Below are 72089 nucleotides of genomic sequence, written 5' to 3'. Positions count from 1 at the left end.
GTGAACGTTCACTTGGAGCAGCGGTTGGATAAATCTAACAGGGAGAAAGACATGTTGAGGTGCATGACTCACCACTACATGGCTCGAAACATGAGCTCCAAAGCAAGAATCAAGAGCCTAAAGGCAAGATTGAAGAAAGCGACAAAAGAGGCAAAGGAGGCAAAGGAGAAATATCAACTTTGAATCTTGGCTGAGGCTTCCTTGGAACAACATAGCACTTCATAGAGAACTTCCAGCCCAAATTTCAAAAAAATTGGCAAACTTTGGTCACATGGTGATTTTTTGGACAAAAAATAGGAAATTCCTCCCTGTGCGTCGCGCCACTGGCACGACGCTAAAATTCTAGGGCTCCAATCGAGGAACAGCTTACATATTTGGATTCAGCATCGAAAATTACGACTACTGGTGTTCGGGCAAGAAATTTTGACAAGATCTGGGTCTCCTAAAGGTCAAAAAACACCCAAAAATGGCCTCTCTGCCACGTTTTTGACACACAGAAAGCAGTCTTGGGAGAATGAAGATTTGGAGGGGCAAATGAGCACCAAATTTGGAAATTCCAGTGGGGTTAGAAAGTAGACAGGATAGGCTTTCCAACAAGCCCATTTGGGCACATTTTGGACACATGAAAGTGCCCCAAAATAGGCTCTAAAGTGGCGCGATGCATAGAGAATTTGGCACAGCCCACAGAAGAAAAAAACTGCCAATTTGCTCCCGTTTCGCGAAATTTCAGGTCGCGACTTCTCCAAGTGGGCCCGGTCATCTACATTTCAGTTTTTTGGCACAAAAGGTCGCATTTAAAGAGTTTTTTCTCCAGATGGGCTTCTATCCAAGTGGCGAAGGAAGGCAAATGGTCACCCCAATGCCAAATGTCATGTTTGCAGTGCTACCCCTGTAGATGATGGTTGGCTCTCCATCTCCATTTCACAATGATTTGAGTAACTCCCCAAACCTTGAGCATTCTATCTCTTCCTCACACATTCTATATATTTTATGCAAGTTATTTGCAAAGGGTTGGCTGGTAACTTCTGGGAGACTGTGGGAAAGAAACTCTGTTTCTGCACTGTGGATTTTTGACAGAGAATTAATGAAAGGCAACGGCTCTGTTTCATGAGATTCTTGTGGTTGTGAGTGTAGCAAATGTGTTATTATGTTCCATATGTATCTTGTTATGTTTCTTAATTCAATTCACATTTCATTTCAGTGAAATTTTCTAAGTGAGATTAGGTAGAATTCAATCTATATTGCTCTACCTATGGGAAAATTTCATGTACAGTGTTATTCTTCTGTTGAAAAGGATTCATGCGACTGTGCCCTTTTCACTTTCTTCAACAATCTTTCCATTCTGCATTACCTTAAACCAAAATTGCTGCACTTTTCGCCTACCTTGCCTCACGGAATAATCTGTGCTTTCATATTCAATTCTCTGTTCTTTGCTGAGCCCCGGTCCCATAACATCCCAGAAGCTCGGTCACTTCATAAAATTGTTTCCAGAATCCCTATTCACTTACTAGTCTAAGGTAAATATTTCATTGTAAGTCATCTCAGACCATTTTTTGCTTACCTATTCACTGAGCGTGACTCGGAGAGAGCCCTCTCCTGTTCTGGTAGGGCTAGCTACCAGACTGAGCGTGGTTTGTGGTTACCCTAATTTTTTCCTTCCTTTAGCCTAAGGCAGATTTAGGTGCTAACATAGTGGCGACCATACTGGGGATGAAGTTGAAAATCAAATCCCCTTGTTTCATAATAATTCTAGGCTTCCGGATGATGAGCTTAGGATTGGAAAGGCTGAGTAAGTTGGTTGTGTCCCATAATTTCTCTCAATAGCACGCTGGCTTCAAGACGATATACCAGAGCGAATCCAAACTCGGACCCTCCTCATATTTACGAAAACCCCAATTTGATCCCAAGACTCCTTTGTCAAGAAAGCACCATAACTCCCGTGTTCAAATCCCATTCATGTCCCGATATTTTTGAGTATCTTGAAGAGCTTGAGTTTGACGAATGATTTGAAATATCTTTGTTTGAGCCTAAATCCGAAAGGGTTGTTGACTATACCATCCCAAATCCGCAATTTCTTGTAGACCTTGAAACAGAAATAGCCAATAGATTAATTGATAATTACATTGCAACACAGCCCCAAACTCCAATTGCAAGCCCCTTGCAAACTGTGCACACTCCTCCAACACCTCCAAGGCAAAATCCACCGACAATGATGGCTGCCCGTTTCGCACCCCTTGTTTTGCCCCAAGTCCTAGATGACATGCCAAATGATTATCAAAGTAAAATCTCGTTTTTGATGGCACTCCTAACAGCATTACTACTCAGCAACATGTAGACAAAATGGCAGACTTCTATGAACTTCATGAGATCGATGCAGAGAACGTGGCAATAAGGCTCTTTGTACAAACATTTGCAGGTGAGGTGAGGAAATGGTTCAGAGGTTTGACAGCTGCAAGTATCACTACCTTGGCTGAGCTACAAAGACAATTTTTGAACCAGTGGGAAGTGAAAAAGAATCCCCTTCAAATTCTGGCCGAATACGAGCAAATCAAACGGAATGCCGGTGAGTCGGTCCAAGATTATTGTGTTAGATTTAATGCAGTCTACAACGAAATTCCAGACCATCTAAAGCCACCTATGGGACTAGCAATGATGAAGTTTCCAGATGGTTTTGATGCTGACATGGCGTACCAATTAAGAGAGAGAGAACCGACTACAATGGAAGACATGTAGAAAATTGCGGTCAGCATTGAGGAAAATCTGCTGTCCAAAGGAGCTAGAGCGAAAGTGGAGAAGAAAACCACGGTGAAAGAAGAATCTTCTTCAATGGATCAGCTTCTCAAAAAGGTAGAGCAGATGCTTGAAAGGGTAAAACTTGATAAGCCAGAGCCACAAGTTAGGAATCCTAACTTTCGTGGCCAACAGTAGCCACAATATAGAATAAGACAAAGAGATCAACGAACTCAAGAGCAGACAGCACAACAGCTGCTACAAACACCTTTGCAGCAGAATTTTGTGCATGGACCAGAGTTAGATGAGGACGGGAATGTAATAGGCGAGGAAAACCATCTCTTTACTCCAGACGAGCTGCCTACTTACATCACCGAAGAGGAAGAATGTGCAGTAAATTCAGCTACACACCAAGACACTGATTTTATTCTAGCTAGAGACACCGTGTTGGAGGAAGAATCAGAAGAATATCAAAGGGGGTATATGAATGCTTTGTCCGCAGAATAGCAGTGATATTCTCTTAGAAACAGAGATGTGCCGGCCAAACCAATTCAGAAGAAAAAGGAGGGTGAGACGACAAAAAATGATTCATCAGCTACACAAAGAAAGGGAAAGGAGACGGTTGTTCCGGAGAGCAGCAAATCAAAATCAGCAGAACAATCACAGCAACCAGCCACATCAAAAGAAAAGGAAAGGAAAGAGATCCCGGTCAAAGAGGTAGAAAAGACTCCCACTTTTAGCCTAGAGAATGAGATTTCTAAGTTAAAGGTATCCATCCCCTTGACTGAAATAATGAAGAACAGAAGTTATAGAGGACAGATTTCTAAAATGTTGAATTTGGACCCAATGTCAGACATGGTAAATGTAGAAGATGATCAGCTTGAAATGATTTTTATACCAACAACGAATGGTGAGTCTCCTGATAGTGATGTGCCACCCTTCTATATCGGTTTACGATTGCATGATTTTGTGTTACACAATGCCATGTTCGATTCCGGAGCTTCTCACAATCTCATGCCTAAGGCTATCATGAATAAGCTTGCTCTGGACATCACCCAGCAATATCATGATCTCTATTCATTCGATTCCAGCAAAGTAAGGTGTATAGGACTCATCAAAGACTTGGTTGTGAGTTTGGATCAACTTCCTATGAAAAATGTTCTGATGGATGTGGTGGTAGCAGATATTCGTCCAAGGTTTGGCATGCTTCTTTCTAGGTCTTGGGTAGCGAAATTGAAAGGGACACTACAGCTGGATTTCTCCTATGCAACAATCCCGGTGTTTGGACAAATGAGGAAATTATATCGGGAACAAAAAATGAAATATATGATCACAAGCAAGGAGAAACATATGAATCATCCTATCAACTATGTACATACAGATTTAGAATCTTTTGTTTTGTTTTTAGATAGTTTAAATGAGATAGATAGTCAGATAGTAGAAGCAGACGACATTCCGGAAATAACAGAAAATTTCAGAGAAATCTTGAAGAAAGAAGGACAAGAAAAGTAGAAAAAGATTGGGAAATCAGCTGAAAATGATGGACAGCAAGCAGACAAGGCACGGCAAACAGATTTCCAGCACTTACAAGAGGAGGAAGAAGGCTTGTGGACCATGGATTTTGATGGAGCAGTAGGGAATGATGGCGCTCGTATTGGTATTTGGCTACGTAGTCCTTTCTTCGCCCCAAACAAAGTGCCTAGCAGCGTGAGAGTTTGCTCTTACAAGCTAGCCTTTGAATGTTCAAATAATGAAGCTGAGTATGGAGCTCTGATTGCTGGCCTGAAGATTCTTAGAAAGCTGAATGCAAAGAGGATTTCGGTATATGGCGACTCCGAGTTGGTGATAAAACAAGTCAGAGGTGAGTATCAAGCAAAACATCCTAGGATGCAGGCCTATCGTAATGCAGTTTTAGACATCTTGAAGCTATTTTCCGAATACACCTTAACATGTGTGCCACGTATACAAAATAGTATTACTGATGCTCTTGCCAAGGCAGCGAGCAGCTTGAAGATCCCCATGAACTCCAGCAATAAATTTGAAATCCATGTCAAGCATCGTCCAACCATTCCAGACAATCAGCGACATTGGCAAGTGTTCCAAGATGATGAGGAGATTAAGGATTTTCTACTCAATAAAGGCAAGTTCAAAGAAACCTTAATTGATGTAGAAAATGATGAGGGCAAAGGGAATGGTACAGATGAACTGCAGATCAATCAAATGGATGTATTACAATTGAAGAATAACATCATTCCTAAACGCTTGATACCTCTAGAGGAACTTTTTGATCAGGATGATGTAGCCCGCAAGCCAACATTGCAGCCAATAGAGAAAGGTGTAGAAGAAGTTAACATCGGCACGGCTGCCAATCCAAAGTTGGTAAAATTGTCCAAAGCATTACCGCCAAAGATCAAGGACAAATACATCAGTTTGATGGCTTCATTTGCAGATGTATTTGCTTGGGATTATTCTGATTTAAAGACCTATGATAAAAATATTATTCAGCACACAACACCTATCAAGCCCAATCAAAAACCATTTAGACAAAAGCTGAGAAGGATAAATCCAAAGTTACTGCCATCCATCGAAAAGGAGGTAAATAGGTTGTATAAGTCAGGTATCATTGTGCCCATCAGATTTTCAGATTGGATATCTAACTTAGTGCCCGTACGTAAGAAGACCAGTGATATCTGCCTATGCATTGATTTCAGAAATCTGAATAAGGTCTCAATGAAGGACAACTATCCGCTGCCCAAAATGGACCATATACTTCAGCGAGTAGTGGGGGCATCTCGTATGTCACTGCTTGATGGTTATTCCGGATATAACCAAATTTCCATCCATGAAGATGATAGAGACAAGACAGCATTCACCACTCCATGGGGAACCTTTCACTATGCCAAAATGCCCTTTGGTTTAAAGAATGCAATTGCCACATTTCAGCGGGCAATGGACTTGGCGTTTGCAAATGAGAAGGATGTGTTTTTGGTGGTGTACTTGGATGATTTGACGGTATTTTCCAAATGTGATGAAGAGCACATGCATCACCTAAAAATTGTCTTTCAAAAATGCAGGAAGTATGGTCTATCGCTGAATCCTAAGAAGAGCTTGTTCACCATGGAGAAAGGCAAATTAGTTGGGCACATCATTTCAAAGGATGGCATTCGTATAGACCCAGCACGTGTGCAAGCAATTCAGCAAATCGATCTACCTAGGAACAAAAAGGAGATACAATCATTCAATGGTAAGATGAATTTTCTGCATCGCTTTGTGCCTAATCTTGCAGAACACTTAAGAGAAATGACCAACATGCTTAAGAAGGACAGCCAGGTGAAATGGACAGACGAGGCTGTAAAATCTTTCAACTTGGTCAAATTGACCCTTTCTTCAGCTCTAGTTCTAGTTAGCCCGGACTATACTCAGGATTTCATATTGTTTTCATTTGCTTCTGAGCACACTATGGCAGCGGTATTATTATAGAAGAGAGATGATCATGAAAGACCCATTGCATTCTTCAGCAGGGCTATAAGGGATGCAGCTTTGAAGTACAACATCATTGAGAAGCAAGCCCTGGCATTGGTGAAGGCATTGAAGGATTTCCGGGTGTATATCCTACATTCTCACATTCTGGCCTATGTTCCTAATACTGCTGTAAAAGATGTTTTAGTGCAGACCGATCCGGAAGGGAGAAGAGGCAAATGGATTGCAGCCTTGCTGGAATATGATGTGGAGATAAAGCCTACAAAGCTGGTCAAAGGGCAGGGGTTGGCGAAGCTAATGGCCGAATCAAACTTGCATGCCTTGGACATAAATCTGATCGCTGCCATGTCCGATGAGAATGAGGAAGGAACGTCAATTCAGGTATCTGAAATGTTTGCTTTGTCCCCATGGTATTCAGATATAATATATGTGCTGAAAAATCTATCACCACCGCCCGGCATGACTAGAAACAAAGCGAGAACACTCAAATTGAAGGCTGCCAAGTTTTGTATTTTGAATTCCGCACTGTATTGGAAAGATCCCGGTGGCATTTTGTTAAATTTTCTGGTGGAAGAGGAGGCGAAGAAAGTCATGGAGGATTTCCACGGAGGAGAATTTGGAGATCATCTTTTTTGGAAATCAACAGTGAACAAAATTTTGAGAGCAGGGTACTACTGGCTTACTTTGTTTGCTGATGTGCATAAGATGGTCAAGCACTGTCATAAATGTCAAATTTTCGAAGGAAAACAGAAATTACAGCCTTTGCCACTTAAGCCTATTGAAGTGAGCCCTCCATTCCAGCAGTGGGCGTTGGATTTCATTGGGGAAATTCATCCCGCCTCTTTCGAACAGCATAGATGGATCCTTACAGCGACGGACTATTTCACAAAATGGATTGAGGTAGCCCCTACCAGACAAGCGACGGACACGGTAATCATTTCATTTCTCGAAAATAACATCTTGTCTCGCTTTGGTTGTCCAAACAAATTAATCACTGATAATGCAGCAGCTTTCAAATAAAAAAGGATGGTAGAATTTTGTCATAAATATCACATAATTTTCGGTCATTCAACTGCCTATCATCTGCAAGGCAATGGATTGGTAGAATCTTCGAATAAATCTTTGGTCAACATCATCAAGAAGTTGTTGGAAATAAATAAGAAGAGCTGGAACAAGAGGTTGGTCCATGTGATTTGGGCAGATCGGATCAGTCAGAAAAATTCTATTGGTATGTCACCATTTGAGCTTGTTTATGGAGTGGACACAGTATTTCCCACTTCTCTTGCTACCCCGGTGGTCAAACTTCTTCAGGAGGCTGGCAATGAGGAAGATCCCATGCAGAGAAGGTTGAATCAAATGATCCACTTGCAGCAAACAAGAGAGGGAGTTTTCAAGAACACATCCAAGTTGCAGGAGAAGATAGATAAAATCTATGACAGAAAAGCAAAAGCAGAGAAATTTCAGTTGGATGATGTGGTGCTGAAGTGGGATGCAAGGAATGAAGAGAAAGGCAAGCACAGAAAGTTCGAAAATCTGTGGAAAGGTCCTTTCAAGATTGCAGCATATAGGGGTCAGAATGCCTTTCTTCTGAAGGAAATGAACGGGGAAGATTGTCCTGGAGGGCCGATCAATGGTCGGCTACTCAAGCGGTATCACTGATGATCTATTAACGTTGCTTCCACTGTCATTGTAAATACCATTTTTATTTTAGTTTGGTTTCAGTCTGTAAAGTCAGTTTTTGAGTTATTTCGATGTCAAGTTTGAGTCAATTTCTTGGTTATTCCAGTTTTATAAATAAGTCAGAGTCCTGTGCTGTTTATCAAAATGATGACTCCATAGCCCAATGGACAAAAGGCACTGTCTAGCTCCTCCAGAGATCTGTTGTTCTTGGCACCTCCAAGGAGCTACCATCCCCCATTGGAGCCAATGTTAGAGTCGGTCTGGTCAGCCCTCCATCAGAGATCAAAACTCTTTGTGCATTTCAATTTTAGGTGTCCCGCTCCATTTACCCAGCTGCATTTCGCTAGGGACATGCCATGATCTGACAGAGAAAGTCATGCTAGTCATTTTCCCTCATGTCTGGCCCCTGCTGGCTCAGGTCTTTATCCATAATCACCAAAGCTCATGACAGTCAAGGTCTCGTCCTTTACAGGGCAAAGTCATCTTTTATGTTTGGGTCTAGGAATTCATCAATTTGGTCTTTGAAAACATGTCCAAAACAAGCCATGCAGGCCAGAGGGAGGCCTTACACAGCTATGGTGCAGAGAGCTTCATCTTCAAGGGGAAAGACTTCGACTCTTCTTCAAAACTCTGTTTTGAAGAAAAGTCAAACAAGGTCATTTATGACAAAATGCACAAGTTGATTTTTCAGATGCAGTCATGATTTCCATGGCTAAATGCCCAGCCACATAGTCCCCGCAAAGAAATGCCGAAAATCCCATCATGTGAGCCAAAATTTCAAAGAAAAAATGAAAATTAGGGTGTTTTAAAGTCAATGAAAAAAGTGCAAAACACAAACATTAGAAAGTGGGTTTTCAAAGAAGAAAAAATCAAATCGATCTCTCCCAAGCCTATATATACTTGTTTTTGCCCAAATCAAAGCCATTATTCTCTTGCAAGACTTGGAGAGACATTCCAAAGGTGAGAGAGCGAAATCGTGAGAGTTTGAGTGAAGGAGAGCTGGTTTTCAAGGAGCGCGGCACATACACCAAGGAGCGTGGCGCAAACAAAGGGCGCGGCGCACACGCAGCCAGCCCGCAGTGGAAAGTTTGCAAGGGCGTGATGCACACCTAGCACGCGGTGCACTAGGCTTGGCACGCGACGCACACAGCCAGGGGCATAAAACATTGCCAAACCGCTTCAAGTCTCGGTGAAGGCTAGCAAAACAAGAAATTTTTAGAGCTTTTACCAGTTCCATTGGATTCAGAGGGCAGCATAAAACTCAGGGTACAAACAGTAGTAATGGCATCAGAAGTTCCATCAGAGTATGAGGAGGGGACCCACAGTGACACATCTTCAGGAGAGAGGGCCCATAGGAGACATCACCGGAGTGGCAGACATCTTAGAGATGAGCCGAACACCCTCACTGAGTTGCAGGCATGCCCTCTTGCCATGTCTTGTTTCCAACACTTGGCATGCTATGAATTTTTTCAAAGGGTGGCAAATGTTAGAGTCCATCATGAGTTGGCCCATCTTTTTGCACTTCATCTACAAGGAGGTCAATCTATCCTGGCTGGGGTCACTTTCACATTGACACCGGAAACCATATCAGTGGCAACAGGAATACCGAACATTGGGGAACAGTGGCATAAGAAAAAGAAGGTGGAGAGGCATCATTATGAGCCTTACATCAAGAACAGCTGTTTGAGCCAGCTCACCAGAGTTTTTCCATTCAGATTTTTGAGGGATGAGTATGCCCCACTCATGAGGTTGATCATGAAGTATTTCAGTTGTGAGGGAAGGTTTTCCCGCCTCTATGCCTATCACATCAGGTTGCTCATGCACTTCACCAGGGTGCGGATGATGAGCCTCCCATTTTTCATTTGCAACAACATTGAGAAGATGAAAAACTTCATGCAGCGCAAGACCCCTCAACAACAGCTAAACAGTGTCTATCATTTTTCTCTCATCCGGATTTTGGTGGACCATCAGTTGGGATTGCAGGGTATTGCTTGGGAGGACTTCATCTCCCGTGATTTCTTCAGTGCTCCACCAGTGGTATCAGAGGCAGAGCATGAGGTGGGGGGTCCTTCACATCAGTTTGAGCACCATGAGACTGCCACCATGCCAATATACATCACCTATCAGAAAGGCAGTAGACCCTTATTTGCAGCAGCAAAGCGAGTGTTATCTCCACCCGGGGTGGAAGGGGCCTCGCTTTCGACATCAGAATCACAGGAGTAGGGTAAGGGCAAGAAGCCAGTACAGGAGGAAGGGCCATCAGGTGAGCGAGAGACCGAGTTTGTTCTCCTCCAGGATGATGAGACAGATGCAGAACCAACAAATCCTAAGCTTGGGGAGATCATTCAGGAGCAGCAATCAGTGATTGAGAACTTATCCCTAGACTTGGAAAGGGCCAAGTGGAATGTGCAGTATGTGGAGCAGAAGAACAATCAAGTTGAGGATCGGCTAGCTGAGATAGAGTTGCAAATGATCAAGGAAAACCGGCAACACATCCTGGCAGCACAAGGCAGACCTATGGAGCAAAGAGACAAGGACCGAGAGTGTGTGTTAGAGAAAGTAAACGTTCACTTGGAGTAGTGTTTGGATAAGGCTAATAGGGAGAAAGACATGCTGAGGCACATGACTCACCACTACATGACCCGAAACATGAGATCCAAAGCAAGAATCAGGAGCCTAAAGGCAAGATTGAGGAAAGCGACAAAAGAGGCAAAGGAGGCAAAGGAGGCAAAGGAGAAAGATCGGCTTTGAATATTGGTGGAGGCTTCCTTGCCATAGCATAGCACTTCATAGAGAACTTCCAGCCCAAATTTCAAAAAATTTGGGCAAATTTTGGTCACATGGTGATTTTTTGGACAAAAAACAGGAAATTCCTCCCAGTGGCGCGACGCTAAAATTCTAGGGCTCCAATCGAGGAAAGGCTTGCATATTTGGATTCAGCATCGAAAATTACGACTACTGGTGTCCAGGCAAGAAATTTTGACAAGATCTGGGTCTCCTAAAGGTCAAAAAACACCCAAAAATGACCTCTCTGCCACTTTTTTGACACACAGAAAGCAGTTTTGGGAGAACATAGATTTGGAGGGGCAAATGAGCACCAAATTTGGAAATTCTAGTGGGGTTAGAAAGTAGACAGGATATTATTTCCAACAAGCCCACTTGGGCACATTTTGGACACCTGCTTGTGCCCCAAAAGAGGCTCCAAAGTGTCGAGATGCATAGAGAATTTGGCGCGGCGCACAGAGGAAAAAACTGCCAATTTGTTCCCGTTTCACGAAATTTCAGGTCGCGACTTCTCCAAGTGGGCCCAGTCATCTAGACTTTGGTTTTTTCGCACCAAAGGCGGCATTTAAAGAGTTTTTTCTCCAGATGGCCTTCTATCCAAGTGGCGAAGGAAGGCAAATGGTCACCCCAATGCCAAATGTCATGTTTGCAGTGCTGCACCTGTAGCTGATGGTTGGCTCTCCATCTCCATTTCGCAATGATTCGAGTAACTCCCCAAACCTTGGGCGTTCTATCTCTTCCTCACACATTCTATATATTGTATGCAAGTTATTTGCAAAGGGTTGGCTGGTAACTTCTGGGAGACTATGGGAAAGAAACTCTGTTTCTGCACTGTGTATTTTTGACAGAGAATTAATGAAAGGCAGCGGCTCTGTTTCATGAGATTCTTGTGGTTGTGAGTGTAGAAAATGTGTTCTTATGTTCCTTATGTATCTTGTTATGTTTCATAATTCAATTCACATTTCATTTCAATGAAATTTTCTAAGTGAGATTAGGTATAATTCAATGTATATTGCTGTGCCTGTGGGAAAATTTCATGTACAGTGTTATTCTTCTGTTGAAAAGGATACATGCGACTATGCCCTTTTCACTTTCTTCAGCAATCTTTCCATTCCGTGTTACCTTAAACCGAAATTGCTGCACTTTTCACCTACCTTGCCTCACGGAATAATCTATGCTTTCATATTCAATTCTCTATTCTTTGCTGAGCGCTGGTCCCATAACATCCCAGAGGCTCGGTAATTTCATAAAATTGTTTCTAGAATCCCTATTCACTTACTAGCCTAAGGTAAATATTTCATTGTAAGTCATCTCAGACCGTTTTTTGCTTACCTATTCACTGAGCGTGACTCAGAGAGAGCCCTCTCCTGTTCGGGTAGGGCTAGCTACCAGACTGAGTGTGGTTTGTGGTTACCCTAATTTTTTCCTTCCTTCAGTCTAAGGCAGATTTAGGTGCTAACAGAGGCAACACAATCTTGTCTTTACTGAAACCCACAACTTGGCTCAGGGGTTACTAGGCCAGTGACTTTACTGTGATACACAGTTCAGTTCAAGGACCACTAGGCCATGTACTCTATCATTTAGAGATCTTCCTCACTCAGCCCTAAATCCATCTGACAATCCAACTCAACCAAAACATGAGAACCCCATCACACCATGGCTATCCAGAAATGGCAAGGATATGCTGAAAACACTATCACACCTAGAAAAAGCCATGCCATAACAGCAAAATAACGACATGCAATACCATGCATGCCAAATATAACAAGGAAAGTACACATGTAAATTGATACCTGTAAGGAATCCCACTGTAGTTGCTAGATCTTTCTCTTCCTTGCTTGCTCCTTCCTTTCTCTTGCCTTCTTTTCCTTCCTTGATCCAGTCCCCAAAATTCTCCAAGAAAAATCTAATTTTCTACGAGTGAGAGAGAAAGAGAGAGAGAATATTGAGAGAGCTCCAAAACTGAACTGAAAAAAAGGTTACAAATTGATCCTTTGAAGCCTTTTTATCAATTAGGCCTCTATTTTCTTCATTTTCCATTAGTTTCCTTCATTTTCCTCCTCACATGCAACCTCTGACCTTTCACCTTCCTTTTCTCCTAGTTTCCATAATTTTCATAAATAAATGGGCCAAAAATGTCATTTTTCCTTTCCAATGCCTTAGCCATTGCCTTTGCCAATTTCCTTAGCCATAATAAATCAAATTAACACCCACTAGGATGTCTTTCCCAACATTCAGCTTGGAATAAGTGTCCCATCAACTGTGGTTATTGGTTCTCCTCTATTAACTTTTATTGCATCGAATTTTCACCAGGGATGTTACAAAAACCTCCCCCTTGGGGGACACCATCCTCGCTGCTCAACCACACTTATACCTTAGCAAAACCGTTGAAAAGAAAGCATACTTCCCATGGAGCTTTATAACATAGCTCAATGCACTATCTACAATGATCACCCTGCTGAGAAGAAAAGCAACATGAAAAATAACAAATATAAATGACATGAAACCCATACCGCTCATTGGAGCTTTATAAGATATCTCATGGGGGTATTTACATCCATATGCATATGTACATATATCAAAACATCACACAAAAACATATGTCAAAACTAATACCAAAACACCATACCAAAACTGATTTTCCTCAATCGACAATCAAGGAAGGATACATAGCCTACATCTTATCCACCATATCCCATGCAGCTTAATTGAGCCCAAAGTGCTTCTATTGCACTTTAACCTACTCGATTCCTCGGTTCCAGAGCATGAGCACCTTTTTCTGCAATATATAATGAGGCTTCAGCTGGAATTCTACATCTGCTTCCACCTGCAATACAAACCAACCAATCACGTGATCAACATATTTAACATACTTCTTAAGCAATTACACATGGAAAACATCATGGAGTTTCACTGTCAGAGGCAGTGCAAGTCGATAGGCTACTAGCCCAATCCTCACAATAATACTAAAGGTTCCATAAAATTGTGGTTCCATATTGGCATGTGATTCAATCCTCAAGGAGCTCTTCTTTGATTTGATGCGCAAGTAGACCTGTTCCCCAACCTGGAACTCCTTGAACAACCTTTTGCGATCTGCATAGATCTTCTTCCTATCCTATGCTACTTTTAAATTCTTCTTTATAACTTTCATTTCTTGTTCCATGCCATCCAACGTGTTCAATCAAATCAACACCCTATTTATTGGATCACTCCAACTGATGGGAGTATTGCAACTTTTCCCATATAATTACTCAAATGAACTCATCTTCAAAGATTCATGATACCCATTGTTATAACTAAACTCTACCACTGGAAGATACTCTTACCACTTTTCCTACTGATGTATCATGTACATCCTCAACATGTCCTCCAATATCTTGTTGACCCTCTCAGACTGTCCATCTGTCTGTAGATGATAAGTTGTACTGAAGGCCAATTTTTTTCCCCAACCTACAAACAACTCCTTCCAAAACTTGGAAGTGAACTTTGCATCCTTGTGGAACTCCATGTAATATCACCACGTCTCTAATGAATACCTACATTGCCAACTGAGAATGTAGACATCACTGGAATGAAGCTCACTACTTTTGTCAACCTGTCCACAACAACCATGATGGAATCATGATGTCTCATTTCCTTCGAAAAATGTATGATGAAGTCCATGGAAATTAGCTCCCATTTCCTTTCTGGATCACAATCGGATGTAGTAGTCCACCTCGATGCTTACACTCTTCCTTCACATACTAACAATCGAAACACCTAGTCACAAACTCTACTACATCCTTCTTCAGATTCAGCCAATAACAAAATTTCTTCACCACGGTCAATGTCTTCTGATAGCCCGGGTGACCTAAATATCGTTTCACGTGAAACACCCAGAATATCACCTTCTAGAGCTCAATATTTTCTGGCACATATATCTTGTCCCTAAATCTAACTAATCCATATGACGTAAGACAATATTCCACATCCTTTGCACCTGCACCTATACCTGTACCTCTACATGTACTTGTACCTACACATTTACTCTCTTGCAACATGTGCACAATATCCATATACTTGACATCCTATTGACCTGTCTAGAAGATCCTATCCTGTAAGTCTATCCCATAGGAGCTCATAACTACAAAGTGATTTATTTGTACCCACCTGCTAAGAGCATCTTCCACCCTGTTCTCCTTTCCCTTGATGTACCTATTCTCGAAGTAAAAATTAGTGATAGTGGCCAACCATCTAGCCTGTAAGAAATTAATATTTGGTTGGTCAAATAAATACCTCAACCCAATGTGATCACTCATGAAGACAAACCTCCTGGCAAGAAGATAGTGCCTCGACACCTTCAATGCATGTATGATATTTACTAGATGAAGATCATGTGTCAGGTAGTTCTTCTTGTGCTCGTTTAGTTCTAGTGACTCATATCATACCACTTTTTCATCGTGCATAAGGACTCCACCAAGTCTTATCTTGCAAGCATCTATGCATACTACAAACTCTTTATCCGAATCTACAATCTTTAACACTGGAGCATGTGTCAAACTGCTCAAAACTAGGCTCACACTCCTCTATCCATTCAAAATTCTTACCTTTCCTCTACAATGATGTAATAGGGTAATAAATCTATGAGAAGTTCGTGATGAAGCTCCTATAATAACCTGCCAACCCCATGAAATATCTCACCTCATCCAGATTCCTCGGGGCTACCCACTCAATGAGGACCTTACCTTTTCTGGATCCACTGTTATTCCTTCCTTGGAAACAACATGTCCCAAGTAGTGTATGTCAGTTGGGAATAAACTATACTTGCTAATTTTGGCATACAAACAATGCTCTCTCAACAAGCTCAACACTGATGCTAAATGCTCAGCATGCTCTTCCTCATTTCTAGAATATACCAATATGTCATCAATGAACACATTAACAAACATATCTAAATACAGGCACAACACACTATTCATCATGACCATAAATGTAGGTAGAGCATTAGTCAATTAGAATGAACTATAAAAAACTCATAATTACCATACCTGGTCCAGAAATTTGTGTTGTAAATTTCCTCCTCTTTAATGCATACCTAGTGGTGTTATAATCTCAAATAAATCTCTGAGAACATTGTTGCTTGTTGAGCCTCAAAATTTCTTCTTTTTGACACCCTTTTTCACTCTATCTATCTCTTTTTGACCTTCATAATCACACATTGGGAATCCAGTTACAGAGATTATGACATGGAAGTTATGCAATTGTATTGTATTTCATAAATGGATAATGTTCTTTATTATTTAGTTTAATATTTACTTCGACTACTTAATTATGATGATTCTACAACTAATACATGATTCTGTAGCCAAGTATGTTGTTTGACATGTTCCAAGGTGCCAGCTGGGAAGCGAAATATATGGATAGGTGGCAATTGATGCATTCAACAATTTCCTTCTATTCTCATGAACCAGATCGATGGAAACAGGTCCTAGCAATATGGTCAAAGCCAAAGTCAACCTCCATAATCAGCAACAAGTGAGCGAGAACGAGATACGTGCCTCATGATTTTCTTTGATAATAGACAATCATGAGCAAATTATGAAATATTATCCTTTCAAGTTGAATTTGGTTTGTGTTGATAGGGATTAGGCGTATAGCTCTAAAAAATTAATTTCCACGAGCTCTATAAATATGCCTCTCGGCGGAAATGAAAATAGTGATAGTGAACGTGATAGTGAGACTTAAGCTTTGTTATTTGATACTCTGTTTTTAAAAATAATCACTTCATTTTCTCAATGCATGGTTAAATTTCTTGATCAATAACATAGTGGTTGTCCGCTTCTCGTGGCCCCCTCGAGATAGTAAGGATTCTTGTTTTGTTTTAACAATTAGCTATTAGCCTTGTATTCTAATAGATTTCTGTTTATTCAATCGAGTATTTATATTTTCAATCTTCTTTCAAAGTTAAGTTAAAATCATTTTTCTAATCATTCTTACTGTTCAAATTTTGATTGCACATGGATAAAGTTTAGCAGTGGTGATCTAGTTTCACATAGAATTTCATCTTAGAAAATAGATTTATTTACAGAATTAGTTGATAAATTCAACCATATGTGATCTTTAATTCAAGTAAGTGTGAGTGCCTTTTAAGCAAAAGTTTGTTCCATTTCATTTTTCATGAAAGTGTGATTTTTATTCATGCAGATGTGTGATTTTATTTAAACATGATATTTCTTAAGTGAGAGCACTTTTTGTTTATGAAATAGAGTGTGAATTTCATTTAAGTGTTGGATTGATTTTCATTTATGTAAAAGTGTGAGATTGATTTAGATTTATACAAGTGTGAGATTTCTATTTTAATGTATGTGTGGAATATTATAAGTAGAAGTAATTTTGTTTGAAAGAAGAGAGTGTGATCATCATTGTAGAGATAACCTTATTTTCTTGGAATAACACATTTGTTGTTGTGCATTTAAATAAATTAATTTAATTTAGAATTTATATTTCGATAATTCAATTTAATTTAGAATTTGTGTCAATAACCAAAGACATATAGCACATACAATTCACTTACACTTCATTAGTTTACTAGCCTTGGTTGGTAATTCATGTAATTAATTTAAGATCAATTAAATCACTAAAATTTGTGGCACTGTTGTCGGAGAAGTTTATATAGGATTCTTTTCTTTTTAATTAAAAAAACCAAAAATGATATGCATAGGGAAAGAGATTCTAGAGGGATATTTGTAGGTAGAGATAAAATCTTAATTCCAACATCATCACTCACCCCACAATGACCTCGTAGTGCCCCACCACCCACTCAAACTCATATTCCATCATTTGTAGGCAAACATAAACTTCCTGAGGTACTCAGATCTGAAATCCAACCTAAATATTCACCAACCTCATCAATTGAAGAAATAATAGAAGAAGATGATCCTACATCCCCAACAAAACGAGTAATTTTCCTATCTTCGACTGGAGATCAACTTCTAGGATAAGAACTAGAAATACCTAGTGAATAAGAGGAGGACAAAACTTATTTTAACTTACCATTGATAGAAGAACTAGAGGAACTAGAATATGAATTAGAAAACCCAATTTTGGAACCCTATATTAGTTCTGAAGAATCTACAATGGTTGGAGAAGGGGAAGGAGAGGTACGTAATATCAATGGCGAATAACATAGGATTGGAAGAGGAAGAGGAGGAAATAGCACTAGTACAAAATGGCTAATTAGTTACCAAAAAATGACTAAAATTTTCATATAAACAACCATTTTTCAGTCAGTGACCAATAGTGGCTAATTTATAGTATCTTATAACGTGACCAACTTTTAGTCGTATTTAAATTAGTCATTAATTGGTTGTCTTAGTTTTATCATCTAGTAGTATATTTAGTCATTAATTTTGTCAATATTTTAGTCATTGATTTAGTCATTAATTATCACAATTAATGACCAAATACAGAACAAGATATACTACTACACGATCACCCAAGAAAACCAATTAATGACCAAAGAAATATGACCAAAATGTTGCTCGTGTTATAAGATATTGTAAATTAGCTACCAATAGTCATAATTATCCAAAATTTAGTCATTGTTTGAGACCAGTTAATGACCAAAGAAATATAACTAAATTTTGGTTGTGTTATAAGATACTGTAAATTAGCTACCAATAGTCATATATATGCAAAATTTAGTCATCATTTGTAATCACAAATTTATCATTTACAGTAGTCATTTATCTTTTTTTAGTAGTTTCACATTCATTACATAGATGATTTATTTAGTAGTTTATATTCATTTCATTTACTTTCATTAATAATCATTATAAATGACTAATATAGTCAATGTATATTCATTTTATTTGTTTTCATCATTAATCAATATAAACTACTAATTTAGTAGTTTTATATTGATTTTATATGTTCATTATTAATCAACATAAATTAATTAGTATTATTTTGTGACTAAATTTAAAAAATAATGTCATACAATGTGCATGTTCATATAATATAAAAATGCAAAGTTGCATATGTTAATTACAATGCTAAATAATATCAAGTAAAACTATAAATAAATTCAACCACATAAATTATATTATATGAAACATCAAGTGTTACAATATGAGTTTCAAACTTAATATTGGCTGGACTTGAATTTACACATGAAATATTGTTTCATCACTTAAAAACATTATCGTTGTGTTTCCAAGGCATTGCAGGTGAATTCACCAACTCTAAAGGCTTGACCATCAGTATTTATGTGTGTGTCTCATGTGGGATACTAGCTTCAAGGATATCACTAAACTAGATCTATTCTTTCTCTCTTTTCGCATTTGTCACTCTAGTGTTATTATTCTCCTCGTTCTTCAATTCCTGCTTGAGTATCATGTACAAGAAGGCTAATACTCTTGCTTTATGCCATATTACATAGCTCCAATAATTTCAATCAAACACAATAAAGATCAACAAATCACATGTCTCAATCGCATTTATTATTACCAACTCTTACAAGGGAAAATACCATATTAAATATATAATACTTTTGAAGTCAAATAGTGATTGTGACTAACATTATAGCATCTAATTACCAAAATTTACCAACTCTTACAAGGAAAAATGTCCATATTAAATAATTAATAGTTTTGAAGTCAAATACAGAATGTGACTAACCTGATACCATCCAATTACAAAAAAATTTGGATAGCTTGGATGAAAGACACATGAATGGAATTTATTTCCACTACAACTCATTTCATGTACACTTTGTATTCTTTTCCAAAATGAAAATAGCATACCGTAACAAAATTCTCAATTACAACTGTAAAATATTCTCCACTTGTATCCCAGCAAACTCAGTGCACAGGCTTTGTATGCCTATGAAATAATAAATATAATAAAGATACTAATCATTTCCAAGATTTTCTTTATCTAAATCTAATAATTGTTTACATCCATTGAAGATATTTCTAAAATATATTTAACAAGTTAGAAGATATCGACATCACATGTGGAAACTGTATAAGATAGCTTAAGTAAACCGATACTAAGAGAATCAACAAAATCATAATCTTCATCCAATCTACTTATAAGTTTAGTGCTTATAACAAAAGGTTGAATGTGAATGCAAGATAACACACCATAACTGTAAAGAACACAAATTGTACTTGGTCTCAACATAAAAAATTGATACAACATCTTTTGCAGTTGATGGAAGAACTCTGCCAACTCCTATTTGAAATCACACTTGACTCATACCACCTTGTGAAGTAAGCATAATAAAGAATAAGTCTTTTAGATTTAATGTGTACACCATCTCATCTAGCATAGTGCATTCATCGTGATTAATTACACAAAGCTAAAAAACATATACTTTATAAATTGTCAACCTTAAATGTTCTTGTGCAAATGCCTTGATTAACACTACAATAATGCATATTTTTTCCATCACAAGAGCAAAGAAGGTCATTCATTGGATGTAAATCAAGAGGCATAACAGTTCCTAAATGACCAATAATCATTCTCAATGAATAGCTTGGTTGTAACAAATAATAATATGTTAGAATTATTTGACTTGTCTAATACAAGATTTAGGAGCAACCACTCTTTGAGAGAGAATGTCCATTGAGTAAATTCTTGTATGAAATAAACTTATAACAGTCAAACTACACCCAAATCTTTTATCAAAAAGTCAAATAAAATAAAATTCAAATTCTTACATGTGCCAAGAAGGTGCCAAAGAAACCCAATCAATGAAAGAAGCAACAAGTGCTAGACAAATATCATCTAGAAACTAGTGTACTTAGAATTTATTTAAACCAAGGTTAGTATTTTTGAAATGGTAAATCAAGCAAGAAATGTATTTTCATATTGAATGGAATATTTTTCTTGAAGTTTATAACAAAAACAATGCTATGATTCGAAGGAAAACAAAATTATAAGCTCATTATGTGAAAAAAAAACAAGAGAAAGAGACAAATCCAAGCATCATTTTGTGAGAGGATGAATTGTTCGTCTTCAAATTCTAAGAGGATAATGGTATTAGAAATCCACAACAATATATTAAATATTCCACGAAGATCTCAAGAAAAAATATCATGCAAGGCCTTGATCATTAGAAAGATGCACCAATATATCAAATGTGCTGCTAAGATCTGAAGAAAACCTATCTTGCAAGTCCCTTAATGGGAATTATTTGATAGCGGATAACTGAACAATATTTTAATGTTTAAAGGTAAGAAATTACATGACATCCAATTACCAAAAGTTTTGGATAGCTTGGATGAAAGAAACATTAATGGAATTTATTTCCACTGCATCTTAGTTCATGCACATGCTCTCTATCTTTTTGCACTTTTTTCTCTACTGTTATTGTTCTCCTCTTTCTTTAATTCCTTCTTTTTACTATCAATATTGAGTTCCTCTTCTGAAAATGAAAGAAGATACAATGTAGAGTATAAGGCATGAAAAAATATGAACACTAGAATATAAAATAAAGTAGACTATAAAGGAATTATATGACATATACATCAACATCAGCAATGCCAATGTCATTTTTCCCTAGAAGAAGAAAGAAACTCGAACAAGTTTTCTTCAGTTGGGCGATAATTTACTCTAATTCACAATTTAATTGTTTAATTTATGAAATTCCAGAATTCATTCAACTACCACTTGGGCACTCTGCATTGTTGCCATTGTTGGGATTGCTTGTGGATCTGGTGCATGGATGTTTTTGTCAGTTGCAAGGACCTTGGGATTTCCTATTGGAACAAATCTAGGTATAGGTAATACATAACATCCCTCTAAATCTTTCTTCAATCCCCCAAGTACATTATCAGTAACAAATACATTTGGACAGTCAAGAACAAATCCAAAGAGAGTGTGGAGCTTCTCTTGAGCAGTTGAGAAAAACCCTGTCTTTTCTAGATACTCAATCCAAGGTTCCTTTCTTCAAAATCCAAGAAACAAACCAATCATCTCTATGACATTGACCACTTGACCTCTCTTATTTTTTGTCTTATCAACAAATGAAGATATGCCCCCCTGGGATGATTATGTTATATACTCTAACAACTCTACATATTTAAGGATTCCATTTTCATTATTTCTGTAAATATCTTCTATATTTCGATATAATTCTGCCGCAAGAATCCCTAGCAAAGAATATATTTCATCCTCAGGTTTATTTAGGGTAGTTGTATTAACTAGAGTAGCTACAACTTCCATTGTAATAGGTGGTTTTCCAATAACATGCAAGCCACAAGGTAACAATCAAGATTCTATCTCCATGATCTTACTATATACTCTACCCACTACAAAATCCCTCTCTTTAGCTAGACGTTTTGTACCTTCCTCAGGAAAGGCAACATCTTTGTCAAGGTTGCATTGTTTAGTAGTACTGATGATATTGTTGACTATCTGTGTGCCTCTTCCACTGTCCTTTAGTGATTGGTATGAAGCTCTGAGTTCACTCAGTTGTTTTAAACCTTTGTATAAGCTAGCATTCTCTTCTGGAGGTGTTAGATGACTTATTGTATTGGCATAACTATGGTGTTTGGCTATAGTAGCTTCAGAAGGATTGATTATAACATAGTATTATATTTTGTGGATATTTCCTATAAAACTATATAGGTAACACACATCACTCATCTCCACTTGCTTTCCAGGAATAAATTCTAGGGATCCATGAGTTCTAAAATGCAAGACAACATTAGCCTTAAATATTTTATTCAAAAATGAGTAATAAGCAACAAATCCATTGTGTGGACTTTTTGATTTTGTGAAAAGAAGCCTCATTGAATTTACTTCGTATATGAAACTTGGTTGTACTATAATGAAAACATTTCCAAACTATTTTACATATGCAACTAGGTTCTCCCCATAAGAATTAAGGTTTCTTAGAGGCTTTCCCCAGTTTTCTTCCAAATCCTCAGCATAAGGTGTGAGTTGTTAGTACTCTCTCACATTCATTTTTTAAGTAATATTAAGATTTGGGGTGTTGAAATTGGCTTATTTTTCATGAATTATGTCTTCCATTAGTGGTTCAAAAGTATATGGAAAACCTTCTACATTGTAGCCATATTTCTTTAGTTCCTATAATACATTGAAAATTGAAGGGATTAATAGAGTGAGATAGGATGCAGTGCCAACATTAGCTTTGTCAAGTGGGAAGTGAAATACAGTTATGGATGTTTTCTTGTCCTATTGTATACCTATAAGTAATAATATATTTCATTAGTGAAGACTAGTGTTATAACTAACTTCAATTATCTCAATTAGGTTGTAACATGCAAAACAAATTGAAATGGAATTTTGACATGGTCACCTTTGTTATTTTGTTTAGCTGAGCCAACGTAATATCCCTTGTAAAAATTTGTTCAACACACTTATGAAGTGCTTGGTACTTTCCTACACATCAATATAAAGTAGTTAGAAACAAATTTTTATAGCCACTTCGAAGTAACCCTACAATGGCTCAAGAGAAACTTTGATCCTATATATTTGTATGGTACCATGGCCGTATTTTGGTACTCTAACATTGATGAAATGTTAATATGAGTTTGAGAACAATGTTACAAATCTTAGGCATATTAGATTTTTAACAGATTGTCTAATTGATAAACTTCTGAAACAGTGTTCAGAAACACAATGAAACCTACCTATTCTTGCATTACAGTCTGAGAAAACAATTGGCTCCAAACAACCATCAACCTCAAGAAGAGAAACCTGTGAATTGGATGCAATCCCAAAGCACTGATAATCTCAAAGAGGCTTTCCCCATTTTCTTCAAAATCCTTAACATAAGGTGTGAGTTGTTGGTACTCTCTCACATTCATTTTTAAGAAATATTAAGGTTGGATTTGTTGAAAATGGCTTCTTTGTCATTAATTATGTCTTCAATCAAAGCTATAGAAGTATCTAGCCAACCTTCTACATTATAGCCATTTTTCTTTAGTTCCTGTAATACATTGAAAATTGAAGAGAATACATTGAGGTAGGATGCAATGACAACATTGCCTTTTTCAAGTGGGAAGCTAAATATAGTTATGGTTATTTTATTTTCCTCCTGCAAACATGTAAGTAATAATATATTGCATTAGTGAAGACTGTCGTTATAACTAATTTCAATTATCCCTATCAAGTTGTAACATGCAAAAAAAAATTGAAATCGCATTTTGACATGATCACCTTTGTTATTTACTTTAGTTAAGCCAACTTAATAGCCCTTCTAAAAAGTTGTTCAACACGCTTATGAAGTGCATGGGACCTCCCTACACATAAATATAAAGTAGTTAGAAACAAATTTTTAAGGTCACTTAGAAAGAACCCTGCAATGGCTCGAGATAAACTTTGATCCTATATATTTTTATAGTACCATGGCCCTATTTTGGTATTCTGGCATCGATGTAATGATAATATGAATTTCACAACAAGGTTAATAATTTTAGACATATTAGATTGTTAATAGATTATATAATTGATAAAATTGTTGAAACAGTGTTAAAACAAATAATGAAACCTACCCATTCTTGCATCATGGCCTAAGAAAATAATTGGCTCCAAACCACTATCAAGCTCAGGAAGAGAATCTTGTAATGAAACTTTAATTAGATTCAATCCAAAAGTGTTGATAATCCACTCCTCTATAGTGTGGAACACTAGTGGAATGTCCACAATGTTGGGAACATCAAGCTTGGAAAAAGTTTTTATAGCATGAGGATGATCCTATCTAGCAGGTCCACTGACAAGTACAAACCCATTCAAGGAAACCACAACATCAACAACATATTTCTTTGTTATTAGATCATACAAGAAGCACTCCACAAGGGTGGAAAAATACAATCGACTTGAAAAATTTGGCACAACCTTCACACCTCTAGCTTCCAATTCAATCACAACAACCACATAGTGACCATCATCACCATTAATAATGTGGCTTCCTTTCAAGGTGACACCAATGACTAGTGCATTTGGATTTTTGAGTTTCTCAATGCATAATTTCTGGTCTCATACCAATTCAAATACTCTTTAACATCATCATACATGCAAGGAGTCAAAGGGTGCCATATTCCTATATCTAAATAGACAATTGGCTCAAAAAAATTAAATTTTGTTTAAAGGAGAGAACACACATACAACCCAACAATCATCTTAAATAATTTTCCAATATTTTCTAGGGATCCATTAAACCAAAAATGCAAACTCACGATATAGGCTCTAGCATCCTTAGCCTTGTCGCTTGAAAAATACCTGAGTTCTTTGGGTAGGGCCCTAATAAGATTAAGCATGTTTTCCTCAAAGCTCATTGACTTCTTATTTCTTTTAAACGTTTCAAAGAAATGGATTTTGGATTGGCCCAACTGAGACATACTAAAATAACCTAGTTTATTTAGTCTCATTATCTTTTGCATTGAAGGGAAAACAAAGACAACATAGAGTCTTTCTCTTTCAGTCTGCACTACAGCCTTTACCTTTTGAGGAAGTTCCTCGACAAATATCAAAGATCCAATGAATATATTGGCATCAGAGAGATCTTTATAGAACATGTTGTAGGTATTTTGGTCCCTTAGATCCTCTAGAAGGTACCCAACTATCTCAAATACAACATATTTTCTTTTCTGGTTAAGATTCTGGACTGTTGCACTTACAAAAGCCTGGTATTGAGCTTCAAGAACCACATAGACTATTTTCACATTGGTCGTACTCTGATTTCTTTCTGGACTAATTTGTTTCACCTCTGGTGTCCCTTGTGTGTATAAACTATTTCCAACAATTGCAGAGGTCACCTGATATGAATTTCAACCCAGATGAAAACTATTGAGAATTATGATATGAAATGGAAATATGAGAATTTAGTTTGGAGATTATGTTAGTATAAAGAGATAATTTCTCACTTAAGTCTTGAATTATTAGTTTTTCTAGGATTGATATAATTCATTGTGCAATGTTAGACCTCTTATTTACTTAAAAAATATTTGCAATCTATGTTATAACTTATAAGTAGATATAAACTCATATTAGTCCACAAGAATTCTACTTTGCAGAAAAATTGTAGCCACAAACCTGCATGAAATAGTTACTTTTTACAGTGCTTATAAAAGACATGCAATTTGTATAATTTGAGCACCCTAAAGTCCTAATGAAAACTAAATTCAGATTAGCCCAAGGAAAATGGTAGACAATTTTCATAAATCAAGCCATAGAGGATGGAAAAAAATTATCCTCTACACCCCTGAAGCCATCAACAAGAAATAAAAAAAAAAAAATCAATTATACTTCTCTATTCTATACCATAAAAACCAAAATGAACTAGGAAATTTCATGACTGAGTTGTTCGAAAATAGAAATGAGCTCCTAAAAACTCAACTTCCTAATTGCTAATTATATTTGTTTTCATTTTCAATTCTAAGAAGAGTTTCTTTAGTTCATGTAGGTCTTATAGGAGAATAAAAAATAAACACAAACATGAACATCACAAAAAGAGTTGCTCCCAAAATAATCTTGACAAACCCTCATGCAAACAAGGCCATTATGAAGATGTATTAGCACAAAGCCTCAATGTTCCAAGTTGTATCTTCCATTTTCTATTAGAAAAAGAAACATTTAATAAATAATGTATGAGAACTAGCTGGAAAATTACATCATAGAAGAATACATTTATCTTATGCTTATGCATACACGTGGGTAGGTAGCATGCCCCAATATGCCATGATCCTTAAGGTTCATAGGAAGTAAACCCCCTACTAACTTCATGATTGATTGGTTGCATCTTGGCCTTGCCTCTCCTTTGTAAGTCCAAAAAATAAAATAAGTCCATCTTTAACTAATTGTATTCCATAATATTATTTTTCGTATGTTATCTTCCATTTTGGAATTGTTTATAAAAGTATGTCATTAACACCCCTTCCAATGTATCTAACCAAATGTATCAGAGCCAATTTTTTTTATCTTCGGCTTTGGCCACACTCCTTTATCAAACCTTGTTTGATTCAACTTTTTGGCCAATACTTATCTTGTCATACTTTTTCTAATTTTCAAGGTCATTGACCATAATACGATTTTGGCTATCTTCAATTTAAAAATTAGACTCTCATAATTGAAAAAACAAAGAGGAAGGGGGATCATTCCGTTGCAAATCTAAGAAAATCATAAAATGGAGAGAAATTGATAATAATCTGAGCAAAAATAATGTTATAGATTTTCTATCAATGAAGTGGGCCACCATTGTCCTTGCAGGTGATGCAATAAATGGTGTGTCACTACTAACCACAATTATTATAGATAAAAATAGAAAAAGTTCTTTTTGGGTCCAAATTTTAAATAGTAGAAAAATCTCCATGTTGATTGAAGAAATAAGTTGTTGCCAATAAGAGTTCTCATGGGAAGAGGGAAAAGTCATAACATTATTCATTACATCGTAATAGAGTACACTTGTGATCCAGGTGGATATTGGTGGCCACCCACCAATTCCACTTGGACCCACACCATTGTTTCTTTCAGTTTTTCAATTTCCTTTATTGTAGCACAATTTACTATTTTTAGCAGTTTTTCAAGTCATAAACTTCCGAAGCTGTTTTGAGGCCATAAATGAAGTTTTTCGGGAAAACCTGAACCAACATGGGTCACACACTATTGTTTCTCACTCAAAAGTTGTAGTCCTCAGATAGATATTTCTAACGAGGCATTGTGCACGTCAAACGAAGATCGTATGCCAAAGTTACAACCATGGGAAGTTGATGTACCAATATACCCAAAGAAGACCCACAGTTTGGCATTTCATCTCCTAGGGTTAGATTTTTGGATGTTTAGCATTTTCCATTGTTTCTCAACAATAAATATGCCTTCTAGCCACATTGTAACATAGTTCAAAGGCATGTCGATGCCACATCTCTTCTCAGAGATAAGCTACCATCGTTGAGCTAGTATTATTTCCATTATGTTTGTAAGCGTATTTCAGAATTTGATAGTAATGAAATGAAGTGTTATTTCTACTGAATCTTTGTATTTATGGTTATATCTATAATTTTTTCCATTCATGTTTAAATTTGGATCAATGGTGTCAGAGCGATGTGCTCCTGCTCTGTTTTTCTTTGCATGTCCCCAACAAGGTCGACATATAAGGAGTTAGGGCTTGAACTGGTCGAACCTTTGCAAGAATAGCCTCGCAAATCCTGACGGCCTCCCATGGCGGATTAAAATAAAGACGAGGGGGTAGGAGATCCTATCAAAATCTTGCTTGAAGAAGCACTCCAGTGACAAAGGAATGCGATGATGGAAAACTTTTCCCAGATCCCTCAACAGCTACCCAGGGGCGACACATCTACTTCCAGAAACTACTCTGGATGCGCCACACCCTTTAAGATACAAGTTAAATTTGGCATTCCCATATTTGAGGGTCAGATAGATGTAGACACTGTAGATAAATGGTTAAATCTACTAGAAGGATATTTTTCCATTCATGATTTTTCCAGTCGGGAAAAGATCACTTTTGCACTTCTCAAAATAGCCCCCCACGTCATGGACTGGTGGGAAACCTACTGTGAGCAGAAGGATGAAAGTATGAACTCATTGTTTTCAGTCACACCCACTTGGAACTCATTCTGGGATGACATCAAGAAGAAGTACTACCCTTTCGGGAGCTATGAGGATAAATACATAAAGTGGAAAATGTTGTGATAGGGAAGGGACCAAGGTGTGTCATAGTTTACCAATGTTTTTCGTACCCTTCACACCAAGTTGGGTATCAAGGATTCTGAGAAGCATTTGGTTCTCAAGTACCACGACTGCCTGCACAGGTACATCCAGGACAAGATGGAATTCATGAACATCTCCTCACTCGGCACGACATACTGATATGCCATCAAGATCGAGCAAAAGTTTAAACAGAAGAAGCAAGACTTTGGATTTGTGAATCTGAAGCAAGGGAAAGGTGCCCCCAAACCATAGAACAAAGGAAAAATCCAAGGCGGGGTAGCCCAGGACAACCTGCCAAAGCCACAAGCAAAGAATAACATCACAAAGCCGAGGAAGGACATGGGAGAGTGGTGTGAATTCCATAAGAGCTCCACTCACAACACAAGTGAGTGTCGGGCCAAGCAGTCATTGGTGGCCAAGCTAAAGGCTTCGAAATTAGATGCATGTTTTGACTCTGAGTCAGAACCTAACAAGGGGAATGATAAAGGGAAGCATATTATCGATTTGAAGCCTAATGCCACCATTGCCACCACGAAGATCCCGAAGGAGGAACCCGAAGATACAGAGGAGGAGGATTGACTCTTCCACTCCTAGATGTGGGTAAAGGATTCCCCACTATAGTTCATTGTCGATAGCAGGAGCCAAAATAACCTCATTTCGGCAGAGGTCATGAATTGGCTGGGCTTACTGACCACAGCACATCCACAACCATACACCATCGGGTGGCTTCACTAAGGACGGGATCTTCACATGAGCGAGCAATGACGCCTTCCATACAACATCAATCCCTTCACGAATGAGGTATTATGTGACGTTGCTCCCCTTAATGTTTGTGATGTATTATTAGGGAAACCATACTTATGGAAGCGACATGCTGTGTATGAGTCAAGGCCTCATGCTGTTATTGTTACTTTGGGAAATAAGTTGTATAGGATACCGAAGGTAGCATCGCCTACTGCCATCTCTTTGGTGACTGCAAAAAAAAGCAGTAAGCTCATTTCCAAAACCAGAAAATTTGTTTTCCTGATGATACGACCTCAGGGAAAGAAGAAGACTGTGGCCACAACATCTAGATAGGACCCCTCCGCATGACAAAAACAGATGGACAAGGTCATGGAGGAGTACGAGGACATCTTCACCTCCCCTGCAAGGGTGCCTCTGCACTGTTAGGTCAAGCACTCTATTGATCTGACCCTAGGTACGTTGCTGCCTAATGTACCAATCTATCGACGCTCTGTTTTGGCGAACGATGAAATCAAGAGGCAGATTAAGGAGCTTCTGCAGAAAATTCACATATTTCTGAGTTCATCACCCTGTGGGAGCTTGATCATGTTGGTACAGATGAAGGATGGGACTTAGAGACTTTGTATTGACTATCGAGTGCTGAACAAGTTCATTGTCTGGAATAGGTACCCGATCCCATGGATTGATGACCTTCTGGACCAACTGAAGGGGTCAAAATATTTCAGCAAGATGGACTTGAAATTAGGATATCACCAGGTACCAATTGAACCCTCTGATGTGTGGAAGACTACTTTGAAAGCCAAGGAGGGCCTTTTCGAATGGTTGGTTATGCCTTTCGAGTTGATGAATGCTCCTACAACCTTCAAATAACCCAAACAAGCTTCAAATGGAGATACTTGTGTAGATGAATGTTTAGAACAATTGTAGGCATGTTGGATGTAACGAAAATGTTCATCCCAAAGTTTAGGATGCTTACTCCAATATCCACAAAGGAGATGCACTATTGTTTTGTTCACTACTTTTGTCTGGGTGGCAGTTTGTGGATAAAATGTGGTTCTCTTCTTGAAGTTGGTGTCCATGAGTTCCGATAAACTTGAACAAAACATCTTGACAAATAGATAATATCGATCATAAATAATAGAAGTTGGTAACCAAAAGTGAACCCATGCATTTTACAATAACATCTTTGTGGTCTGTTGAGTTGTAACCTGTTTCTTACATGGTGATGAGTCCCATCAATAGGTATATTTTGAATATCAATATGCCATCCTCCACCCTTAAAACTATTCTTCTCTTACATTAATTCACATTTTTGTCATATTATGCTTAGTAAGAGGAGTAAAAGGTGTTTTTCATGGTATGTGGCTTAATGTGGTTTAATTGTAAGAAGATGAAGCATTTTTTAGGCTATTACTATGTTGGGGCTTGATGGAGATAACTAGGAGAGAATCTAGGTTGTTTGTTCACCTCCTTAACTCCCTAAAATTAGCTTGGGATCATAATATCCTCTCTCACCCGTTCAAGTTCATTAGCAGTCGAGTGACTCCTAGTCCAAGTGATGATCAAGAGGGACAAGATCCACCATTTTCTAGAACAAGGAGGGAACCACTCCTACTTTGAAGGGAGATCCTTCAGCTACCATTTTGTATAAATAAACTAGAATAAGCATTCATTAGGAATCGAAGTTTTTGTTCAGCTAGGTGTAGATATTGATCTTCAATCTTGACGTTGTTATTTTCAACTTTTATGCGATGTATTAGACCTACACTTTTTGATAATGAGGAGTTGGATCTTAAGTTGCATCTGAGTTAGTTTCAAAGGGTTGAGACTCTTGGGATTGGGCCCAAACCAGAGGCTTTAGTCCCTCTTCTTGTACTTATGTTTCTTCTTGATTCCAAGTAGTTCATAGTGATGCGGATTTAAATAGGAACACAACAAATTACAGAGATAACCATAAACACAGAGATGCAATGGAAATAATACTTCATTTCATTAATGTAAAATACTGAAATATGCTTACAAATAGAAATGGAAATAAACTAGCTAGGGCGATGGTAGCTAATCTCTGAGAAGAGATGTAGCGGCTACATGCCTCTGAACTATGTTACAATGAGGCTCGAAGGCCTATTTATTGTTGAGAAACAATGGAAAACCATAAACATCCAAAAACCTAACCCTAGAAGATGAAATGCCAAACTGTGGGCCCCATTTGGGTAAATTGGTACATCAACTTCCCGGGATCGTAACTTTGGCATACGATCTGCATTTGATGCGCACAGTATCTTGTTAGAAAGATCTATTCGAGAACTACAACTTTGGGAAGAGCAACATCAATCCATAGAACCAAGTTGCTCCTATTTTTCCCAATAGACATCATTTAGGGCCTCAAAACAACTCTGGAAGTTCAGGACCCGAAAAACTACTAAAAATAGTAAGCTATGCTACAATTAAGGAAACTGAAAAGCCGAAAGAAACAATGGTGGAGGTCCAAGTGGAATTAGTGGGTGGCCACCAATATCCACTTGGATCATCCCCCCCCCCCCCCCAAAGAAGCAATGGTCCCCATTACATTGAGTTCCTCCATGAGATGAGGAAACTTCTGCTCAACTTGGTCCCTAGTGAGCCACTTGCCCTAATGAAGGAGTTAGCCTACTTTGACAACTCGATACAGTTGGATATTCTATTGGAGAGTGTGCTTGATCTGTGTGCCCATGATCCAATCATTTGCAACTTGTTCCATGCAATCTGGATTTAACTTTGTGGGTGTGAGTTGTTCTGCAATGTCGGATGTGTCTAGTAATGGTGGAAAGTATGGTCAAAGGCGGTCTACATTGAACACTGGGTGCAGGCCAAGGAATGGGGGAATGCAGAACTCAAATGCATTGTCTCCCACAACCTTCGTAACAGTATAAGGACCATATCGGAGTGGTCTGAGTTTCTGATAGGCTCTGGTAAGGCATTCCTTTTGCAAATGCAACTAGACTTTATCGCCCACCGAAAACTTGTGTGGCACCCGATGTTGATCATGTCGCTGCTTGTACTTGGAACTTGATCTCTCCAGAATGTCATGACGCTGCTGGTGAATATGTTGGACGTGCTCAATGAAGCTGTTTACCTTATCTGTTTCAGAATGGACATGAGCCGATTCTACGTGAGTAGCTGAAAATGGCATGGCCACATCAATGGGACATAGTGGCTGGAATCCCAAGCCTGCCTGAAAAGGGTTGTGGCCAATCGAGCTATGGAGAGCCTGGTTGTAGTTGTGATGAACATAGGGGAGGCTCTCATCCCATGTGTGTGGATGCTTTGATTTGTACATGCACAGAATGTGTACGATCATCCTATTGACAACCTCTGTCTTGCCATCAGTTTGAGGATGGAAGGTTGTGGACTTAGTGAGTTTCGTGTCCAGCATCGACTAGAGACCAGACCAAAATGTACCGAGGAACCTTCTATCCCAATCTGAGATGATAGACTGTGGGATCCCAAAGTGTACCCACACTCGTTCAAAGAAGAGTTTAGCAGTGGCTTCTGCTGTGATATTCTTCTTGAAGGCCACCATAATGGCCATCTTCGAGAACCTGTCGACGACCACAAAAACACAGTTGATTCCATGCTTAGTGGAAGGAAGGCCTGACATGTAATCCATGGAGATGGATTCCCAAAGTCGACTAGGGATAGGCAACAGGGTATAGAGGCCTTGCTTCTTGATGGTCGGTTTGGCAACACCGCAAGCAGTGCATGGTCTGATGTACTTCCCGACGTCCTGTCGAAGATTTGGCCAATATAAATAATTCTACAGTATTGCCACTATTTTCTTGACCCTGAAATGCCCAGTAGCCCAACTATAGTGTGCTTCCCAAATCATCTTGCCACACTCACTTGAAGGAACACAAAGGTGACCCAGGTGGCATAACAGGGCATCCTGGAGGTGACAATCTAGAACATGCTGACCCTCCAAGAGTGTTTGGTACGTGTGGCCGAATTATGGGTCGCTTTTGTATAGAAGTGGCCATTCAGAAGTCTCGTGCCCACAAGAGTTGATCACGGTGGTTAACGCCACAATCAGTGGTCGACTAAGGAAATATGCAACATTATTGGTGCTGCCCTTCTTATACTTGATATTCAAATGGAACTGTTGCAGGTATGTGGACCACTTCTGATGGCAATCATTCTGCAATTTCCCTTGGGTCTTTATGAACTGTACGGGTTGGTGGTCTATGTAGATGACTGTTTCCTTCCCCAAAATGTAATGCTTCGATTGTCAGCAGGCCTACGCAATGGAATACATCTCTTTGTCATAAGTGGGATACTTCTGAACTGTTTTTGAAAGTTTCTCACTATGATATGCCACTAGATGCCCATGTTGAGTAAGGACTGCCCCAATAGCATAGTCAGAGGCATCTGTCTCAACCTCAAATGGTTGTTGCAAGTCTGGTAATGCAAGCACTGGTGCCAAGCAGAGGCGATATTTCAACTCTGTGAATGCCTTCTATTGAGATTCAAACCAAAAGAATTTTTCTTTCACTCCTCCCTTGGTGACTTGACTTAAGGGCCAAGTGATATAAGAAAATCCCAACACGAACCTATGGTAGAAGTTGGTAAGACCTAGAAAGTTGCGGAGCTCTATCAGAGTGGTTGGAGATGGCCAATCCCGAATTACTTGGATCTTGGCTGGATCCACATGCACCCCCTGTTCATCAATAATGTATCCCAGATACTGAACCTGGGTCATGCCAAAAGTGCATTTCTCCAAATTGGCACATAACTTGTGTTGCCACAGTGTTTGGAGAACCTATCTGATGTGGTGGAGGTCTTATTCCCAAGTCTGGCTGAAGATCAAGATGTTATCCAAGTATACCACTACAAATGAGTTTGTGAATGGCCGCAAGATGTCATCCATTAGCCTCATAAATGTTGCAGGAGAATTCGTCAATCCGAAAGGCATAACCAACCACTCGAAAAGGCCCTCCTTGGCTTTGAGGGAAGTTTTCCACACAATGGAGGGTTCAATTGGTACCTGGTGATATCCTGACTTCAAATCGATCTTGCTGAAATATTTTTCCCCCTTCAGTTCATCCAGGAGGTCATCAATCTATGGGATTGGGTACCTATGACGGAAAATGATCTTCTTTAGTGCCTGATAGTCAATACAGAGTCTCCAAGTCCCATCCTTCTTCTGTACCAACATGATCGAGCTCCCACAGGATGATGAACTCGGACGGATGTGACCTTTCTGAAGCAGCTCCTGAATCTGCCTCTTGATTTCATCGTTCTCCAAAACGGAGCATCGATAGATTGATCCATTCGGCAATGGCACACCTAGGGTCATATTGATGGAGTTATTGACCTAACAGTGCAGAGGAACCCCTACGGGGGAGGTGAAGATGTCCTCGTACTCCTCAATGACCTTGTCCATATGTAGTTGTCATGCAGACAGGCCCTGTCTGGAGGTTGTGGCCATTGTCTTCCTCTTTCCTTGAGGGCGTATCATCAGGAAAACAAATTTCCAGGTTTTTGAAATGACCATACTACATTGTTTTGCAGTAACCAAAGAGATGGCGGTTGGCAGTGCTACCTCCGGTATCTTGTACAACTTATTTCCCAAAGTAACAATAACAACACGTGGCCTTAAATCATACACAGCATGTTGCTTCCACAAGTATGGTTGCCCTAATAATACATCACAAACTTCAAGGGGAGCAATGTCACACAATACCTCATCCATGAAGGGCTTGATGTTGTGTGGAAGGTGACATTGCTGTCTCACACAAAGATCCCATCCTTGGTGAAGCCACCAGATGGTGTACGGTTGTGGATCTGTTGTGGTCGGTAAGCCCAGCCACTTCACGACCTCTGCGAAAATGAGGTTCTTTTGGCTCCTGCTATCAACAATGAACTGTAGAGGGGAGCCCTTTACCCACATCTGGGAGTGGAAGAGACACTCCTCCTCTGGATCTTCAGGTTCTTCCTTCTAGATCTTCATGGTGGCAACGGTGGCATTAGGCTTCACATCGATAATCTGCTTCCCTTTATCATTACCCTTGTCGGGTTCTGACTCAGAGTCGGAACATGCATCTGATTCTGAAACCTTTAGCTCGGCCACCAGTGACTACTTGGCCTGACACTCACTTGTGTTGTGAGTGGAGCTCTTATAAAACTCACACCACTTTCCCGTGTCCTTTTTTGGCTTCACGGCACTGTTCTTTGCTTGCAACTTTGCCAAGTTGTCTTGGGCCACCCCGCCTTGGCTTTGTCCTTTGTTCTACGGTTTGGGGACACCTTTCCATTGCTTCAGATTCATAGATCCAAAGTCTCGCTTCTTCTGTTTAAACTTTTTCTCTACCTTGACGGCATATCGGTATGTCGTGCTGAGCAAGGAGATGTTCAAGAATTCTATTTATTCCTAGATGTACTTGTGCAGGCAGCTGTAGTATTTGAGTGTCAAATGCTGCTCTGAATCCTTGATACCCAACTTTATGTGAAGGGTATGGAAAATATTGGTAAACTCCAGCACATCTTGGTCCCTTCCCTGCCGCAGCGTGGTCCACTTTATGTATTGATCCTCATAGCTTCCGACAGGGTAGTACTACTCCTTGATGGCATCCCAGAATGAATTCCAAGTGGGTGCAACTGAAAATAGTGAGCTTTTACCTTCATCATTTTGCTCGTAGTAGGTTTCCCACTAGTCCTTGATGTGGGGTCTACTTTGAGAAGACCGAAAATAATCTTTTCCCGACTAGAAAAATCATGAACAAAAAAATAACCCTCTAGCAGATTTAACCATTTATCGACGACATCTGCGTCTATTTGACCCTTGAATATGGGGATTTCAAAATTAACTTGTACCTTAAACAGTGTGGCATTTCCAGAGTAGCTGTTGGAAGACGATGTGTCGCCCCTGGGTAGCCGCTAAAGGATCTGGGTAAAGTTGTCCATCATCGCGTTCCTTTGTCGCTCGAGGGCTTCTTCGAGCAAGATTTTTATAGGATCTCCTACCCCCTCGTCTTTCTTTCCATCCACCATGGGAGGCCATCAGGATTTGCAAGGCTGGTCTTGCAAAGGTTTGACCAGTTCAAGCCCTAACTCCTTATATCCCGACTTCATTGGGGACATGCAAAGAAAAACAGAGAAAAAGAAAACTTCTCTGATACCACTGATCTAGATTTAAATAGGAACGCACCAAATTATAGAGATAACCATAAACACAGAGATGCAGCGGAAATAATACTTCATTTCATTAATGTAAAATACTGAAATATGCTTACAAACATAAATGGAAATAAACTAGCAAGGGCGATGGTAGCTTATCTCTGAGAAGAGATGTGATGCCTAGATGCCTTTGAACTATGTTACAATGATGCTCAAAGGCCTATTTATTGTTGAGAAACAATGGAAAAACCTAAACATCCAAAAACCTAACCCTAGAAGATGAAACGCCAAACTGTGGGCCCCATTTGGGTAAATTGGTACATCAACATCTCGGGATCGTAACTTTGGCATACGATCTCCATTCGACGCACACAGTATCTTGTTAGAAAGATCTATCCAAGAACTACAACTTCGGGAAGAGCAATATAGGGCCAAGAATCCATGTTGCTCCCAATTTTCCCCAAAAATGTCGTTTAGGGCCTCAAAATGGCTCCGGAAGTTCAAGACCTGAAAAACTGCTAAAAATAGTAAATTGTGCTACAATTAAGGAAACTGAAAAGCTGAAAGAAACAATGGTGGGTGTCCAAGTGGACTTGGCGGGTGGCCACCAATATCCACATGGATCACATAGTTTCTTGTATTTTAGTTTAGATTAATCTATAAAATCATGTGGTTGCACCCTCTCCGTCACCTCTCTTGTAGGAGAATCAGTGGAAGAATTCACAACCATAGTCCAAATATATTATGTTTATGATTTCTTGTTAATAAATTAGTGTTAGTTTTCCTCCTTTAAATTTTCTTTATGTAGCTTAGAAGTCAGTTTATTGATTACATCAGTGGTATTGCATAAATTGGATGTTATTTAAATTCAACTCATCTTTTACATCATAAGTTATTTCATTTTTCCAATGATAAATGGGTGCATGTATTTGATTGATTGCAGGGCTGGATGATTTGTAGGGAAGGGAAACTTCACCACTTCCATCTTAAGCTCCTTCATCTTCTCCTTCCACTTCCAAACTCTGTCCCAAAACCCTAATTTATAAGCCATTCTGCCTATTACATCGAAAGCACTCATCCTAGTGCAAGAAATTCCTCTGAGATGTCCTGAGCTTGGCTATGGGCTCAAATCAACCTCCCTCCATTTGCTTTGACTTCCATCCACCTCTCCATACCCTAAAAACAACATTTTCACCTTCAAAAACCACTTGGATTCCCTCCTGTAGCATTACAGGCCTCCTTGAGCAATCACTTATAGCAAATGTTCAGAATCATGATTGTTATTAGACCAAAATGAGTAGGTGTTAGTCAAAGATCACATCGCCAGAGATAAGGATCCATGAGAGGCAATTACTAAATGTTGCAAAACACATGGAGAGTGTTAGTTTATCCAATTCCCAACAACATGAGTCGAGTGTGTATCGAACTCATGACCTAATACCAAATGTAGTTTTAACTCTGTACAGAAATTACCTGCAAATGAATTATAAATAAAATAAAATAAACAATGACGAGAATATGAAACAAATACAAAGAGATTTCCACTGGATCCCAAAAACGGGACTACCAGATTGATTTTTTGTTTTGTTCCTTTCAATTTTACGATACATATATATACATGTTGAAGTGTTCATAAACCCCAATCCATTAACCCTGGATTAAAACATAACCATATTTCCCTTGCCTGGATCTACAAAATACCATCGGCAGAAAACCGTGATGCCCAAAAACATGTGCGAAACACATGCACAAAACCATATGTAGGTCTTCCCACTTAATATAGGGTCCAAAAAATTATTCCCTGGGCACTGCCCTAGATCCTGGACCCAGTATAGGGGGGATGCGCTCAGTGCAACGAATAGGGAATTTGTACTTGTTATATTCTTAAAATTATTGGACATTGGATAAACCAATGCTCCCCGTGTGTTTTGTGACATGGGCTCACTGCCTCTCATGGATCCTTATCTCTGGTAATGTCATCATTGACTAACACCTCCAGGTTTCGGTTTAACGGAAATCATGATTCTAAACATTTGGTATCAGAGTTGATTTAGCTTCAAGGGGACACCTTTGTTGCTGAGGGGTTTTACTAGGGCCAGTGATAGACCATGTTCAATTGGGACATCTGCGAGATCGATTCTTGCGGTGAAAGAAGATGGAGAGTAGTGGAAAGATAGAGATCGAGAAATTTAATGGTCATATTTTTGAGTTGTGGAAACTCAATATGGAGGATCAGCTAGTGGATAAAGATCTATGGATTGGAGTAGATCTGGATACTAAACCAATGACAATGTCCTGAGAAGACTAGGCGAAGTTAGATCGAAAGGCAAGAGCACAATACAGTTGTGTATCTTTGATTTAGTATTGTTGAGTTTATCAAGGGAAGCTACAACGAAGGATTTGTGGGTCAAGATAGGGACTTTGTACCAATATAAGTCTCTAGTGAATAAATTGTTACTATGAAACAAGTTATATAACTCGAGGATGAAGGATGGAGACTTTGTGACAGATCATCTAAACACCTTTAATACTATGGTAAGCTAGTTGTTATCTATTGATATCAAAATTTCAAATGACGATACATGGATCAGTTTGTTGTGTTCTCTACCATATTCGTGGGATAGTCTAGTTGTTGCAATAGGTAGCAATACAACTACCTTGAAGGTTGATGAAATAGTCTCATCCTTGTTGTCAGAGGAGATGAGATGGAAAAATATAGAGATCCAAAATGGATATGCCTTGTCTATATGAGGAGGGTCCCATAACATAAATAAAAATAAGTCCTCGACTAGGATATCTAAATCTAGAGGGAGATCTAAATCTCCAAGAAAAATTGTGAAGGTATGTTGGAAATGTTGAAAGGAAGGGAACTTCAAAAAGGACTGTAGATCTAAAGCTCCTCAGAAAGGAAAGGGATTTGATGATGCTCCTTTTGTAGAGGATAAAACCAACTCAGATGATGGTGGGGATGTCTACTTGGCATCTTCTTCAATTACACATGTAGATCATGAGGCATGGTTGATTGAATAAGGCGCATCCTTTCACTTCACTCCCCATAGGAAGTGGTTCTGCTACCATGAGAAATATGATGGTGGTGATGTTTTCTTAGGGGATGACATGAAGTCTAGAATCATCTGACGTGGAAAATTAAAGGTGAGGTTGCAAGGTGGAAGGATTAGAACACTTTTGGGTGTTCCGCATATTCCTGTATTGGTTAGAACTTTGATTTCTGTAAGCAAGATGGATGATGCAGGTGTAGAAACAGTGTTCGAGAAATATACCTGCAAGATGGTTCAGGGAGCACTGATATTGACATGGGGAGTTAGGATTGGAAATTTGTACAAGCTTCTCGGTAACACTGTTATTGATGGGTGTGACAGTTATGTGGTTCCTAAAAGTGGAGTAGAAAATCTAGTGGTCTTTGGAGAAAATACCATGCTATGGCATCAAAGGCTTGGAAAAATTGCAGAGAAGGGCCTTCGAATACTTCATGGTAATAATATGGTAGAAGGTATGTCTAATTTCTCTCTCGATTTCAATTTATGTGAACATTTTTTATATGGGAAGCAGAATCAGGTGAGTTTCCCCTTGGGTGCTAAGAGGGCAAAAGGGATATTAGAGCTTGTGCATAGTGATGTGTTTGTACCTGCGTTAGTTCCATCACTGGGTAAGTCTATGTACTATGCATCATCTATATATGACTTCTCAAGGAATAGATGGGTATATTTTCTCAGGAATAAATCAGAAGTCATTGATAGGTTTACAGAATTCAAGGCTATTGTGGAAAACTAGATAGAGAAGAAGATAAAGGTGCTAAGGATAGATAATGGTGGAGAGTTCTGCAACAAGGAATTTGAAGAGTTTTGTAAGAAGTGTGGCATAACAAGGGAGAAGACTACTCCATACACACCTCAGAAAAATGGAGTTGCAGAAAGAGTGAATAGGACATTGATGGAAAAGGCAAGAACCATGTGTACTGGTGTCGGGTTAGGATAGGAATTATGGGTAGAGGCGGTAGAGATTGCATGTTACCTCGTCAACAGATCACCTTCATCAACGTTGGACGATAAGACTCCACATGAGTTATGAACTGGTAAGAAACCCTCTCTTTCCCATCTGAAGGTATTTAGTTGTAAATATATATGTACATGTACCAAAGGGGAAAAGAACCAAGTTGGATAGTAAATATGAAAGGTGCATCTTTATTTGGTATAAGGATGGTTTAAAAGGTTATAAGCTATGGAACCCATAAACAAGGAAGGTTGTTTATAGCTGAGATGTGGTGTTTAGAGAGATGAAATATTTTATTAAACATGAAGTCATACCAAAGGGACCTGGGAAGATAGAGTTCGAGTTAAAGGAGAAAGAATCAGACTCTACAGAAGAACAAGAATCAGAAGATGAAGAGCCACAAACTCTGGTTGTGAGAAGATAAGTTCAAGAAAGAAAAAAGCCAAAAAGGTATAGTCCATCTTCTTTCTATTCAAATTTTTATTTATCTATTACTTATGATGATCTTAGAACTGTTCGGGAGGAAACAGATTCAGAGGATGGAAAACTCTGGAAAGAGGACATCGTTGATGAAATGGCATCATTGGACAAAAATGAGGCTTCAGGTCTATTGGAGTTCACGGATACAAGGAAACCCATTGGAAGAAAATGGGTGTTTAAGAAGAATATGAATGTATAAGGCAAGGTGGAGAAATACAAAGCTCAGTTGGTAGAAAAAGGTTATTCCTAGGTGTTGGTATTGGGTGTAGTATAGAGCTTATAATTGTGCCAACATTTAATTTGTCAATTGGGAAATTTCGTGAACTTCAAGACGCAGCACTGGAAATGCCAGAGAAAGCCTTTGGAAACCTGCAAAATAAATGCTAGTCCATATTGCGTATTAATCTCATCAATAAATGAAATCCTACACTAAAAGAAAATTCGAGAAGACACCAACCCAAACAATTAAATCATGTGGGAAATAAAAGCAATTAATGGGAAAGGAAATTATAATTAAAAGTGAACAGAAGAGAAATCTGAACTAGAAATAAAGCAATGCCAACATAATAAAAAAAAGACTGTAAATGTTGGAATAAATTCAAAAGCAATTCAAAACCATTCTGCTTGCACTAATTCTACAAAAGGTTAACTTGAAAGCATCAGCAGCATAACAAGGAAATTTACTGTGTAAATAAACTTATGAAAGGAATTAAATCAATATGATCTCTCGCCTTCCTTTTCCTGAAAATAAATCTTGTAAACTATCCAGAAGTTAAAGGAAACTTATAATGGTAATTAAACATTTATCGATATCAAACATAGTGTAGTTTCCTTATTTATAAATATCGGCTTTCAAAACCATAAATACTCAAGTCGATCTCAAGTTCTGGAATATTAATTAAATGGGTCTCGATCAATTTGAGTTGAACGTTAGAGATCAAAAAAGTAGAGTCGATCTTGTAGATTCATACAATCTGGAGGGACACGAAGTTTATAAAATATTTCAAGTGAAAATATGATTAACGATGTAGCAAATGAAATAATTTGTAAAGGAACAATTTCTAGCAATTTAAATAGCATTAACTTGAAGAAGGAGATGGTTAAATCTTTCACACAGCAAATAATAGTATAGATGCTATTTAATCTAAAAGATGGAGAGCGATGTCGCGCTAGTCTGGAGGTCAACCCAACCAACTCACACCCTCTATTATTGACCTAGTTCACACAGAATGTAAAGTCATTAGAAGCAATAAATAATTAAATGGAACATGCTGGGAAATTGCTTCAATTGATTACTGAAAACAGTGTTTACATTATGCAGAAATCACTTAACTCCAGCAACACCAGAGGAGCGATCCATAGCTAATAAATTCCTAACGCTACATTGGGACCGACTCCTCCCTTATGCGTTCCCTCAGTCCCTGGCTGGATCGATTTCCTTTCTAAATGTCTAATTAATTGAAATCTTACATTAACTCCTTTCCACTCCAGGCAATCTATTATATATGTATTAGATTAAAATTTGGGCCTTTAATTAGCCGATGAGCAGATCTCAACAATTTTCCATGAATAAAGAATTGGTTTTGTAACTAAATATTGAAAGAGGGAACGATTTTGGTGAATCATTCCTCTTTTCTTGGAGTGGCTGTTGTGATTTGGCTAATCAATCCCTTCTATGTGATTCAAACTGTCAGCCAAGTGATGTCGCCTCCTTTGCGGTGATATTAACTTGTTTGGCAAGATAGGATTCGTAGATCTTTGCCACCAATCTTGGATCCATCCAACAATTGAAGACTGACATCGATGTAGTCATCAAGAATGGCCTATGTTTCCCATTGTTCTTACATAGAGATATAGAGGGTTCTTTTGATTTACCTTCATAAGTAAAATCCACATCTTCTAGTTGGATATGTTGACATGGCATGACATTACTGCATGTGAAATCAATGGCTTCAAGAAACAAAATTGAGATTACAAGGTCATGAAAGAAAATCCCTGCCAACATAGAAAAGCAACATATCAGAGTTGGTATTTAGAGGTCGACTTCACCCCTGGGAACTTTAGAGTGGGCTTCATAGAACTAGTAGTAATGTTTTTGGATCTTGAGGAATGTGATTCTTGTATCAAATGCCCAGCAGTCGATATGCTGATCCAAAGTGCTATAACGTACTTGCCAAGGTCGTCCATCATGTCCATCATGTTTGGAAACTTCTGCCTCTTCCAGCCAAGCCTATGTAAGTGGATTTTAAAAACCTTCATGAATCCTTTGCACCCTTCAATTCAATGGTAGCAAATACTTGCGTAATGTAAAGGCATGTAAAAGAAACTGCAAAGCATTTCTTTCAGACACTGCCTGCAACCCTGTATTGTTAAGACATAGTGCATCAAGACCACTAGGGATGCAGCAAAGTGCTTTTGAGGAAGGGAGAAGTAAATCTTCTGATATAGCATCCAAGAAGGCAGTAGTAGGCCTGCTACATGCAGCGTTGAAAAAAAAGTTGGATCTTTATGAATTAGTTCACTCATAATTGTCACTGCCGAAGAGAAGATGTCACCACCAAATTTATGCGAATGACTAAATAATCTACTCCTTGAATGATTCCCCTGTTTCACCCTCATAAAGTTCCCCAGTTGGTAGCATTTCCATAATGTTCGATTGAGACGTTACCTTTGCAGTATGCAACAACCTTTTAAACATGAAGTATGCATTATTTGGATGTGTGGCACTCATCACAGTCAACTTTCTGAGAGAACTACTCACACAAACCAGCAGCACTATTTAACATTTTAAGTAGGCAATACTGTTGGAAGCTAGACAAATAACCAACGGCCCAATCCTTCTTCCATAATGTGCAGATATAGCAGAAATATTATCATAGGATTACCAATAACATTTTCCACACTTTGAGCCCCATGAACTGGAGGGATTGAGTGCAGGTACAACTTCAAACATGATGACATCAATGTAAGAGTTTGCATGGACAAGTGAAAATCCACTGCCAGCAAAATACCTAGTCACATCACTGCCTTCATGAATAGACATAAGACCAGGTTTGAGTTCAGCATAGTGCAGGAAGCCATAAAATGGTGCAGGCACGTAAATACAATGGTGCATGCATGTCCCATAGTATAATCAAACCAGTTTTAATCATGCAACATACAAACCTTAATTAAACTCTCATTAATGCTATTTTAATCCAGTTAAAACAAAGAAAATAACAAATACTATTTGAAAATAATCGTTTAGCCAATCGAAAACATGAGGGAAATAAATAAAAATAAGACAAAACTGAGACCCAACATCCCCCAATACTAACCATCTTGCATGTCCTCATGCAAGGAAATCAGGTACTGTTACTTCCTCGCAAAAAAACAAAATTAAAAACATTTGTAGGTATTCAAAATGATGTTCCTGCAATTTTGCGTGATCACACTTCCTGCACTAGTTAAAGATTGCTCTAAAACAGAGTGTCTACAAGATTATTTATTTGCTTAAACTGATTTCAAGAAAACCTAAAACAAAGGCTGCCATAAAAAATAAATTGCATAGATGGTGTTATTACTTGAATAAAATAGCTAACTTTTAAAATTTCCAAAGAATATCTCACAGGCATCCTTGATCAGAAGTTACAGTTTAAAATCCTCGTTGTAAATATGAGTGATTATCCCATAGTAATTATCTTACCATTATCCATGTATAGTTAAAGCTCCTCTTGCCTGGGTACAGTGAATTACCTGCACTAAGGGTTCCACGTCCATAAAAATCATTCTGAAAAAGATATAACTCCAAGGTATAACAACAAAAGGATTTTAAAGCCATTCTCAAAGAGATTGATAGTGAGTTCACACAAAGCAAAAGTGACCAATTAAATTATAGTGTAGAGTTAAATTTAATACCACAGGCATGGCCTTGCTGCCAGCAGGCGTCCATAGCCTTGACAGGGGTACCTTTGAACCTTATGAAATGATTTTGTCCCACCTATTAGATATAGATTCAGAGTCGTTTAAGAGAATTTTATTTTTTCTCTTTTTAGAAGTTAATTGAAGGTCATTGTCCTGGCTTGGTAACCAGCTATCGACAGTGCCATTCATGAGAACTAACAAGAATGAACAAGTTGGCTCGCAATGAGACCTATCATCTTCCAGTTTTTCAACTGAAATCCATTACCCTGACTTGGTGACTAGTGTGGTAATGTCATTCTCCTTAGGACCCATGATCATAGTAGGTCGGCTCACAATGAGACCTCCTATCCCTCAATTAAGTCGTTTATGTTTTTACAAAAAAGCCTCTGATTATGATTAACCTCAGATGGGTTATTTAATAGGTGGGGAAGCAAATCTACTCTTTAAGGGTGCAGGATGGCATGAAAACTTTTTAATTACTATTCTTTACTAGTTGGTGATGCTACCCAAAGAACTTATTTAAAAAACATCTCGGATAATGACCAAAAATATTCCTTCAGTTGATCATGTCAGTGTTCTTTATGAAAGCTTATTAGAGTTTTGTAGGCGTGGTCCACTATAGGAAGTTTTTCACCACTACCTTCGAAGAGGAACTTGAAAATATTTTCTGGATGATAGTTGTGTAGAAATTTTGAATAATATGACACTTATTCATAGAGATTATCCTGATTATACACTATTTGTGGAATGCATGCATAATACATAACCTCCTCTACTATTGATCATCAATTTGCAGTATTCAGAAACAATCGCATGCGCACATTGAAGCATCAATCACACATATCAACACAGTATATCATAGGGAAAGCATACAGCTGAAAACCCCCAACTATCTGTATATTATATTGATTGAGAACATGTAACAATACATAGTACAATACTCCTCGCAAGTACTTAGTACTCTCTCCACCTGTTACACACAAACTAGCTCAGATCTGAATCAATCACAGGTTCAAATCTCCTAGCACTGTGCCAGCTAGCACTCTACAAAACACTTGTGCCTCTCACATTGCTGCAGCCTGCTAGCTATGCGCTGTCCTAGGATTCCCTACACTGTCGCTCTCTCTACCGCTCCATCGGCATCTTTCTCTACCCAATCAGTCAGTTCCTGCTACTCCACATTGGGGCTCCCGTAGCAAGGTCTCATCCAAGAGATTGGGTACCTCTAGGACCCTGCCCCTCCTCCTGGGGATGATCACTCTATATCAGCCCACCTCCTACCTGGAGGTATGGCTGCATGTGATCCCTCAGCCCACCTGGCTCGAAGTTTCCCCCTACTGGAGGTCTCTGCATGAGTAGATGTCTCTACTCGATCTCCTCTCAGCTTCCCTTGTTGTGGCTGCTCCACAACCTCCTGAAGCTGTTGCACCAATCGTGGCTCCTCCACAATCGTCTGAGACTTCTTCTGGCTCTACATGTTGAGAGGTAATATAGGCTCCCTCTCAACCACCAAGTCTCCATCAGTTGCCTCGCTGCTCAAGGCTTTGCATGCATCTTGAACCTCAAGAGCATACAGGTTCTTGACCCATGAACCAATTTGCTTCACCTCTCTAGTGATGATGTGTCTAAGAAAAACCTTTCCCTTACTGAAGACTACATCATATCCTCTGTCTTCTAGCATCGTGATCGACACCAAGTTTCTCTTCAATCCTGGTACATACTTGACATCGGTCAAGGTAAGGCGAGCTCCATGCTCCCTTTGAAAAATAACCATGCCTACACCTGAGACACTATACTTCTCATCATTACCCATCGCTATGAGTATCTCGAGATCTTTCTCCTCCAAAGTACTAAACAAACTCTTGTCACCGGTCATGTGGAAAGTAGCTCCACTGTCAAGAAACCAACCACTTCCCACCATGGATGAAACCATGCATGCGAAGAGTGTGAAATCCAACTCAAACTGTGAAGCAAGTGCCTCACCTCCAGATCCTTCCCCGAATCCCTTCTTGGATTTCCTCCGTGGACAATTTGCAGCATAATGGCCCACCTCATGACAATGAAAGCATTGCACTTTTGATTTGTCAACCTTCTTCCCATCATTGGAAGAACTGGATTCGGAAAGAGAACCCTTCTCCTTCCCCTTCTTTGCTTTGGCAGCCAAAGCACAATTTTCTTCATCAGATGCCTTTGATGAAGATCCATCTTTGGTATTCCGTCTGATCTCCTCCTGCACAAGATCTGACCAAAGTCTCTCCCATCCTGGAAATTTCTCCTGACCATTGACAGAGTCCTGATAGGAATTCCAACTCTTTAGAAGACCAAGAAGAGCCAAGCTCACCAAGTCCTCATCATCGACAGTCACCCCCACACTCCCCAGCTCATCCCGGCATTGGGTGAACTTCGTGAGATACTTGGGCATACTGTCTCCATTCTCACACTTAATGTTTCTGAGTTTATCCTTGAGTGCCAACTTCCTCTGGTCACTCTTACTTTGGAATAAATCTGTCAACGCTTTCCACATCAAGTATGGAGAAGCCTTTCCATGCAGGCTGGATACAATGTGATTCTTCACGCCCTCCAACAGAATCCTTCAACACTTTGTTGTCTTCTTTTGCCAAACCTCAACGTGAGCAGCATCAGTAGGCTTTGGGACCTCAGCATCTATGAAATCCTTCAACCCATTTTCATCTAACACCACCTCCATCCTGTCTTTCCATGCAGTATAATTCGAGCTGCCTTCAAGAGCATACTCCAATCGCAAACTGTTGAAAGACATTTCAACTTTGACACCAAGAAAACACTGCTGAAAATTCGAATTCCACCAGCTCAAAACTCAACCGCTTCTGATCTAAAATTCGAGAGAACAAAGTATTTCTTGTACAGAGATTGACTGTATGGGCTTTTACCGGATATCTCACCTTCCAAAAGAAGGATGAATCCAGAGGCTACCTAGCCCGATTACAGACTCTGCCTAAAGAAATAAAATGTAAACACTTTCTGAATAATAGATCTGATGATCAACTCTTCTCTGATACCATGTAGAAATTTTGAATAATATGAGACTTATTTACAGAGATTATCCTGATTATACACTATTTATGGAATGCATGCATAATACATAACCTCCTCTACTATTGATCATCAATTTGCAGTATTCAGAAACAATCGCATGCGCACATTGAAGCATCAATCACACATATCAACACAATATATCACAAGGAAAGCATACAGCTGAAAACCCCCAGCTATTTGTATATTATATTGATTGAGAACATGTAGCAATACATAGTACAATACTCCTCGCAGGTACTCAGAACTATCTCCACCTGTTACATACAAACTAGCTCAGATCTAAATCAATCACAGGTTCAAATCTCCTCTGTTGCTTGCCTACCTCGACTGCGCAATCCTACATGAGAATAGATGAGAATGGCTGATACAAACTCGTATTTCCCTTGGCTTAACCATGCAATCCTCATTGGCAATACTCAATCCATTGATTGTGCAAATCTCATGCACAACTATAGTCACAACTGATAGCTGTCTTGCCCTTTCACTCACCTCTAACACTTGTCTCCACTGAACTGTCCATGCACTGAGTTAACTGATGTATTATTTAGTTGATTTATGAGTTAATAATTAGTGAATTAATTAACAATCAATTCACATCACTCATCACTAGTGTATTTGTAGTTAAACTAAATACAACTAGTTCAACTAAGTCAAAATGAACACAACTCCATCAACTCCTCAATCAACTCCACCAAACTCAATCACTTGAGTTCTAACTGAAGTCCATCATGCAATAGCTCAACTGACTCATAAGAAAAGCGTATTTGCTTCTGACAGCTGCATGTGCCACATATGTAGCTCAAACTGAAGTGCTCCAAGAGGATAAGATAATGTTTATAGTCCAAATATTATTAAGAGCTAATAATATTTGACTGTTCTATTTTTAGCCTCGAAGTCTAAAAATAGACTTCGCCCATATGTCTAAAAATAGAAGTCCATATATTTTTACCAACATGACCAATCATCCACAAATAGCATCCTTCAACTCATATACCATGATCCATATGTCTAAAAATAGACTTTGCGCCAAAAATAGCCTGCGGGCCCACTTAGTGAAGGAGACTCCTTTCCACTAAGCTCCATCATCTTGTTCCATTTTCAACACTACCTCTCTACAAGATATGGATTATCTTCAACCCCTATCCTGCAACTCTGGAATGTTCTGCATGCAACACATTTGCCCGGTCCACTTGCTCCAACAACACTTGGAACAAAAAACACTCCCAACTAACCACTCTGTTGGGTTAGGAACATACTTAATGTTGAAGCTCTACCTGCTGCTGACAAGTGCTCCCTCTCTGACATCTACGCTACTGCAACATCTCCATGCATCTCGCACCATTCCACACTTTTGTGTGCCACCTAGCACTATGCAAAACACTTGTGCCTCTCGCATTGCTGCAGCCTGCTAGCTATGCACTGTCTTGGGATTCCCTACACTGTCGCTCTCTCTGCCACTCCATTCACATCTGTCTCTACCCAATCAGTCAGTTCCTGCTACTCCACATCAGGGCTCCCGTAGCAAGGTCTCATCCAAGAGGTTGGGTACCTCAAGGATCCTGCCCCTCCTCCTTGGGACGATCACTCTATATTGCCCCACCTCCTACCTGGAGGTATGGCTGCATGTGATCCCTCAACCCACCTGGCTCGAAGTTCCCCCCTACTGGAGGTCTCTGCATGAGTAGATGTCTCTACTCGATCTCCTCTCATCTTCCCTTGTTGTGGCTGCTCCACAACCTCCTAAAGCTATTGCACCAATCGTGGCTCCTCCACAATCGTCTGAGACTTCTTCTGGCTCTGCATGTTGAGAGGTAATATACGCTCCCTCTCAACCACCAAGTCTCCATCAGTTGCATCGCTGCTCAAGGCTTTTCATGCATCTTGAACCTCAAGAGCATACAGGTTCTTGACCCGTGAACCAATCTACTTCACCTATCTAGTGATGATGTGTCTAAGAAAAACCTTTCCCTTACTGAAGCCTACATCATAGCCTCTGTCTTCCAGCATCGCGATCGACACCAAGTTTCTCTTCAGTCCTAGTACATACTTGACATCGGTCAAGGTAAGGCGAGCTCCATGCTCTCTCTGAAAAATAACCATGCCTACACCTGAGACACTTTACTTCTCATCATTACCCATCGCTATGAGTATCTGGAGATCTTTCTCCTCCAAAGTACTAAACAAACTCTTGTCACCGGTCATGTGGAAAGAAGCTCCATTGTCAAGAAACCAACCACTTCCCACCATGGATGAAACCATGCATGCGAAGAGTGTGAAATCCAACTCAAACTGTGAAGCAAGTGCCTCACCTTCAGATCCTTCCCCGGATCCCTTCTTGGATTTCCTCCATGGATAATTTTCAGCATAATGGCCCACCTCATGGCAACGAAAGCATCGCACTTTCGATTTGTCAACCTTGTTCCCATCATTGGAAGAACTAGATTCGGAAAGAGAACCCTTCTCCTTCCCCTTCTTTGCTTTGGCAGCCAAAGCACAATTTTCTTCATCAGATACCTTTGATGAAGATCCATCCCTAGTATTCCGCCTGATCTCCTCCTGCACAAGATCTAACAAAAGTCTCTCCCATCCTGGAAATTTCTCCTGAACATTGACAGAGTCTTGATAGGAATGCCAACTCTTCGGAAGACCAAGAAGAGCCAAGCTCACCAAGTCCTCATCATCGACAATCACCCCCACACTTCCCAGCTCATCCCGACATTGGGTGAAATTCGTGAGATACTTGGGCATACTGTCTCCATTCTCACACTTAATGTTTCTGAGTTTATCCTAGAGTGCCAACTTCCTCTGGTCGCTCTTGCTTTGGAATAAATCTATCAACGCTTTCCACATCAAGTATGGATAAGCCTTTCCATGCAGGCTGGATACAATGTGATCCTTCACGCCCTCCAACAGAATCCTTCGACACTTTGCTGTCTTCTTTTGCCAAACCTCAACGTGAGCAACATCAGTAGGCTTTGGGACCTCAGCATCTACGAAATCCTTCAACCCATTGTCATCTAACACTGCCTCCATCCTATCTTTTCATGCAATATAATTCGAGCTACCTTCAAAAGCATACTCCAAGCACAAACCGTTGAAAGACATTTCAACATTGACACGAAGAAAACATTGCTGCAAATTCGAATTCCACCAGCTCAAATCTCAACCAATTCTGATCTAAAATTCGTGAGAACAAAGTATTTCTCGTACAGAGATTGACTGTATGGGCTTTTACCAGATATCTCACCTTCCAAAAGAAGGATGAATCCAGAGGCTACCTAGCCTGATTACAGACTCTGCCTAAAGAAATAAAATGTGAACACTTTCTGAATAATAGATCTAATGATCAACTCTGCTCTGATACCATGTAGAAATTTTGAAAAATATGACACTTATTCACAGAGATTATCCTGATTATACACTATTTGTGGAATGCATGCATAATACATAACCTCCTCTACTATTGATCATCAATTTGCAGTATTCAGAAACAATCGCATGCGCACATTGAAGCATCAATCACACATATCAACATAGTATATCACAGGGAAAGCATACAGATGAAAACCCCCAACTATCTGTATATTATATTGATTGAGAACATGTAACAATACATAGTACAATACTCCTCACAAGTACTCAGTACTATCTCCACCTGTTACACACAAACTAGCTCAGATCTGAATCAATCACAAGTTCAAATCTCCTCCCCTGCTTGCCTGCCTCCACTGCGCAATCCTGCATGAGAGTAGATGAGAATGGCTTATCCAAACTCGTATTTCCCTTGGCTGAACCATGCAATCCTCATTGGCAATACTCAATCCATTGATTGTGCAAATTTCATGCACAACTATAGTCACAACTGATAGTTGTCTTTCCCTTTCACTCACCTCTAACACTTGTCTCCACTGAACTGTCCATGCACTGAATTAACTGATGTATTCTTTAGTTTATTTATGAGTTAATAATTAGTGAATTAATTAACAATCAATTCAGATCACTCATCACTATTGTATTTGCAATTAAACTAAATACAACGAGTTCAACTAAGTCAAAATGAACACAACTCCATCAACTCCTCAATCAACTCCACCAAACTCAATCACTTGAGTTCTAACTGAAGTCCATCATGCAATAGCTCAAATGACTCATAAGAAAAGCGTATTTCCTTCTGACAGCTGCATGTGCCACATATGTAGCTCAAACTGAAGTGCTCCAAGAGGATAAGATAATGTTTATAGTCCAAATATTATTAAGAGCTAATAATATTTCACTGTTCTATTTTTAGCCTGCAGTCTAAAAATAGACTCCGCCCATATGTCTTAAAATAGAAGTCCATATATTTTTACCAACATGACCAATCATCCACAATTAGCATCCTGCAACTCATATACCATGATCCATATGTCTAAAAATAGACATAGTCTAAAAATAGACTTTGCGCCAAAAATAGCCTGTGGGCCCACTTAGTGAAGGCGACTCCTTTCCACTAAGCTCCATCATCTTGTTGCATTTTCAACAAGTTGTTAGAATAGGGGAGAAGTATTATATGTAACTTATAACGATATCCTTGAATTACATGTTAATCCATAATCAAAGTCACTTTAAAATATGAGGTATTGTGTGTAAATTTCTTCTGACAAGTCTTACCATGAGAGTGCATGATAATAGAAATTTCCAAAGCTATGATTTTAGGGAATCACAAGTTCAAGAGTGTTGTTAAACATCTTTATTCATTATTCTCCTATTATCCTACCCTATTTTTAAAGAAGGAAATATCACCTTTAAGTGAAGGCATACTTCCAATGAAGCCATGTGCGTAACAAAATGTTGATTATACTCACACTTAGTTTTAAGGAATAGACTTCAATACATACCAAAGCATGAGAAACCAATTACTTCAATTGACATAGTACCAAGAGTTTCCAAATGGGGAGGAAATAAGGTGGTTGGATGAATGTTCAAAACCAATATTCAATGGAATCTGCATATGTATGATTCTCCAACTGATGCAAGTCTTCCACAATTTGATAGTCATTTTCCTGGAGGCACAAAGAATCTGGTGAAAGACAAAAGGTAAATCCCTCAAATTTAGGCTCAAATATTTGATTTTAAAATTGACAAGAATGGTTGAAAGGGATTCTAGGGTTTCGAGTTTCAACAACATTTTCAGAACAAGTTCCAATGAAAGATTGCTCCTCTGGTGGTCTTTGAATGATAAATTTCCGGGGTGAATGCTCTATAGTAATGGTGGAAGTTTCCAAATTCATTCCCTTTCCAAACATGGAAGATGTACTATTTTGTTTAACATGGGAATCAGCCAGGAAAATAGGTGGTTCAAACTGTTGTGCAACCTGATGGTTTAGATTAGGGTTCATGATATGGTTTGGGTTAGGGTTTTGGTTAATGCTTGGACTAAGGCTTGGCTTTGGATTGGGATTAGGGTTTAGACTAGGGTTAGGTCTAGGGTATGGATAAGGGTATGGACTAGGGTTAGGGTATGGATGAGGGTATGGACTAGGGTTAGGGTACGGATTAGGGTTTGAATGAGAGCTAGGGTATGGGTAAGGATAAGGAGTAGGGTAAGGATTAGGATAAGGGGTAGGGTATGGATTGAGGCTAGGGTAAGGTTGCACATGCAGCTGAGACCATGGGGGAGGATAAATTAATGGTGCATTGGAGAGAAATTTTGGTTGTTGTTGGTCCTCATATGATTGAATTTGCATGGGAGATTTCACTAGAGATAAGGATCCAAATGATTCTTGAGGCCATCGTGATATCTGGCTTAAGGATGAGGGCCAAGGAGAGGGCCACTATGACCATGAAGTAGGATATTCGATTGGGGGAGGATTAAAAGTTTGCCATGAAACTGCAGGATTATAAACATGTTGAGGAACCTGCTGAGGATGATAAACATTATTCCAAGTATCAAATGGTGATGAGTTTTGAGTTATACCTGGTAGTCGATTTGATTCCTTACTTGATTTCTTGAGTTTCTGCAGTAATCTTGGTCGTGCTGGGAAATTTTCTTTTAGATGATCCTCTTCACAAATTTTCCAAATTTTCAGACTACTAAGTGGACACTTTCCAAGGAGCTGTTTCTTTCTACAGTTGGCTCAAAATATAAGTGGTGGGTTTTCATCCTGCTCCCACTCTTCTTGCAAATCATCCAATTTTGAAATCAAAGATTTAATAATATCATTTTTATGTTTAATTAAATATTAAAATTTTCAATTGTTAATTCTTCATCGGATGAATTGTATGTCTCTCTAGTAGCATTAAAATTCCTCATTACATGATTCCCATTTCCCTGTGTTTAACAAGCCAACTGGTACATTCGTTAGCACATGAATGGTGTATATATATATATATATATATATATATATATATATATATATATATATATATATATATATATATATCTATATATATATATATATATATATATATATATATATATATATATATATATATATATATATATATATATAGGGTGGGCAGTGCTTTCAACATCAAAGAAAATGACAAACCTTAAAGAAACAGTGCAGGAAAGAAATAAATTCAAAGAACATAAAATTACAAGAGAAACTCTGTGAAGGAAAAAAATGTGCAACAGATCACCAAGGTTAATCCCCTGAGTGCCTCCCCGGAAATGGCGCCAAAATGTTGGGTGCAGTATAGGGCTTATAAATGTGCCAACATTTAATTTGTCAATCAGGAAAGTTCATGAACTTCGAGACGCGGCACTAGAAATGCTAGAGAAAGCCCCTAGCAACCTGCGAAATAAATGCTAGTCTATCTTGCATATTAATCTCATCAATAAATGAAATCTTGCACTAAAAGAGAATTCGAGAAAACACCAATCCAAACAATTAAATCATGCGGGAAATAAAAGCAATCAATGCGGAAGAAAATTGCAATTACAAGTGAACATAAGGGAAATCTGAACTAGAAATAAAGCAGTGACAACATAATAACAAAAAGACTGTAAATGCTGAAATAAATTCAAAAACAACTCAAAACCATTCTACTTTCACTAATTCTACCTGCACTAATTCTGCATAAGGTTAACTTGAAAGCATCAGCATCATAACAAGGAAATTTACTGTGTAAATAAACTTATGAAAGGAATTAATTTAATATGAATCACTCGCCTTCCTTGTCCTGAAAATAAATCTCACAAATTGTCCAGAAGTTAAAGGAAACTTATAATGGTAATTAAATATTTATCAATATCAAACATAGTGTAGTTTCCTTATTTATAAATATCGACCTTCAAAACCATAATACTCAAGTCAATCTCAGGTTCTAGAATATTAATTAAATGGGTCTGGATCAATTCGAGTTGAACGTTAGATCTCATAAAGGCAGATCCAATCTTATGGATTCAGAAAATCTAGAGGGACACGATGTTTATAAAATATTTGAAGTGCAAATATAATTAACAATGCAGAAAATGAAATAATTTGTAAAGGAATAATTTGTAGCAATTTAGGTAGCATTAACTTGAAGATGGAAACAGTTAAACATTTCACACAACAAATAACAATCTAGATGCTATTTAATATAAAAGATGTAGAGTGGTGTCGAGCTGGTCTGACGTCGAACCCAACCAGCTCACACCCTCTATTAGTGACCTGGTTCACACAGAATGTAAAGTCATTAGATGTAATAAATAATTAATCAGAGCAAGCTGGGAAATTTCTTCAATTGATTACTAAAAACAAAATTTACATTATGTAGACATCACTTAACTCTAGCAAGACTAGAGGAGTGATCCATAGCTGATAAATTCGTGAAGCTACATTGGGATTGACTCCTCCCTTATGCGTTCCTTCAGTCCCTAGCTGGATCGTTTTCCTTTCTTACTGTCTAATTAATTGAAATCTTCCGTTAACTCCTTGCCACTCCAGGAAATCTATTATATATTCATTAGATTACAATTTGGGCTTTTAATTAGCCAATTAAAAGATCTCAACAATTTGCCATGAATAAAGAATTGGTTTTGTAACTAAATATTTTAAGAGGAAACGATTCTGGTGAATCATACCTCTTTTCCTGGAGTGGCTGGTGTGATTTGGCTATTCAATCCCTTCTATGTGATTCAAACAGTCATCCAAGTGATGTAGCCTCCTTTGCGGTGGTATTAACTTGTTTGGAAAGATAGGATTTGTAGATCTCCACCACCAATCTTGGATCCATCTGACTGTTGAAGACTGACATCGGTGTAGTCATCGAGCATGGCCTATGTTTCCCACCATTCTTGCATAGAAATATAGTGGGTTCTTTCGATTTACCTTCATAAGTCAAATCCACATCTTCTAGTTGGATACCTTGACATGGCACGACATTACTGCATGCGATATCAATGGCTTCAATAAACAAAATTGAGATTACAAGATCACGAAAGAAAATCCCTGCCAACGTACAAAGGCAACATATTAGAGCTGGTATTTATAGGTCAACTTCACCCCTGGGCACCTTAGTGTGGGGTTCATAGAACTAATAGTAATGTTTTTGGGTCTTAAGGAAAACGATTCTTGTATCAAATGCCTAGCAGTCAATATGCTGACCCGCAGCACTGTAACATACTGTCCAAGGTTGTCCATCATGTCCATCGTGTTTGGAAGCTTCTGTCTCTTCCAACCAAGCATGCAAAAGTGGCTTTTCAAAACCTTCACGAATCATGTGCACCCTTCCATTCAATGGTAGCAAATACTTGCGTAATGTAAAGACATGTACAAGAAACTTCAAAACATTTCTTTCAGTCACTGCCTGCAACCCTCTATTGTTAAGACATAGTGCATCAAGACCACTAGGAATGAAGCAAAGTGCTTTTGAGGAAGGGTGAAGCAAATATTCGGATATAGCATCCAAGAAGGCAGTAGTAGGCCTACTTCATGCAATGTTGAAAAACATGTCGAATCTTTATGAATTAGTTCACTCATAGGTGTCACCGCTCAAGAGAAGATGTCACCACCAAATTTATGGGAATGACTGAATAATCTGCTCCTTGAAAAATTCCCACATTTCACCTTCATAAAGTTCCCTAGTTAGTAGCATTTCCATAATGTTCGATTGAGACCTTACCTTTGTAGTATGCAACAGCCTTGCAATCAGGAAGTATGTATTATTTGGATGTGTGGAACTCATCACAATCATCTTTCTGAGAGAACCACTCACACAAACCAGCAACACTATTTAACATTTGATGTAGGCAATGCTGCTGGAAGCTAGACAAATAACCATTGACCCAATATTTCTTCCATAATGTGCAAAGATAGCATAAATATTATCATAGGATTACCAATAACATTTGCCACACTTCGAGCCCCATGAACTGGAGGGTTTGAGTACAGGTACAACTTCAAACACGATGACATCAGTGTAAGAATTTGCAGGGAAAAGTGTAAATCCGATGCCAGCAAAATACTTAGTCACATCACTGCCTTCATGAATGGACATAAGACCATGTTTGAGTTTAGCATAGTGCAAGAAGCCATAAAATAGTGCAGGCACGTAAATGCAATGGTGCGGGCATGTCCCATAGTATAATCAAACCAGTTTCAATCCTACAACATACAAACCTTAATTAAAATCTCATTAATGCCATTTTAATCCTATTAAAACAAAGAAAGTAACAAATACTCTTTGAAAATAATCATTTATCGAATCAGCAACATGAGAGAAATAAATAAAAATAAGACAAAACTGAGCCCTGACAGTCGGGAATTGATTCTGGTGATATTTTTTCTCCTGTTGCCAAGGTAGATTCTATTAGATTACTTTTATCCATTGTTGCTGCTTTTGATTTTGAGGTAGAACAGATGGATATGAAGAAAATATTTCTTCACAGGGATTTGGAAGAAGTGATCTACATGAAGCAACCCAGAGGATTTGAAGTGAAGGGAAACAAATAACTAGTATGCAATTTAGAAAAGTCTATGTATGGCTTAAAAGAGACTACAATGATGTGGTATTAGAAATTTGATACATATATATGAGGAATTTGATTCATGAGAAGAAAATCGGATCACTGTGTGCATTTTAAATTAATTGGAGAACATGTTATTTATCTGGTCTTGTATGTGGATGATATGTTGCTAATTGGAAATGACAAAGAAATTATCCAGGATTTAAAGACCCAATTTTCCTCCAAATTTGACATGAAGGGTCTTGGTGCTGTAAACTATATTTTGGGCATGGATTTAAACAATATTGGGCTAAAGGAAGCTCTAGTTAAACTAGAGGTAGTATGTTGAAACAATACTACAAAGGTTTAATATGCATAATAGTAAACTGGTGAAGGTTCCTATTCCTATAGGTATAAAGTTATCTATTGAATAGTGTCCCAAGACATAAAAAGAGGACGAGGACATGTCTCATGTTCCATATGCAAGTGCAGTCAGTAGCATGATGTATGCAATGGTTTGCTCTAGACCAAACATTGCACAAGTAATGGGATTATTTAGTAGTTTTATCTCAAAATAAAGGAAGGAGCATTGGACAACAATGAAGTGGGTTTTCAGGTATTTGCATGGCACTAGTGATTATGGTTTTTGATACCTAAGAAGACCAAGATTAGACAAATTTTTGGACATCCATGGCTTTGTTGATGCAGACTGGGTTGAAAATTTGGATAAGAGAAGATCTACAAGTGGGTATGTGTTTAACCTATTTCAAGGTGTGGTTAGTTGGATGAGCAAGAGATAGTCTATAGTGGCACTTTCAACTACAGAGGCAAAATACATGGTATCCACTCATGCAAATAAGGAAGAAGTTTGGTTGCAGAGATTGTGTTCAAGTATGGGGTTAGTGTTACCTTTGTGGGGCCTGACCCAGGTCAGCGTTAGTTAGCCAAACAAATCCCTACACTAATAGCCCTTTCGACATTAGCCTGCGGAGCATGGACCGAACTCTCACCTTAAGCATTATGGGGGGATTGCTAGAACCAAGTTTCTGCACCCTCAAATGGTCGTCATCTTGGTTTATACCCTGTGTTCCTACTTTCGTGTAGGTCACTAAGATTTAGGGCTCTATCATTCTACACTTTATTCAGCCCTTCAGTACCTCCGTGAAGGTGTATGATTGACCTTCACGCAGCCTTAACCTGCGATCCAAGTACTTTCCTGTTGCTATGACAACATATTGTATAGGTTCCCAAGTTATCTTAAGTGTATTACTTATCTTACTAATCAATGACAGTTAGAAATGCGTAAACTAATATCCTTACTTGTGTTTAATTAACCAATACAATCACATACATTCGCACATCACATGAACATTGTAAATTAAACCCAAAATGCAACATAACCAGATGCATTAATAGGAAATAAATACACAGAATTTGCAGAATACTTCTCTTTATTGATATCTTTAGTTTAATACAAACTTTATCTGCCCTATGCACACATTTGTAGGGGTCCACGCACTCAACTGCGGACTTCCACCCTAGGCCTCTGCACACTCAGCTACAGATCCTCTACCTACACTAAGACCCAAGAACACTTAGACTCCAATACTAAACTCCTTACTCCATTCTTCATTACCAACTACTAAAAAATACTTAGAGCTTACTTACTTAGCTCCTTTTTATACAATCCCATGGTCTGCGGACCATGGGTGGATCTTTACAGCTGACTTTACACTTTACAAAATAAGGGCGAACAACCCTTCATAACTCTTGACACCTTCCCACTCTACGACCACAAAATGCAGAGACTTTACAACTTTATTACAAAATTGTCCCAAAATATGGGCTTTTAAAAAAATGTCCTTGGGGGAACCCGTTCCCAACAGGCCCCCAACAAAAACATGGTGACTCATCCTAAAGTCACTCTGTGGGTGCGAAGATCTTAGCGTGAAGACCTCCCAGCCTGACTTGTATGATGACAACCTCAACATTGCACTGTGTGGTCACCTGCTTCACTTCTTCAACCAACTGCTCTATCGCTGGTCCTGAACTGTCAGCCTGAAGCTTCTACTGAGTCACTTGCAGATTAGCAAGCTTGCCTTCAATAGAGGTCATGACCGAATAACCCTCATCCAACTAGGGCTTCAGGTGTGCCTTCAGTACCACCTCTTTGTGCTACGTTGCATCTACCTGTTCTGTCAATGTTTTGGCCTCCTACATCTTCGCCAGTATTTGTGTGAGAGAGACAGTGCACGCTATACCTTTTACTTCCTCATAGTGTTACTGCAGTTCTCGCACCTCTGTCTCCAGCCGTTGTACACTAGGTTCCTCCTGCAGGCTTATCGGGACCTCGAATGACTGTTCAAAAAGTTGTGTGAAATCTACTACTGCACTGTCTACCACCACTATCTCCTCTGTGACAGCAATTGCATGCTGCTCCTTTACTTCTGGCGGAGTTGAAGGCTAGGCCTTCAACTGTAAATCTGCAATCTGTAGCAAGTGTTGTGCACCTTTGTAGCAAGCTTATAGACCTGTTCATGTGCCTCCACATCCTCAGGAATGGCCAATTCGAGGACCATTCGGCAGGCTTCCCTCATAGCCTTAATCATGCACATATCTGTGTTAGTGAGTTCCATCATGGAAGTGAGGGCGATGTCTCACTGCAGGGCCATCTATTCATTATTAATATTATGCTCACTAATTACCTGCAAAGCACGGTGTTCACAGGCCCTCAGCTCCGTAATCACTCCATCTTGCCGTAGGTGGAGCGCCTTGCCTGGGAGCGCTACCAAGTTCAACCCCACTCCCTTGAGGGCACTGAAAGTGGGCCTGTCAACTTCATTTTCTGTGGTCAGTGCTCCATCCGGCAGCACTATTGCGCGGGAGTCCTTCACATGCAGCATCTCAGCAACTTCTAAAGTATCGATAGAAAGGCTGGTGGACACTATGTCAACCTATGATACACAGATCTGCAGCTCCTGCATACTCATCTAGATGGCCCCCAATAGTAGCTGTTGTTGCTACTCGAACTGAAATAATACCTCTGCGGTGACATCCTGCACCGTGTCTCCAATGTCATGAAAATCTCCCTCTGTTAGGGTGATTAGGTCCAGTGACGTTTTGCTAGCCTTGGATTTCTTTCATGGCCCCACTTTTTCTTGTTCTTTTGGACGTTTGACTTGGTCTGACATCATTTATGGGTCTGCTCCATGTTGCTCTATTTGCTCGTCTATTTCTTCCTCTATTTTTGGCGAAGGCGACCTTACGCCTTTGCCAAAGCCATGCTTTGTTTCATCTATCTTCTTTTGGGCGACATCACACTCTGCCTGGGCCATGTCAATGACCTCCTTCTTCCTCTTCTCGACTAGCCACGCCATCTTGAGATTGGCCTCCTCCTTTTTGCTCTGCGCGATGGACTTGCTCAACCCCACCGCCAAGTCTGAGGTAGTGAGCCATTCTATCAGCCAACAATCAAGTATTGCATCAACTGCATTGTCCATTGCCAAGTAAGGCAAGTCATACCATGTCTGCTTCGGGTTCTTCTGTTCCCAGATCGATATGCGATGAAAGTCTGCCTTGAACTCCACGTACTCCTGCAGTTTGGTAAACACAGTAGGCAACAACCGCGGTTTGAGATTGATAGCCATGAGGATGTTCATTTCCATCAAGATCCAGAATATCTTGCTATCCTTGATGCGCTGAGCATCCTTGATTACCCACAGCAAAGCGTACTTCACTGCTTCTAGTAGGTTCGGTGCAACTGAGGGGAATTGACTATCTTCCAGTAGCTCCCAGGTTACCATCACAATAGACAGCAAGAGCCACGCATAGTGGAAGGCCTTGTTTAGCTTCTGTGCCTCACAGAAGTTCACAAGGAACTCACCGCAAAGATAGCGCACCCAATCAAATTGGACTCCTTCGGCGCATTGAGCTACTAGCGTGACGACTGGTGTCAGCACTTCATCTACGTGACACTTCCTTGTAACCTTTCCTGCCAAAATCTGTGTGGCCACCTTGACCGCAAGGTCGCAGATGCTCAAGATGGCATAGCCTCATGGCTTCTTCACGAGATTGAATTTCTCCTTCATGGCCTCCACGAGGGCCTACTCACAACCTTTTCTACCAAACATCATGGCTAGATTTTCTCCTATGTAGGGCAGCCACATGATCCTATGGATCAATCTGTCGGTGATAGGTATCGGCTCCTCTAGCCATAGACACCCATCGTGCAACAAGCATAGCAGCTGCTTGATGACCAATACTGTAACAGGGGTGCGATTGTAGTGTGGCACCCATAGCAAGTTGAGCAGACCTGCATTGTCTACTCCCCTGAGCCACTTCTGCAGTTCTAATGCAGTCATCTCAGTGGTTGTGTCAACAATGCAGCGCATGAGCTATTCTATTGCCAAGTGTGGGAACTTTTCATGGTCAGCTAAGTCCTAGTCTTCCAATTTTAGCAAAGGAACCTACCCCAAATGTGGCCCTTTAAAGATAATCACGTCCAGTATCAGAGGGGTGTGCAAGGTGTCAATGTCCTTTGGCATCTTGGTCTTGCCCTTGCGCAGAGGGTCATATTCGGGCAACTTAGTGATAGGGTCAGAACCCTCGACTTTAACTTCGTCCACTTCCATCCCCAAGTCCTCATCATCCATCGATATTTCCTCAATTTCTTCTTCCTCCAGCTCCAAGTTGATGGCTTTTCCCTTTTCCTATGTGGTGGGCTTGTCCTTCAGTGGGTTTCCTCTAGGTGATGCGTGCACCGGTATCGCAGCCTGCTTGCCCTTTTTATCATTTGCACTCTCCTTGGTTGGGGTCGTCTTCAGTCTAGGCATTCATGGTGATTTGGGGACTTCAGCTAAGACCTCTGCAACCTCTGAGAAGCTCCCTTTGCCTCCCTAATTGTTGCACAAAATATTGTCACCATGACATTTTGCAATCAGTGTGAGTCTATCACCACTCATACTTTCCTCCTTTTCAAGTCTTATACCTCAGCTCTTCATGTCAAGCCTTAAAAGATAAGAGAAATCCCTTAAAAATCTCTAAAACTCTGGTTCCACATTTTCTCTTAGCATTACTGCGGTCCCACACCCACTGGTCATGTCCCCTGCGTACCTGATCACTCTGTTTCTGTGTAATGGGTGCGAACCCCTGTAAAAGTCAAAAAGGCACAAGTACATTCTTAAAAACTCACTTTGGGTTATTTCTGGAAGCTTCTAGAGGGAATCTTGAGGTGGAAATTTCTCTCCTTGGTGGTTCATGCATCCCATACCCAAAGGAGCTAACTCCTTGATGTGAGGAGCTTATCCCTTTGAAGGAGGACTCTATCCCTTCATTGGTGGACCTGTAACTTCCTTCCTCTGCACTATAAAATGAGGCATTGGGCTGGTTACTAAGGAGGTTGAAAGCTGAATATTTTTTAGGGTAAATGCTGTTGGAATTTAGTCTTCCTAATTGAGCTTAAGAGGAGAGATTACATACCCTTTTTGACCTCATTGGGAAGAGTGTGAGGCTTGTCAAAGTAGAGGAGATTCTTACGTGGACCATGGGAGGAGCTTGTACAACATCAAGGCACCAAGGTTCTAAAGTTCTTCTTTGTTCAAGTTAATACAATCAAGTTTATTTTTCTCAATAAGTTGTCTTTTATGGTTTATTTCATGGATTCCTTGATCACCATGATGAATATGATTTATTATATTAGCTATGCAGGTGTTATTTGATGTGTGCTTGTTTGTGTTTGCAGGTTCTTAAAAGGAAACTCATTCGAACGGTCGAAGCGTGCCTACCACAAACTAGTGTTGGACTTAAGGTAGGGTCTAAAACACCTCTTGGTTTTTATTTATAAATCGCAATATTTAGAGAAGGATAGATTTGCTTATTTTGCTTGTCACTAGATATCTGAAGATACTAGAGAGATCGGTCTTGTCCGCAAGAACGATTTATCCGGCTGACACTAATGACCTCTGGCGCAGCCCCCTCGGCTGTCACTGCTTAGACATCCATAGCGTTGGATCTTGGATAAAACCATGAATGAAATTGCGGTTGGATTCTGTGAATCGATCAAACATTGGGCAGTCAAGCAATGGTTCGAGGAATACGTAGATCATGCACGTTTGAGAGCTCACCAACTCAATGTTCAAAATGCCAAGTGTTTTTCGTTGGGCCTCTACCTGTAATTTATAGGGCATTTTGAATTCAAATCTATTGTTCCCCCCACATTTGGTTCATTAATGTTGGATTGGCGGTATATTTCCAAGGATCTCACCCATAACGTTTGTCATAAATGTCGGCCACCTGCTCCATTTGGCTACATTCTTATCGTCAAATCATGAACAGTGACTTTAATGGTCACTTTTTGGCCGACCTACATGATTTCTCCCTAGGTAGTGCAGCTCTCTTCATGTTGTCATGAACCTTGTGACATTTCCTCATTCCACACAATCCTCTAATCGCGCAGTTCCCCAAATTTTGTAGTGTAGTTTATAGTCCTGCACCTCCTTTCAGCTGCCTGGAGCACTAAGACTATACTACCTTCATAAAGTCACCTAGCCGAATCACCGGTGTATGGCTTCAATCGACTGCCATTCACCTTTCCTGGAAGGGATCTCCATTTAATTTAACCAACTGAACTGCTCCACCGTCAGTAACCTCCTTAATGACATAGGGCCCTGAACAGTGCATTATGAATTTCCCTGGAAATTTATCAAACTTGCTATCATATAATAAAACTAGATCATTTACCTTAAAGGTGCGCAACTTAATGTGTCGATCATGCCATTCTTTTTCGCGCTACTTTTGGACCTATTGGTGAAATCTAGCTAGAAATCTCTCTTCCTCAAGCTCATCAAGTTGCGCGAGCCTCTCCTCTAGGGCTACGAGATCCATCATATCCATGAGTGTCGTTATCTGCAGACTAGGCACAATGTATTCCATGGGCATCACTACTTCAACACCGTATACAAGCCTGAAGGGAGTCTATCCAGTCAACTTTCTTCATGTTGTCCGATAGGCCCATAGTACTACGGGTATGTGTAGGTCCCAATCACTTTGCTGAGCATTGAAAACCTTGGTCAGTGCATTCTCTAGCATCTTATTGAATGCTTCCACCATCCCGTTAGCTTGTGGGTGATAAGGCATGCTTTTCTGGTGATATACCTGAAATTCCTCTGTCAGTGCGCTGATATTTTCATTCAGAAAGTGCATACCACAGTCACTCATCAAAATCTTTGGACACCCAAATGGCATCAGTACATACTCAAAGAGAAACTTTGCAGTGGTCGTACCTGTGTAGTCCTTCATAGGCTGTGCCTCCGCCCATCAAGTCAAATACTTAGTCGCGGTGATAATGTATCGTGCTCCCGTCTTCTTTCCTTGGGGCTAAATGGGTCCCACAAAATCTATCGCCCATTTCTCAAAAGGTTGTAATGTCATCTGTGGGTTCAAAGGAAGCTCATCTCTTCGTTGTGGCCTACCAATCCTTTGACACACATCACAAACCTTACAGTAGGCTTTTGAATCCTGATGGAGGGTTGGCCACCACAACCCTACATGTAGAATCTTCTGTGCGGTCGCTCTTCCTACATAATGGCCTCCCGCAGCACCCACATGCGCGTCCACAAGGATATTGCTCCTTTCAAACTCGGTACATATCGTCATAATACTTCATCAAACACCATTTTGTACAAATGTCCAGCAATGACAGAAAATTTTTTCATGCGTACCACTAACTCCTTTTTCTGTTGGATGACGTAACCTTTCGAGGTAGATCCTATTGTTAGGAAGTGTATGATGTCTTCAAAGTGATCATCCGTGATGCGCACTGCAAATAGTTTCACATCAGGAAATCCCTCCTCCAAATTAGTGGGCTCTTCCACTATTTCGATGCACGACAGATGGTCTGGTCTCGTGTTTCATTGTCTAGGCTTCATAATAAATTCAAAATCATATTCCTGAAACAATAACAACCACCTACAGATTCTCCCCCCCAACATAGGCTTTTTGACCAGGTATTTCAAAGCAGAATGATCTGTATACATCTTAAAATGTCCACCTAGAAAATAGTTTCTAAACTTTTGGAACATGTATACCATGGCTAACCCTTGCCGCTCGATGGTGGAATAGTTCTTCTCAGCCTTGGATAACCTCCTGCTTGTGAATGCTATAGGATGGTCCAATTCTCCTCCGCGAGCCTGTGTCAGTACTACTCCCAGTGTTATACATGACACGTCTACATGTACATGAAACTCCTTCTTCCAATCCAGGAAGACTAAAATCAGCACGGTGACCATTTTTCCTTACAATACGTCCAAGCTTTTCTGATAGTCCTCATTCCAACTGAACGTGACATTCTTTTTCAACAACTTCTCCATAGGCGCAATGATCTGGGAATATCCCTTGATAAGCTTCCTATAACACCCAGTATGTCCTAAGGTTGCAGGTAGCTGTTTCTCAATCCATGGTGCCTCCAAGTTAAGTATCATTGCGATCTTTGAGGAATCTACCATCACTCCTTGTCTACACACCACATGACCTAGTAGAGTCCCAAAAGGAACACAAAATAGGCATTTCTTTAGATTGAGCACAATTTGGCACCCTCGACAAGTATCTAACATCAAGTGCAAACTTGCCACATGGCATTTTACCTACCCAAACACAGTCCAGTCATCAAATTATACCTCTAGAAACTTATGAATAATTTCCTTGAATGCAGCAATGACTACGCGTGAAAAATTCGTAGGCGCATTCTTCAATCTGAAAGGCATTACAGTGTACTGAAAACATCCCCACTCAGTCATGAAGGTCATCTTGCTTCTATCTTCAGGCGTGATTTTGGTCGGATGGTACCCAGAGAACCCATCAGTAAAGGAGTACACCTCCCGGCCACCTACATTATCCAATACCTCATCAGTGAATGGAGTTGGGAAAGGATCATGTACGCAAGCATCATTCAACTTCCTGAGATCTACGCATATCCTTATTTCATCCTTCTGCTTATTTTCCTATACCACCATTGGGATTACCCAATCAAATTCTTCTACGGGCTCAATGATGCCTACTGCGAGCATCTTATCTAGCTCTAAGCAGACCTTCTCCTTACACTTTGGGTTGAGATGGTAAGGTCTTTGCTTAACTGGCTTCGTGTCAAGTTTTAACATGATCTTCATAACGCCCAGGTCTCCTATTAACCCCTTTAGCTTCATAAACTTGGTAGGGAACAAATCCTGGTATTCACGGAACAATTCGGCAACCTTATCTACTATCACATCATCCTAGTAATCTCTAATATTCGAGAATTTGGGCTCCTCCTCAGTACCAATATTTACCTATTTCGTTTTTAGTGGCGCAGTTATATCAGGATTCTCAATCTACAGTCCCTCGACCTCACGATGACCCTCGGTTTCAGGGATATTAATCTTTCATAGATCCTTGTCTTCTTCTTTAGCAATCAAGTTATAGCATTCCAACCTATGCCTTCGCTTAGTAGTCCAATCAGGTTGAACCAGATCCAAAGGATCCTGCGATATCCTAAATATTTCTTCTTTAACTTCTTGTAGTGCTTCGTTAATACAGTCAAACCCATCTTCGAAGCTGAATGTCATTAAGAATCCTTTGCACATAATATCCCATTCACTTGTGCCATGGCGGAGCTCTATCTCCCAGTACCAGTTCATTGGGATGACATCCAAGGTATGATAGAACAAGTGCACCCATTCAGGTTTGGGTTTCGCTCTATAAGCCTTAGCCCATTTGGCCAAGTGTTCGCACAGATCATCCTTCCCGTCATATTTTTTTGTCATTCGTACCTTCGGCTTCCCAAAGTGTGTTCACATCATCCTCCTACACTCGCGCCAGTCATCAAAGCTATCATTGTGCATACCCCACCATCTCGCAGGTGTAGCGCACAGTGCCCAGTCCAAAGCCTAGAAGCGCTGCTTCTCTGGTACTTCTCTCTCAAATGCATCCAAAAACACATCCACATAATTCAAGCCATTGTAAGTGGGCATATTTCTTACCTATGATGATACACAGTGCAGCGACTGGGTCATCAAGTTACAGCTCAGTGTGGTTACTTCATGTAGCCGATTCTTCCAGCATTCTAATTCTTCATCCGATTCTTAGGTGCAGGAACTATCGCGATCCCATGTAATTCATCCATCTGCTGTCAAATTCACCTAATATTGGTCCAGTGCTATTATTTTATATATGCAGTCCAAATATTCATCACTCTCATAATCGCAGACTGGTTTAGTATAGTGAGATCCTTCATCAAGCTGTAGCGGTACTATTACATGAAGTGATTTCTTTTAAAATATCATCTTTCACTTCTTTAGGTTGATTAAACCATTCATGTTAGTAGCCCAATCAATGCCAAGTAGTGCAGGGTAGGGGTTGTTGTCATCCACAATCTCTATCACTTCAAATTCAGCCAATGCGCTTACGCCTTCAATGTCTAAAGTTACTCCTTGCAGTCGTCCCATGGGGATGATCTTCTGCTAATTCACCATCCTTAACTAAATCATAGACCACTACAGTGTGGGTCTCCCCATCCGCTCCCAAGTTTAATTTTGTAAACCATTTGCATCTGACCCCAGATCCAAAATAACCTGATCCATTTTATATTCTCCTATCTGCATGGTGACTCTCATCTCACGCCCTCTACTTTCTTTATGCTTACCAATCTTCTATACCATGCGGTTCACCTGGAGCATGTCCAGCACATCTATTTATAAGTTCCTATAACCCCTTCACATCCTTTCTATCGCGTAGCAGCTTCATACAAGTCCCCATAAGGGTCGTAAGCATAGAATGGTCCATTTCCTAATCAGGCTTATCCCAGCTCCCTGAGGTAGAGGCCTCAGCGAAGATCTTCTTTGCTTCCATGAACATTTCACGTGCGCAATCCAAATCAAATTCAGCCTCCTTCATCGGAGCTTTATGAACTCATGCACTGTCTTCAAGCTATTTCCCCTTATCATCACCCATTGCAATCCCACTTCGGAGCACTATATTCACATTCGGATCCCCTTCGCGAGGCTCATCCCTCATCATCTGCAGGTTCTGAGTCAGCTAAGGTGGTAGCACCCCTTTGTCACATATCCTTGCTGTCATCGTAGGATAGTCCTCTGTCTCATGATCACACTGAGTACAATATCTGCACGATGGACGCATTGGGTTAGTGAATTCACAGGTAAGTGTCCTTGTCCTCTGAAATTGTAACAGATTAGTTGTCCCTGACCTTTGTTAGGTCCTCCTCGACCTCGGCCTCATCCGGGCCCCTGAAAGCCTATTCATGCCATCCCAACGCTCTGCTCAGCGGGCCAAGTTTCTGCTTGAAATCTATAGGTGGGTGTTCTGTCCATCACCAATTCGTAACTTTGGCAGTTGCACTAATCATGCCCTACTGACCTATAGAAGTTGCAGAATAGTTGTTGCAGTGTTTGTACAGACTTCTATAGTGAATGACAATTATCAATTGTATGTTTCCCTGCTACCTGGCATATAGCACACCACAATGCAGGCCCCGTGCTCGGTCCTACTTGTGCTTCCGACCTCAAAGGCATCGGTCCTCCTCCTGTAATATAGTTTTCAAATGGTCTTTGTCATGCCCCTGACCTTTACATTTCAGGCACCATATCTCTTCGCGCGCCTCCAGTCAAACTATTCTGTCCTGCTTCAAACTTTGCATTTCGAGGCAAAGATTTTGCAATTGCGCATCGATCTGCTGAACCCCCAAATTTGGATCTTGCATCGGTGTTTCGTGCAGTCTTATTGCAATCTCCAAGGCCTCCGCCTGAGTTGTAATATTCTGTTGTGACAGTGCAACCCTAACGTGAGGCAGGAGCGAAGCCATGAACCACTTGTGGTGTTGTCCATCTGTTAAGTTCATATTATCTTTGCAGATTTTACACTTCAATATCTTATCCAATTCCCAAGGTGTTTCACCTAGATTCATTGCAGATTCATTAAAACCCACAATCGACTATGCCTCGGAGTTAGGCCTACTGAACTCTTTATTCAGCGCGGTCTGGATTTCTGCCAACCCGACGTTTGGGTTATCACTAGAGTACTTGATGTACCATGTTACCGTGCAATCCTACAAAGCGCTAACCAACGTTGCCTTCTTCATGTGATCGTCTGTGATGCCCTGAGCTTCCAATACAGCTTTTACGATGAACCAGAACTAGTCTGGGTCCTCATTTCCCAAGCCCTTAAACAAAGGAAGCTTCACTGAATTTGCCATGTTGAACTTCAGTGGAGATGATGGTAGCATGGGTGAAGTTGCAGGTGATGTTGGTGAAGTTGGAGGTGGTGTAAATGGAGGTGGTAGTCACGAGAACCCTTGTTTTATTAACTAAACTGCACTTCGCAGAGAAGTCTGTGCTACTCCCTCTTCGTCACCCGGCAGAGGTGAAATCAATGGGCTATATTCAGGACACTTTGTTCCTTCGTTCCTATAATTCTTTCCACTTCGCGTAGCTCAGAACATCAAGATAGCTGCATAACCTATTTTTCACATAATAACATCTTGATCCAGGTATTTAAAGACTTCAAGTACTTACCTCACGGACCTTTGAAAAAGCGTCGCTCTACCTCACTGTAACTAACTAAGGTTTCGACTGCGAATTCAGTCAAAAATCCTCCTATGACACGATCAAGCCAATGATCAACAACGCGAGCAATCTTTTCCTCAGAGGCTTCTAGTCTCTGTACTAACTCGGGGTCTAGACAATAGGATCGTCAAGTCTCCACCTTCCTTGCCTATCTGCTAGCTTCATGATCCACTCGTATAACTCAACTGGAAAGGAACAAAAAAAGATCTCATGGATTTTTGTATACAAGTACATGTCCAACCATTGTTCCTTTGTCAGCCATGGATTTCTATTCTCCTGTGCCGTGAATTCGTGGATCTTTCTTTCCAACTAGTCTTCGACCTCTTTCTTAGTTGGATTCTAGTGATACGACATCATGTACCTCTTATGCAGATTCTGGTCCTAGCAACGGAACAATTTGTTGGCTTTGTGAGGCCTGACCTAGGTTCAACGTTAGTTAGCCAAACAAATCCCTACACTACTCACCCTTTCGGCATCACCGCATGGAGCGCAGATCAAAGTCTTACCCGAAGCAGTATGGGGGAATGCTGGAACCAAGTTTTTGCACTGTGAGGTGGTCGTGATGTCAGTTTATACCCTTTGTTCCTACTTTCGCACAGGTCACTAAGCTTTAGAGCTCTGTTAGTCTACCCTTTATTTCACCATTCAGTACCTCCTTGAAGGTGTACAATTAACATTCGCGTAGTCTTAACCTGCGATCCAGGTACTTTCACGCTGCTATGACAACATATTGTATAGGTTCCCAAGTTATCTTAAGTGTCTTACTTATCTTACTAATCAACCATAGTTAGCGCCGCATAAACTGATATCCTTACTTGTGTTTAATTAACCAATACAGTGACATACATTCACGCATCACATGAACATTGTAAATTAAACCCAAAATGCAACATAACCATATGCATTAATGAGAAATAAATACACAGAATTTGTAAAATGCTTCTCTTTATTGATATCTTCAGTTAAATATAGACTCTATCTGTCCTATGCACAAAGCTGGAGGGGTCCGTGCACTTAGCTACAGAGTTCCACCCTAGGCCTCTGTGCACTTAGTTATAAAGCCTCTACCTACGCTAGGACTTGAGAACACTTAGACTCCAATACTAAACTCCTTACTCCATTCTTCATTATCAAATACTAAAAACTACTTAGAGCTTAATTACTTAGCTCCCTTTTATACAATCCCACGGTTCGTGGACCATAGGTGGATCTTTACATCTGACTTTACACTTTACAAAATAAGGGTAGACAACCCTTCATGACTCTTGACACCTTCATGTTCTGCGACCACAAAATGTGGAGACTTTATAACTTTATTACAAAATTGTCCCAGAATACGGGCTTTTAGCCCCAAAACTGTCCTTGGGAGAACCCGTTCCCAACAATTAGTACAATGAGCTATAAGGATAGGCTATGACAGTCAAAGTGAATTTTCTTGGAAAATATCCCTGCTTATCCCAGGAAGAAGGGTAGGGCTAGTCAAGGCTTGGTCAATTCCTCTCCCTCCACAACATCCATTAAGAATGACATAGGTAACATGTTGGAGTATTTCAAGAGTGAAATGTTGCATAACTTTGCACTACAAATGGATACCATGCAAATGAAAAGAAAGCAGGAGGAAGCAGAAAGGGAACTAGCTATCTTTTTCCCTAGATGCACCAAAAGGCATCCCAGGAATGAGTGCCCATTGAATGTCATAGAGGTATTCCTAGTGTATGATAAAATGAAACATAAAAATTCCCTTCTTTTCCAGGAATAAAATTTGTATATCAAGGGGCAGAAGAAGGGTCAGCTCATCTTTGTTTCATCAATCAAAGAAGACCTCAAGACCTCGACCATATCAACAAGGT

At 39.6% G+C, this 72089-nt stretch overlaps 1 pseudogene; it reads right to left on the bottom strand.

Annotated features, from left to right (window-relative positions):
- Positions 1 to 21285: 21285 nt before the first annotated feature.
- Positions 21286 to 60534, bottom strand: LOC149232287 (magnesium-chelatase subunit ChlH, chloroplastic-like; annotated as a pseudogene).
- Positions 60535 to 72089: the final 11555 nt, after the last annotated feature.

Source organism: Pinus tabuliformis, chromosome J (genome assembly GCF_031772625.1).
Source record: "Pinus tabuliformis cultivar Carrire ecotype Pingquan chromosome J, CPIR1, whole genome shotgun sequence".
Taxonomy (NCBI): domain Eukaryota; kingdom Viridiplantae; phylum Streptophyta; class Pinopsida; order Pinales; family Pinaceae; genus Pinus; species Pinus tabuliformis.
Note: the sequence above shows the minus strand (reverse complement) of the source record. Positions and strands in the feature narration are given on the sequence as shown.